The sequence below is a fragment of the Apium graveolens genome, chromosome 4 (assembly GCF_009905375.1).
Source record: "Apium graveolens cultivar Ventura chromosome 4, ASM990537v1, whole genome shotgun sequence".
Taxonomy (NCBI): domain Eukaryota; kingdom Viridiplantae; phylum Streptophyta; class Magnoliopsida; order Apiales; family Apiaceae; genus Apium; species Apium graveolens.
In genome coordinates this window covers 248,100,612-248,172,700 of record NC_133650.1, presented here as the reverse complement: position 1 = coordinate 248,172,700, position 72,089 = coordinate 248,100,612, and the positions used below count along the sequence as shown (strand labels likewise).

The 72,089-nt window shown below is 35.6% G+C and overlaps 2 protein-coding genes across 2 annotated transcripts; both read right to left on the bottom strand.

The window, feature by feature from the left end:
• Positions 1-31,231: 31,231 nt before the first annotated feature.
• LOC141719495 (uncharacterized) lies at positions 31,232-32,406 on the bottom strand. The gene is made up of 2 exons (XM_074521879.1): positions 32,372-32,406; positions 31,232-31,664 (listed from the first exon to the last, which is right to left on the bottom strand). The coding sequence occupies exons 1-2, from the start codon at positions 32,404-32,406 to the stop codon at positions 31,232-31,234; spliced, it is 468 nt and encodes a 155-aa protein (XP_074377980.1).
• A 19-nt stretch (positions 32,407-32,425) lies between these two features.
• On the bottom strand, positions 32,426-33,223 carry LOC141719494 (uncharacterized). Its single transcript, XM_074521878.1, has one exon. It carries the CDS (start codon positions 33,221-33,223, stop codon positions 32,426-32,428), a length of 798 nt encoding a protein of 265 aa, XP_074377979.1.
• Positions 33,224-72,089: the final 38,866 nt, after the last annotated feature.

The window sequence follows — 72,089 nt, the reverse complement described above, 5'->3', positions numbered from 1 at the left end:
CAGTCTTACGAGTAAGCCGCGTTAAAGGGGCTACTATCTTTACAACTTGAACGAACCTCCGGTAGTGACCGGCCAATCCTACCTCTGGTAGTTTCCCTAACCATGGTCATCAATTCCTCAGTGGTCCTTTATTCATTCTTGTCAGGATCCTCCATGGGATCCTCCTCAATAACTATCCCTTCTAGGACAACATCATCAACCGCTACATCCTCACTATCAACATCATCCGGTCCTGCATTAGGACACTCTATCGGATCCGCAATCCGATCCCCAATTAGTAATAAAATATCATCGCGATGTTGCTCCTCAACCTCAGGGTTCGGAGTCCCGCTACCATATACGATAACGAACTACGCTCCTATCACGATATTTATAAGGGTTCCCATAAGGGTTTTAACTGTCAGTACTACGTTAGGTAGCCCGACTATGAACTTGGCAAGAGTTCTTATTATCTTAGTGAACTTATTATCTTAACGTCCCATCATCTCTGAGGTTTATAACGCTTAGCTCTGATACCATTTCTGTAACACCCCCAGATCCGGGGTCGGGGATCCGGGTCGTCACGGTCTTTCTTTCCACAATATCACTTCACTTAATTAATAATAATAACCTTATGCTGTGACCCCACACTAACACACACCACAACCCGTTATAGTCTCAGAGATGAAATTGAAATAAGTACAAGTCTTTGAATCCACAATTTAAAATTATTACAACCCAAAATGATTACTTGATAAATTTACAGTTAATTGCCATTATCTGCCACAAGTTATAATTATACATAATTGATTCTCAAAAATAGAATGCCTGATCTACCAATAGATCTACCTCTGCAGCTATAGCAGCCACAACATCATCGGGAAGACGTGGGACGCTTCCCACGCGCTTGCGCTGGGTCTGCTGGAGTCTGGCCATCTTTCCTAACTGTTGTTGTGTGATGAAGAAATAAAGCAAGAGTGAGCCTTACAGCTCGCAAGATAATATATAGTGATAACAATAATATAAGTATCTAAATGGATACTTACTAGAATCTTTTATCGTGTGTAAGATAATTACTAGTATATACTTACTAGTATATGAGCCTTCTCATAGTACTCATGAAAGTCTTGGTCAAAAGAAATGAACCAAGTTTGATATCTTAATGCGATGAAGTCGCAAAATATTCAGTATATATACATATATACTTTTCAAAATATTGGAAGTCCTCTTCCATGCATAATATACACAAAGTCCCAGTGTATAACTGTATATAAAAAAATATCGTTGCAAGGTGATCTCATATATCTAACCTTGTCTCAACGTTTTTCTGAAAATCTTTGTCATTCATAAGACAATTATTAATTAGATATAAGTTTAAAAGATGAAGTTACCAAATACTTCACTACACTTATATCATTCCCAAATACTACTTGAACTACCACCGTTCAAGTTATAACCAGTTTCAAAAGTTCATCCCACTGATGAGACCACAAGATAAGACTTGAATAGATTCAATCTTTGAAATATTATTGAATGAAAAAGTTATGAGATACTTTATTTAGTCCCGATATATATATATCCACATACATATATCCCTTTAAACATTTCCTGGAACCTCTGTTATGCAAAGTATGAACAGAGTTTGAAACATCCAATGAATTTTGGAAAGGAAAAGAATTTTGGCATAAACCCGATATCTTGCTGATCAGGCAAAGATACCAATAAGTAACCTTTTCTACTAGTAGATGGACGAATTCCCCACTGGTCATCACCCTGGTCATAATTAAGACCTATGCTGGACTGCCACTCAGCCACTTATGCATTTGATGGACTCCCACTGAGCCACTTACACAATAATAGACCGTACCCCGGCCTGTCGCTTATGCCGACTCAATGAGAGGGGCTTACTTCCCGAACGTTGGGCAAGTAATCAATTCATTTACCAAATCTGCAACCTCGTTGCGAATATAAAATACACCACAGAGCCGGATTCCCCAGGTTTTGAGCGAGTATTTAAATCCCCTTTAAAAAGGAAGATCTTAAATATAAAAATGAGTTTTGGGATCCGCTCTGACTTTTAAAAATCATTTTGAAGACTCGAAAACACTTTAAAGAGTGTTTGGAGTAAAGCTGATTTAATGAAGTAAATCAGTCCTCAGAATATTTAGAAAATGACTGAATATTATTATTTAAATAATATTCCCATAAAGAATAATCTTTTATAAAAATAATTGAAGTAGAAGTTTTAAAACTTATACTTGAAACGAGTATTAAATAACCAAAGATATACTTATATGAAAGTATTATCTTTATTTGAATAATCGAAAATATGTTTGATTATTAACACCTTATTCTTTAATAAAATAAAGAATATATTTCAGCAAATAATCGGAGTCATAGATCCTCAAATGAATATTCAAATAATATTCATTAAATAATATAAAAGAGTCATAAGCCCTCGAATGAATATTCAAATAATATTCAGATAAATAAATAAAAGGAGTCATACGCCTTCGAATAATATTCAAAATAATATTCATTAATAAAGTAAAAGGAGTCATAAGTCCTCGAATGAATATTCAAAATAATATTCATTTAATAAAATAAAGTTAAAGTTATCGAATAAACCTTATTCGATTAATAGTTTTAAAAAAACTATATCCATATATATATATAAATAAATATATATATATATATAATATACTCGGGAACATCGACTCCCGGTTTAGAAATATGTTCACCTTTTATCCCCTATACTAAGGGTATACGCAACTACTTGCTTATTTCTAGCATAGGTATTATGCAACTATAAGCATTGAAATCAACAGATAGATAACCAGATTACGAAACAGACATGCATATATACCATATTAGCATGCTCCAATATATCGCAAAATTTGCTAATATAAACATCATGCATCTATCGCAAGATAATGCATATACATATATACATCACAACAACAATATAACGGGTAGAAAACTTGCCTGAGCGACTGGGGGTTACGAATGGCTCGGGACGAGTCTGGTAACCTATAAACAACAAGTAAGTTGGAATTAAACCAAAGTCACTTGTGAATCTATACTTTAACTAACTTAGACTCTAACGCTTGTTTTGCGCTCACTGATTCGCTTAAGTCACTCGGGTACCCTCGGCTCCACCATTTTTAATAATTTAACCTTTACGAGTTTTAAAGCGATTCCTTCGCGAGTGACTTACCAACTGCCTAAAACACTTATCATAAATGTTTCATACATTAATTAACCCTTTTTGGTCTTTAACCTACATTTCAAAGTAAGGCGAGGGAAAAAGTTTCGTTCGCGAAACGCCGTTACTTGAAACGGTCGTTTCTCCTAAACCGTAAATCGGAATCGAACGAACTACATATCAAAACGAAGCTCGTAACATGAACTATCTAAACATGACAATGGTCAAAACCTAGCAGTGAGTTCAAGGGTTCTGATGTTAAGAACAAAAAAAACAGTCTACGGTAAATCGGACATTACGACGGCTATGTTTACGCGATTTCCCAAATTTAAACCACTCGATACCAACCACAATTCAACCCCAAATCAATCATACAACCAATATCCATCCTTATCACATCATAACAACCCCAACAAATCCATATTAACCATTTATACTTATTCCTCACATGAACTAAAAGCTTTACTTAGGTTCTTTAACTAATTACCAAGATTTACAACTCCAACAATACAACAAAACCAACTAATCTCTACAAACTCAACCAAACTTCAACCAATCAAGCATCATGCCTCACATATGCTATATCAAACACATTCAATCCTAATTACTCAAAACTAAAGCTAGGGTTTGTAGTTTATACCTTCCTTGGAGAGTGGAGAATCAAGAGGATGGCTTGGAATCACCTTTAAAGCCCTTAACCAAGCTTAATCTAAACAAAACTTCAAGAACACAAATTTTAGTTCTTGAAAACACTATTCACCATCTTCTTTGATGATTTATAGAAAAAGATTGGCTTGGAATTAGAAGCTTAAACTTATAGGAAGTATGTAACTTAACTAGGAGGAGCTAGGATAATTACCTTGGAAAATAACAAGTGGAGGAGCTTGGACTTCCCATTTCTTAAGAAACCACCCGAGAGCTTCATGAACAAGCCTTGGTTGCTTTTGATTTTTGATGAAAATGGTTTTTGCTTGGCTTGGTTGCTTGGTTTTTGTGCTTGCTTTAGTCAATTACCTTCTTGCCCTTGAATTTGTGTGGTTCTCATTCAACCACACCTCCTTCCTTCCCATGTCATGCTTATATCATCCTCATGATGTCATCCTCCCTTCCTTGTCCTCTTTCTATTGGTTGGATGACATCATTCCCACTAATCCCTTTGATTAACTTCCTAATCGTTTGCCTAATGACCGCTGATCTGTTATACGGTTCGCTTAACTTTCGTTCTCGTTTATCGTTTGAAGGATCATACCCGGGATCTTATTACTTAGGTTCCCTTAACCTTTCTCAATACATTATATTCCTTTTTATGATCCTCCATTATAATCCTTTAATTTAAATCCTTTTTATCCTGTTACCTCATACTCAATTCTCTCCGTATCTTGTGGATTTCCGGGAAAAACCAAAGTGTTCGGAATTGGATTCTGACGATCTTTACATACACTTATATACTTCATAGAGTACTAATAATATCCCAGAATATCCATAACAGAACCCCTACATAGTGTGGCATGAAAAGTTTTCTCATTCAGCAAAAACACTATTCATAAGGGTTTCAAAATTTTCCAAAAATTGGGGTTATTACAATTATCACGGCTGACTCTCGATCATACTTAGGACGTCTTTTATCTTGGGTCCTTCTTGCTTTTACCATTCTTGACCTTTGTTGGGTTCAATCTATACTTTCTCATGGTTTAACATGTGCCCCACTTGGCATTATTATTATTACTTCATATTTCCTTTATCAAAATTTCTATTCTTGAGAATTTTGAATATTACCTTTCTCCTTGTAAAACCTCTAAGGTTATCCTTGAATCGTTCCTCCTGTATTCCCTAGATACAGGGCATATCAAAATACCATTTACTAATACTAGAACCATTGTCTAAGTACTTCTAAAAATTTTCTCTACTGATCTTTAAAGGTTGTTGCTACCTTGATCCTTTCCAATTCATACTGTCAAAACTTATGCTGTCCCTATTAAGGGTGGAATGCCAACCTTTATGCATTTCCCTAGGATTCATCTCAAGTTATCGAAGTTATATCCTTAATTCCACCTTTAAAAAGGTACTTGCATCCTTCCATGGATAAATCAAGTCATATATCCTTGATAGATTATCTTATTCAATCATTCCCACCCAGATAGTCTATACCAATTTCACAATAGCATCCTTATTCAAACTGAGGTCAACACATATGGCCTTCAAAAGATAACAATGGTTACCCGCTTTTCTTTCCTAATTTGGTAATGATAACATGGATGTTCTGGAAGATATTGGTCGTGTTCAACGTGAACATCTTCTTAATAAATCCTCATTTTCTTTTGTTGTTTATCTCAACAGTCATCTCAATGTTGGGATGTCTTTCATACCCGGCGTCTCCCTTTTTTGGGTATCATGCCACCCGTCTTACACTTCACATTCTTGAAGGTCACTTCCTTCATCCAATTTTCCTAATTTCCTACTTTCTTGTCTCCTCAGTCTATCCGCGTCTCATTATTTATCCTTCGAACTATCTCAAGGTTTCCTCGAATTCTCCCAACTTAAAGGGGGTACAATATGTACATCTCTTATGCCTTCAACCATCAACTTTAACTCATAGTGAATCATCCTCATCCTGACGATCACATACTTTTCTATTTCTATTACTACGATTCTTTAGGGTTTCCTCATACCCAACTCCCTTATCATTCCTCAAACTCTATTGCCTTTATATTCCTTTCCACTTCAGTTTCTTTTTATTTTTCTTTCTCTTACAATCATTTCATGAACCCACTAATTATTTACTTCAAACATCACGTCGTTCTGGGATTCTTGTCCTCCGAACGAATCTTTACAACTTTTACAATCTTAGATTCATAATTCATCATATTCGTCCGCCTTTGTTCTGGCTCTTAAAGCTTTTACACTATCTCCATAACCTTGGGATTTACTTTCTCGAAAACAATTGACTGAAATTTAATCAGTTTATCATAACCTCTTGCTTCATGCCTTTCTTGGTCTTTCACCAGTGGGTGGTCTCTCTCTTAGGAGGGTAAGTGACAGAAACAGTCTTTTATGATTCGTCAATCATTTAGAATCTCAAATGATTCCTGTATTTCCTTTAGCCAGGCTCTTTCCTCGACTGGGTCGACTATTTCCTTGGAACTCTGAGAGCTTAGCGACTTAAAGATCCTGAAAGAATTTCACACCACACTGTTTCCTCAAGGTGGTGGTTAGGGGGTAAAAGTATAAGTTTTGTTTTAGGCAGGTCCATGGATTGCCCAATAGGAGTACCATCCTAGTTCTTCCTATCTTGCTCGACTTCTGTTTTCTCAGTCTAAATATTTCTTCCTACTCCCCATAATTGGGGTCATCTTTTAATTTAAAATCCTCATTTTCCACTTCATTATATTATGGGTTCCTTATATCTTAATTACGACCTCCCTGATTATCACATTCAAGGTTTGCCCCTAATCTTATTCCTCATGGGGGCATAATGCTTGGAAAAATTTTAAGAATCTCTGGATATTTGTCTTACTTACTTTACTTAAGTCTTTCCCTCGTTCAGTCCTTACATGATTGCAAATTATGAATTCTCAAGTTCTATAAACTTCATGACACTCTCATAAATGTTAATAGTGCAATTAACAATATGGACTTATCACAAACAAACTGATCTGAATTGAAATTAATGAATATATACATAACCATTTGTTCGAGGGTACAACAACTGAACATATTAAAGAGAATTACATCATTTGATCTGATCGCTTCTATCCCAAAAGTACTACCATAGATAATCATCTTGTCATTAAAACTAATCATTCATAACTTAGGCTAATCCTCCAAAAGCGGTGCTGCATGAAATCCTTGTCAGATTGCTCAGACTCTGCACACTAATATGGATCAAGAAATGCGGGCACGCACGACATCCCTAACCTGCTCCATTAAAGTGGTGATGAGGTCTAAGATAGTTGCAAGTAGAGCTGGATCAATTTGACCCTCAAGATGGCCTCTAGCTGTAACACGGGTGGTAGCCTCAATCCTTTCCATGCTATAAGCTAGTCCTGCCGGAAGTACCCTGCCCTCAATTCTCGGTGCAGTAAGTCGATCCAACAGATCACTCCTAACATTACGGGCCTCAGACAGGCCACCCAAAGTCATATCATAATCGGCGATAAGAGAAGCCTGAGTGGTGGCATCTAGCATTCCATGGGGTGCAGGTGGTGCAGACCCAGGAGATCCAAATGGATAACCAAGCACGGTATCGGGTGACAATGGTGCAGGAGACAAAGGTGGCATTTCCTCAGTAGGTGTTGGGCTCTGTATAGGGGAGGGAACAGGAATTGGTGGGACATCATGGATGTCTACAGGAACCTCTGGAAGAGGGTCTGATACTGGTATAATTGGTGCCGTGGAAGGCCCCACTCCTTCTGCCCTCATTATCCTTTGTGCCCTTGGTAACTCTTCATCCTCTAGTGCCACCCTCGCGGCCATTCTAGCTCTGGTAGTCTCCCTGACCACGGTCATCAATTCCTCAGCAGTCCTCTCCTTATTCCCGTCAGGATCCTCCACGAGATCCTCCTCAGCAACAATCCCTTGTGGGATAACATCCTCGACCGTAACATTCTCAATATGAATCTCATCCGGTCCCTCGTTAGGGTACTCTATCAGATTCACAATTTGATCTCCAACATGTAATAAAACATCCTCATGTTGATGCTCCTGAACCTCAGGGTCCGGTGCCCCGCTGCCCTATACGAGAACGAACTATGTTACTATCATAATATTTACAAGGGTTCCCGTAAGGGTTTTAACTGTCAGTACTACGTAGGTAGCCCGACTATGAACTTGGCAAGAGTTCTTATTATCTTACTGAACTTATTATCTTAATGTCACATCATCTCTGAGGTTTATAACGCTTGGCTCTGATACCACTTCTGTAACACCCCCAAATCCGGGGTCAGGGATTCGGGTTGTCACGAGTTCCATTTCCCTTATCAATACTTAATCTTAACTGTGACCCCACAACATACACACGCACACCACAAGTTATAGTCTCAGAGATGAATACCAAAAATAACACAAGTCATTTTATTCCACAATTATAAACCGTTACACCTTAAAAGGGTTTCTAAATAAATTTACATTTCTTTGCCATTATTACAATTCATATAGATACATAAGTCTGGTACATCAGAAGTTGAAAGTCTAGCCTATTGGTAATTTCTACCTCAGCTACAGCGGCATCAACGCTTCCAGAAAACTGCGGAACGTTTCCTAACCGCTTGCGAATTGGAAGTTTGGTCCTGTTCATCTTTTCTATCTGTTGTTGTGTGATGAAAGAAGAAAGCAAGGGTGAGCAACAAGCCCACTGAAATAATATGTATAATAATTAACAATATATGAGCATTCTCATAGTACTCATGAAAGTCTTGGTCAAGAAGAAATGAACCAAGCTGATATCTTAACGCGACCAAGTCGCAAAATATTCAGTATATATATACATATATACTTTTCACAATCTTTGAAATCCTCTGACATGTATAATATACACAGAGTTCCAGTTTATAACTGTATAGAAATATCGTTGCAAGGTGATCTCATATATCTAACCTTGTCTCAACGTTTTTCTGAAACCTTTGTCATTCATAAGACAATCATTAACTAGATATAAGTTTAAAAGATGAAGTTACAAGATACTCCAATATACTTATATCTTTTCCGAATACTACTTGAACTACCACCGCTCAATGTATAAATAGTTCATCCCATAGATTAAGCTACAAAACAAAACTTGTATAGAATCAATCTCTAAAATATCATCAAAATAAAATGAAGTTACGAGATACTTCATTTGATGCAAACATCATTTTGAAAACTTGACCCTGCCAACACTCAACAATCGCCCAACCGTAGCCTTTCTATCGAAGTGCTCTGGGTAGTGTTGCAGAAATATCCAATTGGATGATGAACTCATTACGGGAGTTTGCCGCGCCAGGAAGACCACTTACGATGATCAGTCGTAGTAGTGCAACCCCACCATTTTCTACATGTAGAGGAGAACCCGTCGGATTTACTTGTCAACCGAACACTGGACTCCTAAGGAATGGACCGTCTTAGCGGAACTTCCGGGCCATTTGGGCCAATATAATAAGGCTGGGCCGGCGCTACTCGACCACTTACGCCACTCCTAGTTCAGATGAAATCCATGACCCTGAAACGTAAAGCTCGTTCTCCCTTTCCCCAAGTAGAAACTTGTTGATACGGCTCCACCAAGAATTCGTATCTAGTTGGAAAGGAAAACTCACCGATATTTCCCAGGCGATGCCTGTTAATGGATTAACTTGTTTCAAGAATTTTACTTCCCGAGTGTTGGATAAGTAATCAAAAACTCTTTTATCAAAATAGCAACCTTGTTGCGAATATAAAACACACCACAGAGCTGGATCCCTCGGGTTTTAAGCGAGTATTTAAATCCCCTTCGAAAGGAGGATCTTAAATATAAAAAAATGAGTTTTGGGATCCGCCCTAACTTTTAAAATCATTTTGAAGACTCGAAAACATTTTTAAGAATGTTTGGAGTAATGATGATTTGATAAAATAAATCAGTCCCGATATATTAGAAAATATCTGAATATTATTATTTAAATAATATCCCCATAAGGGTGATCCTTATAAAAATAATCGAGGTAGGAGTTTTAAAACTCATACTTGAAATGAATAATAAATAACCAAAGATATACTTATACGAAAGTATGATCTTTATTTGAATAATCGAAAATAAGTTTGATTATCGAAACATTATTCTTTAATAAAATAAAGAATATTATTTAGTAATTAAGCGGAGTCATAAGTCCTCGAATGAATATTCGAAAATAATATTCATTAACTAAAATAAACGGAGTCATATGTTCTCGAATGAATATTCAAAATAATATTCATTAATAAAATAAACGGAGTTATATGCCCTTAAATGAATATTCAAATAATATTCCTTGAATAAAATAAACGGAGTCATATGTCGTCGAATGAATATTCAAATAATATTCGTTAATAAAAATAAAGTTATCGAATAAACCTTATTCGATTAATAGTTTTGAAAACTATAACTATATATATATAAATATATAAATATATAATATACTCGGAAACATCGACTCCCGGTTTTAGAAAATATCCACCTTTGGGTCCCTTATACTAAGGGTATACACAACTACTGCTTATCTCTAGCATAGGTATTATGCAACTAATAAGCATTTGAATTAACAGATATATATGAAGATTACGAAACAGACATGCATATATACCATATCACATGCTCTAATATATCGCAAGATTTGCTAATTAACCATCATGCATCTATCACAAGATAATGCATATACATATGTATACATCACAACAACAGTATAACAGGTAGAAAACTTGCCTGAGCGACTAGGGGTGGTAAAAGTCCTGGGATGAGTCTGGTAACCTATAAACAACATATAAGTTGGAATTAAAAAGACCCTAACGTTCGCTTTTGCGCTTAACGATTCACTTAAGTCGCTCGAGTACCCTCGGCTCCACCATTTTTAATAAATTAACCATTAAGGGTTTTAAGGCGATTCTTTTGCGAGCGCCTTACCAACTGCATAATACACTTAACATAAATGTTTCATACTCCAATAAGTCTTTTAAGGTCTTTAACCTATGTTTCAAAGTAAGGCGAGTGATAATGGTTCGTTCGCGAAATGCCGTTACTTAAAACGGTCGTTTCTCCTAAACCGTAGATCGGATTCAAACGAACCACATATCAAAACGAAGTTCGTAACATGAACTATCTAATCATGGCAATTGTCAGAACCTAACAGTGAGTTCTCAGGTCCTGATGTTAAGAACAAAACAGTCTAAAGTAAATCGGACATTACGACGGCTATGTTTACGCGATTACTAATTTTTATTCTACTCCAAATCAACCACAAATCAATCACAATTCAACCATACAACCAAACTCCATCCATACATCACTACAACAGCCCCAACACCTCAAGTTTTCTAATTTTATATTAATCTCAAACATGAACTAAAACTATTCTTAAGTTCATTAATTAATAACCAAGATTTACAACTCCAAAAATATCACAAAACCAACTAATCTCTACATATTCAAACACCATGCTTCTCATGAACTATACTACTCATAATAAGCTCTTAATATTCAATAACAATGCTAGGTTAAGAGATTATACATTCCTTGGTGAGTAAAAGTAACTAAGGAGCTTGGAATCACCCTTGAAAGTCCTTACCAAAGCTTAATCTAAACAAAAACTCAAGAACAAAATTTTAAGTTCTTGAAAAAAACTATTCACCCTCTTCTTCCATGAATTTTAGGAAGAGATTGTGAAGGAATTTGAAGCTTAAACGTATAGGATAGCTATATCTATGCATAAGGAATCTTAGATAATTAACTCACCAGTTAATGAAGCTTGGAACTTGGATTTTGGTTTTTTTTTTCTTCTTGAAATGAAAAAGAGGCCGAGAGCTTTTGTTCTCCAAAATGAAAGTCAACTTTGTGTTTTGGTGTTATGATTTGTTGTTGGTTGTTTTTGCCTTTTGTTTTAATTAATTACCTTTTAACCATGGTGATTTTTGTGTGGCTTGAAATCAACCACACCTCCTTCCCTTTTTAGTCATGCTTAGGTCATCAATCCTATGGCATCTTCCCATGCTTGTCCTCTTCTTATTGGTTTGATGACATCATCCTCACTAACCTCTTTTATTTGCTCCTAATTACTTAGCTAATGACCCCTGATCTGTTATACGGTTCGCTTAACTTTCGTTTTCGTTTATCGTTTGAGGGATCATACCCGGGGTCTTATTACTTGGGTTTCCTTTACCTTTCTCAATACATTATATTCCTTTTATGATCCTCTCTTATAATCATTGAATTTAAATCCTTTTTATCCCGTTCCCTTATACTCAATTCTTTCGATATCTGGTGGATTTTTGGGAAAAAATCAAAGTGTTCGAATTTGGATTCTGACGATCTTTACATACACTTATATCTCATATAAAGTACTAATAAGATCTCAGAATAACAATAGAAGAACCCCTACATAGTGTGGCATGGAAAGTTTTCTTATTCAGCATAATTAGCAAAACACTATTTATAAGGGTTACTAAAAGTTCAAAAATTTTGGGGTTATTACAACACACCTAATAAATATGCACCAATAAAAATCTGTGTTAAGTGTGGTAGTGTTAATCATCTGTCTGTTAACTGAAAACTTGCCATGCCTACTCCTGTGTCTATGCCTCCCTCTTTTCCTAACATAACTGCTATGCCTACCATGCCTATGAATGTTATGTCTACTCAGAATATGAATGGACAAATTTCTAATATGCCATTTGCACCTAATCCTTATTATGCTGCATTTAGTATGCCTCAAATGTCATTTAGCATGCCTTACTGGAATAACATGTTTGCAAACAACATGCCTTTTCCTGTTAATCAAAATGTGCATGATAATTCTGTTTTAATGACTGGTTTCAAAGGTCCAACTCAAATGACTAAGGATGAATCAGAAATTCCCAAGTCAAATGAGATCAAACCTAAGAAACCAAAGAAGAAAGCTAACAAGGCAGGACCCAAGGAAACTTGGGTACCAAAATCAACTTAATTTGGTTTTGATGTATGTAGGGAAATGTAAAGAATATTTAGTATCTGGATAGTGGTTGCTCAAGGCACATGACTGGAGATTCTACCCTGCTCACTGAGTTCAAGGAAGGAGCTGACCCAAGTATTACCTTTGGAGATGACAGCAAGGGTTAAACTGTGGGATATGGCTTGATTTCAAAAGACAATATCATCATTGAAGAGGTTGCCCTAGTGGATGGTCTCAAGCACAATTTGTTGAGTATCAGCCAGCTTTGTGATAAGGGCAATTCAGTAACCTTCAATTCAGAAGCCTGTGTTGTGACAAACAAAAGAAGCAACAAAGTGGTTCTCACTGGAGTGAGAAAAGAAAATGTGTATCTAGCTGACTTCAACTCATCTAATGCAGAATCTGTCACTTGTCTTCTCAGTAAAGCAAGTCAAGATGAAAGTTGGCTATGGCACAAAAAGCTGTCCCATCTAAACTTCAAGATCATGAATGAGCTTGTCAAGAAAGAACTGGTAAGAGGAATTCCTCAAGTGGAGTTTTCAAAGGATGGATTATGTGATGCCTGCCAAAAGGGAAAGCAGATTAAAGCATCATTCCGAAAGAAGCTTGACTTAACAATTGAAGAACCTTTGAAATTGCTACACATGGATCTATTTGGACCAGTCAATGTGTTGTCCATTTCAAGGAAAAGATTTTGCCTAGTAATTGTAGATTATTTCTCAAAGTTCTCTTGGACATATTTCCTAAAGTCTAAAGATGAAGCTAGTGAAATCATTATCAATCACATAAGGCAAGTCAACAATCATCCTGATTTTAGAGTAAGAAGAATCAGGAGTGACAATGGAACTGAGTTCAAGAATTCTGTGATGAGATTATTTTGTGAAGAGAATGGGATAATGCATGAGTTTTTTTCAGCAAGAACTCCACAACAAAATGGAGTAGTGGAAAGAAAGAACATATCTCTTATTGAAGTTGCAAGGACAATGCTTGAAGAATCAAAGTTACCAACATATTTTTGGGCTGAAGCTGTGAATAGTGCCTGTTACACTCAGAATATTTCTTTGATTAATCAAGAAAAGTGTATGACACCCTACCAATTTTTCAAGAACAAGAAACCAACCCTAAATTTTCTTCATGTCTTTGGCTGCAAATGTTTTATCTTGAGGAATCAAACTGATCAACATGGGAAGTTTGATGCTAAAGCAGATGAAAGAATTTTTGTTGGATATGTTGTGGGAAAAGCATATAGAGTCTACAATCTTAGAACCAACATTGTTATTGAATTAATACATGTTGTGTTTGATGATAAAAAATTGAAGGACTGCAAGATGAAGATTCTCATGAAAGCCTCAAGTTTGAAAATGTGGAAATGGTTAGTGATGACAGTGATGATGAAAGTGATCAAGAAACAGTGAATAAGGATAATGCAGAAAAATCTATAACTAATGAAGCACATAATTCAACATCTGTCGAGTTGCAAAATGCTTCATCCGTCGGGAAACAATCTGCCTTATCCATCGGGAGACAATCAGCTTCATCCATCGGAACACAAAGTGCACCATCCGTCGGGTCATTAAGAGAAGCTGAAAGTCAGAATAGATCACTTACAGAAAGCTCCCCTTTCTCAAATCAAAGATTCACAAACTCAGGGGGAGTTTCTATTAATCAAAACTCAGTCACACATCAAAACAATAATGAGGCCTCTTCATTTAGAGCTAATCTACCTCAACAAAGAAAATGGACTAAAGATCACCCTTTTGAGCTCATCATTGGTGATGCATCTTCTAGAGTTTAAACAAGGAGAGCAACTCAAGAAGAATGTCTACATAGAAGTTTCCTATCTAAGGAAGAACCAAAGAAGGTAGAAGAAGCTTTGTTGGGTCCTGATTGGATTTTAGTTATGCAGGAGGAGCTAAACCAATTTGAAAGGAATAAAGTATGGAAGCTGGTACCCAAGCCCAAAGGAAAGGATCCAATTGACACCAAATGGGTATTAAGAAACAAGATGGATGAAAATGGCATAATAGTAAGGAACAAAGCTAGATTGGTTGCTAAGGGCTATTGTCAACAAGAAGGAATAAATTTTGATGAAACTTTTGCTCCTGCTGCAAGACTTGAAACCATCAGAATTTTCTTAGCCTATGCAGCTCATGCCAATTTCAAGGTCTATCAAATGGATGTCAAAAGTGCTTTTCTAAATAGAGATTTGGCTGAGGAAGTCTATGTTAGTCAGCCTCCTGGTTTTGAAGATCCAAATTTCCCAAATCATGTCTACTATCTTTTGAAAGCACTTTATGGACTGAAGCAAGCACCTAGGGCATGGTATGACACTTTATCAAAGTTTCTTTTGGAAAACCACTTCACAAAAGGTAGTGTTGATAAAACTTTATTCTTTAGAAATGTTAATGGCTCTAGTATACTTGTTCAAATTTATGTAGATGATATTATTTTTGGCTCTACAGATGAAAAACTTTGCAAAAAGTTTACCAAATTGATGCAAAGTAAGTATGAAATGAGCATGATGGGAGAACTAACTTACTTTCTTGGTTTACAAGTTAAGCAAGTTAGTGATGGAATATTCATTAGTCAAACTAAATACATTCATGATCTTTTAAAGAAGTTTGATCTAATGGATTGCACATCTGCAAAAACTCCCATGGCCACTGCAACTAAGCTTGAATTAAAAACTACTGAAAAGTCTGTGGATATTTCAAGCTATAGGGGCATGGTTGGCTCACTTCTGTACTTAACAACTAGTAGGCCATATATAATGTTTGCTACTTATCTTTGTGCTAGATTTCAGGTTGATCCTAGAGAATCTCACTTAGTAGCTATAAAGAGAATTTTCAGATATCTCAAGGGAACACCAAAACTTGGCATTTGGTACCCTAGAGATTCTGGTTTTGATCTAACTGGTTATTCAGATGCAGATTATGCAGGTTGTAGAATAGACAGAAAAAGTACAACAGGAACCTGTCAATTTCTATGGAATAAGCTTGTGTCCTGGTTCAGTAAAAATCAAAATTCGGTTTCTACTTCTACAGCTGAAGGTGAATATATTGCTGCTGGTAGTTGCTGTGCACAGATTTTGTGGATGAAAACCAATTGTTGGACTATGGTCTACAAGTGGATAGAATTCTCATTTTCTGTGATAACACAAGTGCAATTGCCATCACTGAAAATCCAGTGCAACATTCAAGAACAAAGCACATAGACATCAAGTACCACTTCATAAGGGAACATGTGATGAATGGTACTGTGGAACTTCATTTTGTTCCAAGTGAAAAGCAGCTTGCAGACATATTTACCAAGACACTTGATGAATCCACCTTTTCAAGGTTGGTAAGTGAGTTAGGTATGCTTAATTATTCTTGAATTATTTCAGATATTTTGCAAGTTATAATGCAGCCAGAAATTTAATTGATTTTTCTGCTTTGGATGAAATTTTGGCTAAGTCAAAATTTACATCCTGACGGATGCTCATTATCCATCGAGTTTGATCATTCGTCGGTATATTAATTGTTAATAAAAATTAATTATTTTTATGGAGTATTTTATAACTCGACGGATAACTGATTTATCCTCATCCGTCGAATTATCTCAATCCTAGCCGTAATAACTCTGAACATTATCCATCGAGTATACTTACAGTTTGTAAGCATGACACGACGGATAAGTGACATATTTTTTACAATGTATTCATTCTTTAAACGGCTATTTTGGGTAATTTTTATTGATCACTTTATTTTACTTTATTAATTTTGACAGTTTATTTCTGAGATAGTATAAAAGCAGAATTCATTTTTGTTCTACTCTTTTATCATTCTCAAGATTCAATTGCTCTAACTTATTTCTTCCTCAAAAGTAATCACTCTCTCTGCAAATTTCAATCTCTAACAATGGTACCAGTCGTCAAAATCATGTCTCAAACTGGGTACATCTATGAAAAGAACAACTTCACAGCTCTAGTGAACAAGGAGATTCAACAGTCTGGAAATTACCATAAAATGATGGATTTTGTAAAAGGCTGTAAACTCGATTATGCTATGCTAGAATCTCCCACTATCTACTGTGAGGTTATAGAGGAGATATGGACAACTGCAGTGTCAACTCAACTGACAAGACCATTACTTTTACTCTTAAAGGTAAGCAGTTTTGCATATATAGTGATATTGTCAAAGCATGCTTTAGAATCCCTGATAATACTGTTACTGCTCCCCACACAGACACTGATATAGTTAACATGCTAAATTCCATGGGCTATGCACTCTCTACCTCTAAATTAAGTGAAATTAGGAGGTTGGGTCTTAGAAAAGAATGGAGCTATCTGTGTGATGTGGTAACTAAAGTGTTTTCTGGTAAAATTAGTAACTTGTTTCTATCAACATATCCATGCTTAACATGCTTTACATGCTAGTTACTGATAAGTATTTCAATTTCAATGACTTGGTTTTGTTTGAGTTAGGATTTAAGTTAGGAGAACTCAATAAAAGAGGTAAAAGTGTCTATTATGCTAGATTTTTCATGATGCTTACTAACCATCTCATTGAGAACATTGTGATTGAGAACCCAACCAACAAGCTGAATTGTTGGGTTCAAGAAAGAAGAATAATTGCAGATTTTAATAGAGCAGACCACCACAAAGAGGTGCCCCTCTTCTATTTTCCAGTAATGGAGGGACCTCAGGTAAGTGAGGTAATTTATACTGTCTCCACTCTTCCAACCTCACACATTTCTTTGTCTTCAAATGTAGCAATGACATCTGTGTCAATGACCAAACAGATGCCTACCCAAGCTACTAAATCATAAACTTCAAAATCCAAATCTAAGAAAGCCCCCTCTGGTTTCTTTCAAAAGAAACCAGTTACGAAATTCACTAAACAAAAAGAGGGGAGTGTGAAGGTGGGTGAGAAAGGTGAGGGACAGGGTGAAAATTAAAAAAACCTTAAGGATAAGGCTGGTGAGAAGAGTGTACCCAAACCTAGCCACACCACAGTTTCCCAACAAACTGTGGTTATTAATAAGGAAATTAGCTCATTACTAGTTTCATCCTCCCAAAAGGATGCTACTATTGAAACAAGCTCCCAACCAGGAGCACAGGCCAAGAGGGGTAGGGACAGTAGCTCACCACAAACTTATGCTAGAAAGAAAAGATCAAAAACCCTTGGGGATGCATAGGGCACACACACAGTGTAAACTGGTGCTAAAGACCCAGTCACTGCACCATCTCAAAGTCATACTGATGTGGCTCCAATAAATGTGGAGTCACAACCAAAATCTCTTATAATTGAAGCACCCGATACACCAAATTCTCCCACACACTCACTGGATGTTGACATGATAAATACATCACTTCCAAATTCTCCATCTTTAACTCTTGCGGGGAAGCCAAAAATCCAAGCAAGTGAGCATCATCTTTTAGATGATTTGTTGGCTCACTTGCCATTTCTTTCTGAGTCTTTTGAGACTTCTGTGCCTAAATTATTATCAATCTGCACAGAGTCTACAATAGTCTCCACTCCAAACTCATTCATTTCTTCTATCCCGATGGATATTCGTCATTCATCGAGTAGTGATTGTATCCCGACGGATAAGCCTAACAGCAGTCATCCGTCGGATAGCCAAACTACTATCCCGATAGATATTCCTCATCCGTCGGGTGTCTTTGCACAACTTCGAATTTCTTCAATTCTTACAAGTGCAGAAGACTTAGTGGTAATACAATCACTCTTATGACTGAGGGAAGGGAGTGAATTGAGTGAGAGTCTGGGTTGCTCCCAGGAAAAGGAGAGAAAAAGAGTGAACTAATGCAGTCCATTTCTTCAGGACTGGCAAAAGTGAGTGAGAGAAGTCCCACCTTAGATGGTGAAGGTGAGGGTGTGAGGGTGGGGAGCCAAGGGGAGCCCTTGATGCAAAAAGAGAGGGAAATTGAGAGAAGTGCAGGTACATGAGAAATAAGGATGGACATTATTGCTAGTGAATCAATGAATGCCAATGATGCAGATATAGAGAAACTATCTCAGCATAATCAAGCTGTTATAGGTTCCATCTCTTTGGATGCTGAGGCATTTACTCATCCTGTTTCGGCATATCAAATTTTGGCTGGAAAGGGCAATGAAAATGCAGAAAGAATGCTGAACTTGGTGCACACCACCCAATCAATGCAAAGAGCTAAGGATGTCATCATAGCTATGCCACCTAGAGCTGATGATGATGTTGACTATGGAACTGGGGAATCTGCTGATTTCTTTGGAGATGATGGTGAAAATGAGGAGCTCATAAACATAGGGAAAGAAGCAGGCACCAGCTCTAGATCTGGCCTTCCTTCATGGGCATTCTCCAAGGACTGTGATCTTTAACATTTCAAGGTCACTCTCATTCATCAAATCTGAGAAATACATAATGCTATTCAATCTACAATAGATGCAGGCACTAGGCAGCTCTTACAGGCACATCTAAATTCTCTGCAACTGTATCAAATCCAAGGCCTCCAACAAAACCAGGATATCACTTCTATCAAGACAGAGATCAATCAAGTAAAGAAGGATATTTCTGAAAGATTAGATTCCAAACTTTCAGAGGCCACAATGATTGATATTAAAAGACAGCTAAGGAAGAACGCTGATCTTGCAACTAAGGTAGATTCCTTGGATAACAGAATGACTGCTATGGAAGCCTCTCTAACAGCTATACATCTACATCAAGCACAACAAATAGACTTGCTTCAAAAGGTAGTGGCAACACAAACTTCTTCCTCTACTCTACTTGCTGATAAAAAAAAGGGGGAGAAAGAAAGCTCTATTGTCCCAATCAGTCAAGAGGAATCAAGGAGTGAGGGGGAGCAGAAAGTGCTAAACATCCAAGTCAGCAGTGTGATTGTGCCACCAATTACTTTCCCAAAGCCACCAGTCATGGACAGCATTGACATCATAAATATGGCAGCAGCAAAATTAAACACAGATGACAAACTGCTAAAGATTGATGTAGCAGCAGCTGAGAAGAAGTTGATAGAAAAATGGAGAAAGATAGATGCAGAAATTTAATAAAAGTTTGGGCTAATTCAGAAGCCATACAAAACATTCATTCATCACTCTCAAGTCAAGAATATTTCTGTGAATGAAATGAGTATGAATTATCTGGAGAAAGGCCAAACATCTTTCATCAAATCTCTAAAAGCAGATCTCATCGTGAAGCCTAAAAGAAACTACTCAAAGTTTTTAGACAAGAATCTTATGGATACTGTGTATGAGACACCTAGGCTAGATGAGAAGAAGCTGTTGGCTAGGTCAATTGCCTTCTATAAAGATCCAACATTCAAAAGGAGATTAGCCAAGATTTATAGAAATGGTAAGGAAATTCGTGTGGTGGCTGGACACCCCATATTTGTGGAAGCTAAGAAGGAAGAGAAAGAAAGAATCAGGCAAGAAAAGAAGCAAGCTGCTCTGGATGCTAAAAAGCTTAAACAAAAGAAGAAGCAAGCTGCTATCTTGGCCAAGTTTCAAGCTGTAAAAACCACAACAGAAATTCCTGCACAACCAACTGTAATTGCTGAACCTAAGGATCAGAAAATGCAAGATGAACCACATCAGAAAAGAAGATTTAGATACAAGCTCCATTCCAAGAGAAAATTGGACTTTAATGATGAAGAAATGGAAGACAATATGCCTAAAAGGTCCACAACTACAACTCAAACATCAAAACCCTCAGTGGTATTTGAAGAAATCAAGGTGGTGGATCCAACTAGGAATATTCATGGTGAGCCCATAATTCCAAAGGATGAGCCAGTGGACTGGGATAGTTTGCCTATTCCTGAGCTGAACTTTCTTATCTTCAAGACAAAGAAGACAAAGACAAGAGCAAGCAAGAAAGTGAAGCATGTGACTCTCAAATCCAAGACCCTAGTCAAAACTTAATCCACAGTCAACAAAAAAGATATGATGTACATCTGTGACATCAAAGAGTTTTCTGACATTAACCGCTACTTAGATGAATTGGAAGAAGTTAGAGGAATTGAAGCTCACAGACATCTTCCTGAAAGACTGGTATTCAAATACAAGGGAGGAAAAGAGATCATATGGCCACTTCACAGGATCCTTCTAAAAACCCAATTTGTTCTAATAAAGATTTACTCATCATTCAAAAAGAACTTTGGGTACCATGTGACTACTAGAAGATTAGTTCTAAAGAAGATTGAGGAGCTGAGGAGTAATAGAGCCAAAGATGCACTTCCAAAAACTCTATCAATTCCCTTCACAGGAAAGAGAGTTCATTTGAGGCCTTATTGGTTGATGGAATTCAGGGATGAAAAGGGAGTTAGAAGATTCTTCAGATTGGAGGACCAGTTGAGTATCTCTAGCAATGAGACTCTATTGGAGATGCAAGAAATGCTAGATCTCTCAGAAGCTGATGAACTTGAATTTCATAGAAAACTCCAAAACCCAAAAGAAGAGAACAACAGGAGACTTGGAAAGAAACCTAGACAATCAAGGAAATAGACTTATCTCCTCAGACTAGAGGAGCACCTTGATAATAATTATGAGAAATTTCTTTGTATACTTTGTATATTTCAATTTTCAGTAAATATTGCAGCACTTATCAGTTTTATCTACTATTTTCAATCTGTAGTTTTAGGGTGTTTTGTTATCATCAACTTTCACTTAATTTATGGCTACAATTCCAGTAGATATAAATTGGGGGAGATTGTTAGGAATATGTTGTGAACTTGATGATAAGTTAAACAAAACACCTTAGTAGATTTAACTTAGTGAATTTTGTAGCACTCAACGGATGATCAAATATAGTCCTGACGGATGATTCAATATAGTCCCGACGGATGATAACTGATATCCATCGAGTGAGTAGCTTATGTAATAATAAGTATTGTAGCACATTTCTACAAACAACTTTTTGTAGATTCTATAGTAGTATATGAATCATGTTGACTACTAGTAGATATGCATAATAGGTTGATTAATTGTAGATATGAGATATCTTGTAATTCTGCATAAATGAAATGGAGTCAAGTGTCAAATAGCTACCCGACAGATGATCAACAAAGCTACCTGACAGATGTTCAACAAAGCTATCCGACGGATAACAAGCATGTACTCGACGAATGAATAATTCAAATATCCGTTGACAGTGACAACACAGTCATATGTGTTGGGTGTTTGCAAAAGGAATGTGGCAGCCTATTTAGCAGGAAATTGAGAACAACGAAGCATTACCATTTCTATGCAAGTTATGAAAATTTTCAAAGATGCTGGAATAGAGTAATGAAGCAGCATGAAGTTAGACTTGATAAGTTTTGTTTTATTATACTGTCTTATTACCATGTAAACTTGGTGATATATAAACTGAGAGTAGCTAGTAGAACAAATAACTAAGCAAACACATTTAGAAGAGAAATAGAAAAAGCTGTACTTATCAAGAATTTCTCAGTAGTTTTTTTGTTCAACTTGTAAAGCAGCTGTGAGCCAATTTGAGCTTCACAGAGTTCTCAAATCGATATATATATATATCTGGTGGATACATTCAAATCCACCAGAAAGTTTTAAAGACTTGTGTTTCATTACTTTGTGTTTGATTTACTTAATTCTTTATTCCACACTTTATAAATCAAAACACTTATATATATATTGAGTTAGAACATTTTTATAAATCTCAAAAAAAGGCCAGAATTATATTTAACCCCCCATCTATAATTCTTGTTGTATTGTTAGGGAATAACATTCGCGGCCTGGATTTCAACTAGGATCCTGGTCGAAATTTGTCTGCTTTAACATCCTAGTCGAAGGTTTTCGACCAGGATTCACGACATGGATTCGACTAGGATCCTGGTCTAAATTAAGGTCTGGTTTTACATCCTAGTCAAAGATTTTCAACCAAGATTCATGACTTGGATCTCGACTAGGATCTTGGTCGAAATTATAGTCATTTTTATGGCTCTAGTCGATTGGTCTTGACTAGGACTCACAGCCTAGATTTTGACTAGGTTTCCTGGTAAAAATTGTGGTCATTTTCATGCCTCTAGTCGATTGATCTTGACTAGGACTTACGACCTAGATTTCGATAATGTTTCCTGGTCGAAATAATGGTCATTTTCATGCCTCTAGTCGATTGATCTCGAATAGGATTCACAACCTAGATTTCGACTAGGTTTCCTGGTTTAAATTATGGTAATTTTCATGTCTCTAATTGATTGGTCTCGATTAGGACTCACGACCTAGATTTCGACTACGTTTCCTGGTCAAAATTATGGTCATTTTCATGCCTCTAGTCGATTGATCTCGATTAGGATTCACGACCTAGATTTCGACTAGGTTTCCTGGTCAAAATTATGGTTAGTTTCATTGCTCTAGTCGATTGATCTCGACTAGAACTCACAGAATAGATTTCGATTGGGTTTTCTGGTCAAAATTATGATCATTTTCATGCCTCTAGTCGATTGATCTCGACTAGGAATCACAACCTAGATTTCGACTAGGTTTCATGGTCGAAATTATGGTCACTTTAACTTTGATATGCCTATCATAATTTGATTTGGGCTTGGCCCATTTCCAAATTTTAACTGAATTTGGGCTTGGCCTTTTTTCCAAAAATTAACTGAATTTGGGCTTGGTCCTTTTTCCAAAAATTAATTGACTTTGGGCTTGGCCCTTTTTCAAATCCTAATTGGTTTTGGGCTTGCCCCTTTTTCCAAACCCTAATTGGATTTGGGTTTAGCCCATTTCCAATTTTTAATTGAATTTGGGCTTGGCCCTTTTCCAAATTTTAATTGGAGTTGAGCTTTGGGCTTGGCCCAGTATTTTAATATAGTCAAAGAATTTCTTCGATTTCTTTTGAGAATTTTTCTGAATTTTATAGAATATTTTAAAAATGGGCTTTTTATCACGGGCCACGATTATGGGCCTAAAAACGGATCTTCTTCTATAATCGTCTATATAAAGAAGTGAATGGAATACAATCCTCTCATCATTCTCTCATTTTACTTTCTTTAATTTCTCTCTTCTCTGTAGTCTTTGAGGCGATTTCCGGCGATCAGATTTCCAATTTTTCGATCAAAGATCTCCAGTTTCCGGTTAATGATCTTCAAATCTTTAAACTTTTTTCCGGTAGTTTCTTCTTATATTCATGTTTTCTGCACTTTATACGCATGTATTCATATTTTCTGCATGTTTTCTACACTTTACATGCATATATTCATATATTCATATTTTTTGCATTCTTGTATTTTTCAGATGGCAGAAAAGAAAGCTCTTCGATTGGAAAAGATGAATGTGGCCAAGAAATTTAATGAATTTCCCATTCGTTTGAGGTACTCCACCCTGATCGATATGATCAATACTAGGGGAGATGAGTATCCTTCTGATGCTCATTTAGATGCGTTTGATTACATCAACACATTCTATAATTTGAAAGAGTTAGAGAAGATGAACCTCATTTACAAGGTCGAGAATCCCTAAAAATTGGTCCAAACTAGTGCCATAGACAGGGTGTGCCTTTGGAAGGACGCGCTTTGCATTTTTAGGGACACGATCAGGGCTGGTGTCAAGATCCCCTTTCACCCTTTCATCCCTACTTTACTTGTTGACGTTCCAATTAGTCCATGCCAACTTCCTCCCAATGCTTGGAGGTTAATTCTTTGAACCAACGCCCTACAATCCCCCAAATTGTCAATGGGAAGTCCATTCCATACAATAATTTGAAATGGAAGAAGGAATTTATGATATCCCGTATTTTCAGGATTATTTTTATTATTATTTGAATATGTTTATGTGCTTTTCTGATTTGAAAGGAGTAAATGGTGGATATTTTATTCCTGTTTGAGAGTTTATATTATTAAATAGTAATTTGCTAATTGTTAAGTGTTGTATCGATCTTTGTTAATTTCTGAAAATAGTTACTTAAATGTATTATTTTTAAAAGCTTATTTGAAAGCCGATCATTTTATTGATATCGGTAAATTGAGTTCGTTTAGTAATATTAGGGATTGAGTTGATACTCTGTCAGCAATGTGTTGTATGTAATATTAATTGTGTGTGACTCAGTTGTGATTGAGGATTATTTGTATTATTAATTACTGAGTCGTGTCATTTTGTTTTTGTCTTTAAAAGTGATTTTATTGAAAATTTATTTTCATAAATATTTAAATTATCTTTAAAATTATTTTTATGGTTTTATAATTTCAATAATTATTTATAGGAATTTATAAAATTTAGAAAGTAATATTTTGCCAAATATTTAGCTCTGCATGATTTTTCAGATTGTATTTAAATGCGGGTTCAATGTTAAATTCAAAAATATTTCAAAAATTATGAAATTTATATATTATTAGTATTTGAATATTTCGAGAATTTGAAAATTGTTTTGGAAAATTTTCGGATTATATTTATCCGCACATTTGTTCGTTAAAACGTAAAATACAGATACAATGCGCAATTCAAAAATGTTTTAAAAATTATGAAAATTTTATATTACTAGATTTTAATTATTTCGAGAATTTTAAAACTATTTTTGTAATTTTTCGGATTATATTCACCCGCATGTTTGTTCGTTAAATCGTAACATACGGATATGACACGCGATTTATGAAAATTTTATTTGATTAGTTTTTAAATATTTTGAGAATTTTTGAAGTATTTCGGTAATTTTTCGAGTTAGTTTCACTCGCAAATTTGTTCGTTAAATCGTAGAATGCGGGTATGTTGCACAATTCAAAAATGTTTTAAAAATTATGAAATTTTTATTTTATTAGTTTTTTATTATTTTGGGAATTTTAAAATTAATTTGGAATTATTTTGATTTAATTATCAGTAAAGTATATCCTTAAATTGCGAATGCGGGACGAAATCGGGACACACAAGTGTGTGTGTCAAGTAATTGGACACGTGTTTAATTCTCAAAAATTTATTGATGCATGGCAATGCAGGAGAAAAGATAAAGAAACAAAAAAAAAGAAAAGAAAGGACAAGGACAAGGAAAAAAAACGCGTAGAATACTAATCTACCCGGCCAAACCCCCCTACCTGGCACCAGGCGCTCCCCTCTTCCCCTTATATATCGAAGCACTGATCATATGTATATATAACAATTGAAATTTGGATGTACGGTTTGTAAGTTATTAATTTTTAAAAATTAAAAATAAAATAAATATATACAATAGAGAGAGACAGAAGCGAGACACAGGAGAGGTATTTGATGGTGTTGATTACTCCACATGGTATTTCAGCGTATGTATGTGTATGACTATTAATCTCGGATTTTTCTGGAGATATTTTCCGGACATCAGATATTCTCTTCGGGCTGATTAGAATTTATTTTGGGTAACGATTTTGAAACTTCGCTTTCATACTTGTGTATATTATAGCATGTTAGTGTTTATATATTTATTTCGTAATTTTTAGAAGTTGTTGGATAAGTCACTTTGGTCCGAATTTTTGTTTAGGTGGCCGTGTTTTTTGTTTATGGCGTGTTTATACGTGCAAATATAAATTATTGTGTGTTTTAAATTTATAAATTTTATTATAGTATAGTTGGATTGTGTTGTTTGGGATTGATTTTGAGGGGTTATGACCCCAGAAAAAGTCCGTTTTACAAAGACATTATTTCAAATTTTTTCAAACATATTTATTTAAATTTCAAATTAATATCTTTTATTATTTTCGAAAATCATAATTTAATTCAATTATTTATAATTTATTTTGATTAATTATTTATTCATTTAATTAATGGATTAATTTATTTCATCAATTAATTTTATTTGTAAATAGTTGAATGAAGTGTAATTATTTGTAATTGAGCCAAATAATATTCTGAAATTATTTTGAGCTTTTATATTTGGGTATTTAAAAAAAATAAAAAATATAATCAATTAATATCATTATTAATTGAATTATTTTATTTTATTCGTAGAAAATAGATCGTTTGTCCGTTTAATACGAAACAAACGCATATAGACTCAGAAAAATATTCCGCTTTCATTAAAAATACTTTCGAGACATAAATCCTTTTGTATCAAAAGGTCACTTGTTTTTAAAAATCAATTATGAGTCACGTAGTGACTAAAAAGTCATATTTTGTCCCTATTTTGATTTTAAAAATACCGATACATACCTTTTAAGAAACTGAGTTATGTGTGATATGAATTATGTGATACATGGATTATGTGTGTACATGCTAAATGAATTATGTGTGTGTGTGTGTGGTTCCAGGGTCTTGTTCTTGACTGTTTTAATTATGTGCGGGCTATCGTATGGGTAGACAATAGGGTTTTGACGCGTAATTCGTCGATTAATTATCGTTTAGACGATTAAAGTTTTATCTTTTAATTATAGATACGAGTCTCTCAAGACGATCAGGACCACATGGAATGGATGAAGACTAGAATTGAATAGTATGGAATATTGGGTTGCAGCACTACATGAGCAACATATCAGAGATTTAGCGAAGTAAAAGACGGTGATGTTTTGAGACCGAATGTCAAAATAGATGTGTCATTGCGAGTGTGACTAATTGCTAAAAACCCAAAGGCAAGTACCCCTATCATCACTTATTATTCAAGTGATATTTCTTTTGAATCCTATTATGCAAGTATTGCTTTCCCTATGCTCAATTCAAAATAGATAAATGTTTTACATATCGCTGAATTAAATATTTATCATGCAAATACTCTTCTGATATTCTATGTTCAGAATAGTTAAATGTTTTTACTTATCATTAATGGATTTATAAATTTTTTGGATTTTGAGGAAAATAATTTGGTTTTGCAAGTATTCCTACCCAAGTGAATGGGGGAATAAAAGTTTATAAGGGTGTCGAGTATTATGACCCCTTTCAATAAATTGTTTTTAAGATTGAATTGTTGCGTAAGAGGCCGTGGTGGCGGTCCAGCGTGAGCTATGTGTTATACGGGATATAACACCTTGCTAGGCCGATATGTACCTTGGGTACCCCTTTGTTTAGTTGGATATGCTTCGGCATACCGGTTTTGCTCCGCGGCTGATCACCAGCGGCAACACACCGTCGTTTAAGGATTCCAATCTAAATTATTATAATGATTTTGATAATCTTATAAGGAATGGTTTATCAAGTGTTGGTTTTGTATAATAAGGTGAAATGTGGTTTTGATTCAGATCCGATTTATGATGATACTTACATTGTTGTTAAATATCAAAGGTGGTATTAGTATAGATGATTGATGTTGACTTCAGTATGGAATGTTGTGAGCATCAAAGTTCGTATTGATATCTAATTTGATATGACAATAAAATGAGTATTAATATCAAGAGTTCGGTTTTGAATAAAGGTTGTGATTCAGTCCATAATCATTATTTCATATTATTATTGTTTATGATATTTCCGTAAACACAGTTTTACGAGTTTTATACTCGTCAAGATTCAAAGTATTGCTGAAGCATTTCGCTTGAAAATATCAAAAGGGTTTTGAATACAATTAAGGAACCAATTCTGGGATTCCTCAACTAAAATTTTTTGATTCAGCAATTATGATTTTAAAGGTTCTGCTCTATTGCAAACGTCAGTTTTATATCAAAAAGACCCTATATATATTATACTGAACTTGCTGAGCATTTCTTTCGCTCATACTTGCCTATTTTTAAATTTAACCTCCGGTGAGGATTAGCTTGCGCTGTTTAGCCGCGTAATTCAAGGAAGCAAAAAAGAAGCTATATGGAAGGTGGTTGGTCCAGGGTTTGCGGACTAGTATAAGTTCTATTATGTAGAGTTGCTTATATTGTATTATATTATAATTGTGTTATTCTATTGTGTAAAGTTATATTGAATTGAAATTTGTTGAAAAGAGTTTTAAAAGGAAGTGAAAATTATTTATGGAATTTGGAATTCTTGTTTCTAGAACTGTAACCTTAAAAGATCTTGGATTAGTTTGGGGTCATAGATGCTAAATATCTTCCGCTGACATTTGCATTATGATTTAACAGGTTAATTTGGATTGAGGTTTTATAGTGACGACCAAATCCTCTGACCCTGGATTTGGGGGCGTTACAGAAATCGTCTATTTGGACTGATAGGGAGGAGACTGGGGAACCCTGTTCCGCTCCTCCTTTGGCCAAATGGTCGATGGGAGTCCCACCGATATTTCTCTATCCGAGGAAGAGACGACGACTTTTTATATCCTCACCAAGCTCACCAAGGATAACGGGACGTCCCACGGGACCTTATAAAAGAAACAGTCCTTGTTGAGCACGGACTTTCTCCGGTCTCGATGAAAAGTAATTTTCAGCCTTAATTTATTGTTAAGTACTTAGTTTAACTACCTTTCTATCTTTAATTGTTCCTTACTTTTCCATGCAGCGGCTGAAAAAATTGTGGAGGTGATAAAGCCCAAGGACCTAGAAACCACAAGAATGAAGAGGGCTGTGAAGGCTTTCAAGGATCCTCGCCTGGAGGATCGCTTTAGGGCTGAGCATTCGGTCGGTTCGGTCCAAAACCGGACCGAACCGAATAGACCGAAAAACCGAATAGTCATTTTTTCTTGGACCGAACCGGACCGAAGTTATATTATGGACCAGACCGAACCGAAATAATTCGGTTCGGTCCGGTTTTGGACCGAATAGACCGAAATTTTTTTCAAAAATAAAATTGCATTATAAATTAAATCACAAATTATAAATTTTAAAATATAATTAAAGTAATGTGATATGTAGAGTTCTAATACTCCATAAATATAATTACAAATTAAAAATTTTGATTATAATTTTTAAGATATATGTAAAATATATATAATACAAAATTATAGTATTTATGATTTGGTCTATTCGGTCTATTCGGTCCGGACCGAAATATTTGTGAAAAGAACCGAACCGAACCGAATTTTAATTCGGTCTATTCGGTCCGGACCGAATAGACCGAATTTCTGAAAAATTTAGGACCGAACCGAACCGAATTAGCACGGTTCGGTTCGGTTTTTCGGTTTCGGTTCGGTTTTGCTCAGCCCTATTGAGTTCTTAACTCAGGTGGGGGCATAAGGAGATGAAGAAGGCCCCAACCAACCTCTAAGGGCCAAGAAAAATCCTGGGGCTTTTTTTCAACCCGCATGGAATATACAGGGAAAAGACGCCATTATTAGGAGTACTAAGCTGGCCGAAGAGTGGTCGCTTCAATCTATTTCTCCTGTCGATTAAAAGGATTTCGTCCTTCAACAGGACTTATAATCAAATGAGCTATTTGGTGCTCAGGCTTTAGCCACAGTAATTTCTTACTTTAATTTATTTCTTGCTTTACTTCTTCGAAATTTTTTGCCTTAGGTTTGTTGCATATTTTTGTAGGTCAACGCACATTTTCAAGGTGCATTACACCAAGCCAAGGATTGGAAGGTGTCTTACATAAATACCGACAAGGATCTAGAAGGCCAAAGAACAAATAAAAGTCCTTCAAGCTCAGTTGGCTTCCTCCACTTCCGAATTGGAGCCCGATCAAGAATCTTCATCTTAGATGACGAAAAAGAAAAAAGGTTCGACGCTTGGATGGACACCCCTGAGTTCAAGAGCTTGATGGAGGAGAATGACCCCCTTACTCATCCAATGAGTTACAAGGAAGGTTGGGATGCTGCGGTCGAGGCTATTCATGTCGAGTATCCCAAAATGCTCGAGGCTGAACCTTCCCATGCCCTCTCAGGGTTTCTAACCTCAGAGGCTTTACCGAAAGGGTTGGGGATCTTATTTGAAAAAAATACCGCTTTACACATTCTCCTGATTTAAGAGCTTTCTGGTCTAGGGCGCCTGTCGCGGATAAAGGCAAAAAGAGAAAAGAAGTTGAATCAAACTCTAGCGTGGAGGTGTCTTCTTTTGAAGAAGAAATTGAGCATGCGAGCAAAACGGCTAGAACTGAAGATCTTCCGAAGAAAACCTCACAAGAGGTGTCTGAGGAGACATCTGAGGATATATCTGACGGGCCAACCGAGGAAACTTCCGAGAAAACCACAAAGGGCTGTTCCGGGAGCGGAATTGAAGGAAGTTCTGAGAGCGGCCCGGAAGAGGAGTCCGAAGAGCCTGAGCCTTCCAAAGCAGCCACTTAGACTTTTTATTATTTTCCTTTATTATAATAAAAGTATGTAAAATACTTATTAAAAACTTTGTGTATTTCTTGCTTTAAGTTTGCCTTTGTTGATTTTCACAACTTTCTGAGTTGATAGAAGAGACTTATCTTAACAATCATAACTTTGTCTTTCAAAACCTTTTAAATAGGTCCAACCCTTTCATATTAAATGGAATCATTACAGATTGGAATAAAAAAACATAATAAACTAGAATACAAATCTTAAGGAACTGGAATATAATTCCTAAGGAGCCAAAGCTCATGGTTTCTCTGAACCTTATTAACTTAATAAACTGGAATATAAATTCTAAAGAGCCAAAGCTCATGGTTTTACCCCTTCAATAAGGGAACTATATGTAATAAGTCATCAAATTCCGTAAATGCCAAGTTTTTGGTACTTCTTCTCCTTCCATTGTCTCTAACTTATAGGATCCTCGTCCTTGAACACTTTTGACTTTGTACGACCCTTCCCAGTTTGGATCTAGCTTTCCTTTCTGTCCTACTACAGATGCTTCAACTTTCCATAGAACCAAGTCTCCTTTCTTAAAGAATATTTCTTTCACCCTCAAGTTGTAATAAAAAGAAACATTTTTCTGGTATTCCACGATCTTAGCATGGGCTTGATCCCGAACTTCATCGATTAAGTCTAAGGCTAACTTCTGCCTTTCATCATTTTCTTCAGCATTATAAGCTTGGATCCTAGGAGATGAATATGATATTTCCACAGGGACAAACACTTCAGCCCCATATGCCAACAAAAATGGCGTTGCTCCCGTTGTGACCCTGCACATGGTCATATATGCCCACAGTATTGGAAGTATTTCATCTACCCAATTATTCCTGGACTTTTCAATCCTCTTCTTCAATCCATATAAAATAATTCAGTTTGCTACTTCTTCATGCCCATTAGCCTGAGGGTGGGCGATAGAAGTGAACCGCAGCTCAATTTCATTTTTCCCGCAATACTTCTTGAATTATTCATTATCGAAATGTGTTCTGTTATCAGTTACCAGGATATGAGAAATCTCATATCTACACATTATACTTTTCTACAGGAATTGAGTAACTTGTTTGGTTATGATCTTGGCCAAAGGTTTGGCTTCGATTCACTAAGTAAAGTAATCAATAGCCACTATCAAAAACTTCCTCTGGGAGATGGCCATCGGGAAAGGTCCAAGAATATCCATCCCCCACATAAAAAAAGAATGGGAGTTTATAGAAGTCCACATTTCAGGTGGTTTCCTAATTATTAGAGCGTGCTTTTGGCAGCGATCACACCTTTCATACAGTCTTTAACATCAACCATCATCTCTGGCCAATAGAAGTCTAAACGAGTAATCTTGTGAGCTAGGGCTCTGCCCCCCAAATGTTGGCAACATATGCCTTCATGTATTTCTTCCAAAGCTAATCGAGCTTCATCGGGTCTGAGGCACCTTAAGTAGGGAATCACAAAGGATCTCTTGTATAGAATCCCGTCGATCAAATAATACCTCAAGGCTTGCACAGACATCCTTCCTGCCTCCATTGCATCACTAGGGAGCCACCTATTCTGAAGGTGAGCCTTGATGGGGGTCAATCCAAGACTCCCCAAGCCTAATAGGGGCAACCAACTTAACATCAGTGCTCCGTTTCTTCAAAATATGGAAGTACACACTTCCAGAACTATTATCAATCTTTGAAAAGGCAAACTTAGACAGTATATCTGCCTTATAATTTTCCTCTCTTGGGATGTATACAACGTGACATTCGTCAAACTGAGTCATTATAGCTCTTACAAGCCGTACATACCTGGCTATGGTTTCATCTCTGGCCTTAAATTCTCCATTGACCTGGGACACCACAAGTTTCGAGTCTCCACAAACTTTCAAGTTTTTGACTCCCAGTGTCCCCACTATGCCCAGTCCAGCTATCAAGACTTCATACTCTGCCTCATTATTCGTAGTAGGGAAATCTAACTTCATGGCATATTCAATAAGGAATCCATCGGGACTTTGCAAAACCAATCCAACTCCACTTAAATTTTCTTTTGATGCCTCATCATAATAGAGCACCCAAAACTCCTTGTTCTCAATCTTCTTCTCTCTATCCACGTATTGGGATGTATCTTCCTGTCCCCCGACTTCTTGGTTGGCGATGGTACATTCAACCATGAAGTCAACCAAAGCCCGAGCTTTGATCGCCGTTCTAGGCTTACACTTAATATCAAATATCTCAAGCTTAATGGCCCATTTGATTAGCCTTCCACTGGCTTTAGGAATGTGAATGATATTCCTCAAAGGCTGATTTGTTAATACCTCAATATTTTGAGCTTGAAAGTAAGGACGCAACTTTCTTGGGGCCATAACCAATGCTAAAGCAAACTTTTCTATAGTGGAATAGTTCAACTTAGCCCCATGTAGAATCTTGCTGACATAGTATATGGGTTTCTGGACTTTAAGCCTCCTTTACCAACACGGCACTCAAGGCATTTTCAGAAATAACCAAATATAAGTACAAATTTTCATCCAAGACTGGCTTGGCCAACAAAGGGGCTTGAATGATTTATTTCTTTAACTCCTCAAATGCCATTTGACTTTCATTAGTCCATGAAAAGTCTTTTAATTTCTTAAAATCCTTGAAGAATGGAAAACACTTGTCTCCAGATTTGAAGGTGAACCGTCCTAAAACAACAATCCTTCCAGTGAGTTTCTGAACATCTTTTACAGAATATGGAGGTTCCATGTCTAAGATGGACTTTATTTTATCAGGATTGGCCTCAATTCCCCTCTTGGAGACCATCAATCCTAAAACTTTTCCAGATCCCACTCCAAAAGCGCACTTGGCGGGATTCAATCATTTTGTGATATCTCAAAACCTGAAAGGCTTCCCTCAAATGGGATACATGATCTGTCTTTTACGAGGATCTTGACTAATATGCCATCTACGTAAACCTCCACAATTTTCCAATAAGCTCCTTAAAAATCTTATTCACCAACTTTTGGTATGTGGCTCCTGCATTCTTGAGACCAAATATCATAATAAGATAGCAAAAAACACCAAAGTCAGTGATGAATGATACTTTGGGATGTCATTCATATGCATCTTCATCTTATTATATTCACTGAATCCATCCATGAAATCAGCATCTCGTGCCCCGCGGTGGCGTCTATCAAAGTGTCTATTCTTATAAGAGGAAAATAATCCTTAGGGCATGCATCATTCAGATCAGTGAAGTCAACACAAATTCTCCACTTTCCATAAGCCTTCTTCACCATCACGGGAGTTTCCAACCATTCGGGAATCTGTATCTCCTCAATTAAATCAACCTCTAAGGGCTTCTCAACTTCTTGTTTGAAAGCTTCCTGCCTTTTAGGGGCAAAACTCCTTTTCTTTTTCTTTACAGTGTTCCGATTGTGATCCACATTTAATTTATGGGTGATCAACTCAGAATCAATACGGAGCATATCTTTTGCCGACCATGCAAATACATCACTATTTTCTTGCAAGAACCTTATTAACTCCCTTTTAAGGGGTTCTTCTAGTGACGCTCTAATGAAAGTTACCTTTTCAGGATCTTTATGAACCAAAGGAATCATGATCAAATCATCTCCCGGTTTTCCTCGTTTCTAATCATTTTCACGAGCATCCATATCTTCAATGGGTAGAACCCGCCCCCGGCTCCATCTACCCTAGCGAGGCTACATAACAACTTCCTGCCATTTTCTGGTCTCCCCTTTCTTCTCTTATTACATCCCTAGTTGGAAACTTGATCATTGAATGGTAGGATGAAGGGACTTCTTTGAAGACATGTATATCCGTCTTTGCCATGACTACATTATATGTTGATCCAGCCTTAACCACCACAAAATTCAACATTTGCGTAGCTTGCCTCAGCTACTGGCCCATTGTTAAAGGTAGTTTAATTATCCCTTTAACGGGACACTCGACTCCAGCAAACCCATAGATCGGCATATCAGTCAGGGTTAATTAAGAATCGTTGTATCACATCCTTATAAAGGTATCATAGGTAAAACATCCACTGACGCCCCATTGTCTACAAGTACTCTCTATACCGGGCTGTTTCCTCTGATAGATGTTATGATCAGAGAATTATCATGGGGAAACTTGACCCCCTCTAAATCAGAGTCATCAAATGCCATTGTTACTTCAATCTTGGTCTTTTCGGGGCTTCTCCAACTATGTGCATGACTTCTCCTGCATAAGCCTTCCCTGAGTTCTTAGAAGGGTCAGCCACAGTCGGTCCTTCAAAGATCGTATTGATGACTGATCCTTGTAGTTGGGGTTTCACCCCTGATTATCTTGATCTCTCTCACGGTCGTCAAAGTTCCTTCTCCCATTATTATTTCTTTCTCCTCTCTCACCATCTCCAGTATTTTTGCTCAACCTTGCTTTTCGAATAAGGAACTTAATCTCATCTTTTAGTTATCGGCACTCGTTGGTTTCATGGACAACATCCTTGTGAATCCGAAAATACTTGCTTTTATCTAGCTTGGCAGGATCAGCCTTCAGGGGCTTTGGCCAGCGAACATCCTTTTCTCTCTCGATTTCCATCAAAATTTGACTCCGAGGAGCATTCAGTCTAGCATACTCAGTAAACTTTTGTCCAGGTCCCCCTTTCTTTGGTGGTGAGTCAGCATCTTTGCTAACCCCAGGATACTTGTCCTTTGCATTATATTCTTGGTCCATCTTCCGCTTCTTGCCACCAGCGGGCTCGTTGCTCACCACTGTCTTCTTTATACTTTCTTCAACTTGGATGTACTTTCCTGCTCTACTCTAGAGCTGTAACATATTCTCAGGTGGCCTCTTGACCAATGACTTTTTGAAGAACTCATCCCTGGTTCCTTATTGTAATTCCATCATAGCTACCTTATCATCAAGATCTGAGAATTTCAAGTCTTCTATTGTGAAATAATTCAAGTAGTCCCTAAGAGATTTCTTTGTTCCTTGCACAATACTCATGAGGGAAGCTGAGCTTTTCTCGTGCACCTTCCCACTAATGAACTATTAGATGAAAGCTTGACTTAAATCCCTGAATGATCCAATCGAATTTGGGGACAAGCGGCTATACCACCTTTGGGCCATGCCAGATAAGATTTGAAGGAAAGATCGACATTTGATTGCATCATTCACCGGTTGCAGCAATAGTGCATTAAAGAAAGTCCTGACATGATTCGCTGGATCCCCAGTCCCATCATAGGCCATTATAGTGGGAATCTTGAATTTTTTTGTGATATGGGAGTTCATGATCTCTATCGTGAAAGGCAGGGTTGGATCATCCTTGTCTCCGAGGGGGTGCAACTCAAACGGGTTTCCCCGAGGGGCGTCCATTGACTTCCTCCTGGGGGTCTCCTCCAAGTCGATGACTTGAGCAATTCCTTTGGTGCTTCTGGCTCGGTTGGCCCTTGGTGGTTTTCTATCCTGACTATTTTCCATATCTCTCTTAAGCCTTAGGATTTCTACTTCATGAGCATGTATCCTTTTTTCAAAAGTCTGGGGTACCATTCCTTGAATCACCTGATATTCGAAATGCCTGACTCCCACGGGCTCGAGGCGCCTTCCTCTAACGGACTCTTTATCCCTACGTCTCCTCCTGTGATGGGCATCCTCATTGGTTGACTATCCACTCTTCTTAGTTGTATAAGATCCGGAGATATCTCGTTTATTATTGGTTGGTCGCAGACCTTTAATATAATTAGGGTCGTTCCATGGCTGTGGTTGAGGAGGTAGGATTGGCCTACTTTCTCCAGCCTCATAATATATTGGCATCCCATATGTGGGGTTTATAGGCATGTGATATACTATGGTTGACATCTCAAAACCCGCAGATTATGTCCCCAAGGGAGCATTCAGATTCGAGTTTTGAGGATTCGCCCCTAAAGCTGGGGGTGGCTGAGATTCAGATTGGGGAATTAAAGGATCCGATGTCCCTTGGGAGTAGGTTGAGTGAGGGGGAATCTCAATGGCGGATGAGATTGTTTGGGTAGTTCCAGCCGATGTTCCTTCAGGAGCGTTGTTTCCGCTTCGTGTGGTTACCATGGTCGATGTCTTCTTCCCACAGACGGCGCCAAATGTTATAGGTAAAAAAGCTAGGGTGTATTTAATGTTAGGGTTCGTGAGCTCAAAACTCTTTTTGACTGCTGTCGTGTTTCGTGACTCATTCTGCATTGACAAGATGCCTACGTACCTTGATTTGTGCTAAGGATCAAGTCAAAAAATGTTGTTCTCATATGTGGGAACTATGTGGCTTGGGGACTACTGTTTTGAGAGTTTGATTTTAATTTGAACTTATTTTCTTAACTATAATTTGGGCTATGACCAACGAATTTAATAATAAATCATTGGTATGTGGGCCATTGAAGCCCGATTATTACTATATTAATGGCCTGGCCTTAATAACCGGGTTTCATTTTTGGACCAAATCAGGTCTAATTAATGCACTTATTTATTACGAAATTAGGATTATTTTTATCCCCTCTCAGGCTCAATTTTGATTCTAAAATTATGTACAAGTATATATAATACATTGAAATTAAGTTCTTACACAATTTAGAAATAAAAGTTTAATAAAAAAGTATATGATTAGTAAAATATGATTTAACTAATTAAATAATAGTATAATATTTTTTAATATATAAATCTTAGTAATTGGCATTAAATAAAAATTATTATGAAAATTAAATAATATATCAAATTTAAAATATGTATATTTAAATTATATTTAATTATAAAAATAATAATGAAATAATAAAATTAAAATTGATACCCATACCCTTCCCATAACCTACCCTCTCCCCCCTGAGGTACCAAATTGATTCTTGTGTTTCAACTTATAAAAATCATGAACTCTTATATTTAAAACTTATAAAAAAACCCTGAATCAAGTATGAGTTTGAAATGAACAAAACCAAACACTCACATTTCTTGAGCTAAACCACGGTTTACTCATTTTTTTAAAATAAAGACTCTTTACTCATTTTAAAAGGTCTATGACCTATTTATTTTTAATTTTCTAACAGAGTTGCTATTATATTAAAATTGTCTTATTCTTATTATGAAAGTAAATTAATAAATAATAAATACAATAAAAATATATAATACAATTCTGAAGTAAATTAAAATGGTCACATTTTACTTTAATAATAATATGGTTACAAATATGTATATTTCATATTTTTTCATAATTATTATTAAAATATTAGAAAAAATTATTTCAATTTGATAACTTTCTTATATTGCACAAATCAACATAAACAATCAATTATTAATGTTATTGGAGCATAATAATTAAATCTATTATATTTTATTTTTATACATTGTTACTTGAATCATTGGATGGATAACTCACTTTTTTATTTGATAAATGATAACATTTATTTAAAATCAAGAGTTCTTGTAATTGTTTATTGAGTATTTTTTAAGTTGGATATTCATATTTAGTATGTTATAAGTGTAATTCAACTAACAAAATTAAGGAAGATAATAAGAATTTAATATTTGAAAATTTAATTCAAAATTGACAAAATATTTTATTATCTAGACTCTAAACATAGTTGGTAAGACCGGGAGCAAAACAAATGAAATTTACATATAAAAGTTGAGGATATTATGGTACTTAGATTTACGGTGTGCAAAAATAAGTTTAGGTCTGCATAAGTCAACATCTTTTTAATTTTATTAGTCTCCTCGTTCATATTCATTATTTAGAGGAAAGTTCGGTGGAGATCATATTTTCATGGGAGAGTTTGGATATCACATATGTTCTATGTTCTGGAATTAAAACACTATAAAATATATTATTTTGTAAAATATATTTTACGAGTATCACTAATTTATTAAAATTATTGATGATCATTTAAGTTTAATAAGTAGAATGTGTATGTTATGCAAGCTGAAAAAATGTTCTGCAAACTTAACATGTTTTGTAGAATAAAATATTTTTGTAATGTTTTACATGCGGTACATATATGATATTCAAGATTTTGAATAAAATAAGGATATTTGAAGAGCATAATTCGCAAAATAATATGTTTTGCAATATTTTTATGCAATATTGAACTTGCAGAACAAAATGGTCTCCAAGGTCTCCAAAAAACGTGGTATCCATAAAATTTAATCCTCATTATTTAATCTAATATTGCTAATATTGAATTAGTGCAGATTATGCATATGGTTTGAAACCCATAAATTATAAAAAATAGCAAATGTGTATTTTCAGTCATATATGAACAAGGAAAATTATAAAAAATATCAATATTTTCAGAAAAAAATGCGATTTTACCATCTCTAAACACTTTATCAAAAAACTTTTGTAATTAAATACAAATTATTTTTCGATATTCTGAAAAATAATTAAATTATTTTTATTGCATTTCAAAGAGAATTTAAGCATTACAGCTTCTTAAGTTAATATAGTATGCGACCAACGAATCTATTAAATATATGATAGAGCAAATATGGGGTTCAATGAGACATTTTATTTTACTTAAAATTACTATATTCCCCCTCATTAATAAATATAAATAATTGTCAAATATTATTCATTTATTAATTACACCTAAGCCATTATTACTTTTTATTAATAAATATAAATAATCGTTATATTTAATAACATATGTTAATTACACATAACTCATTAATGTTAATAATTTTATATATGTTACCACTTATTATTGAATATTAACAACTTATAATTAGATATCTTAAATTTAATCATATTTTCCTATATATAAACTAAATTCTTAATTTTTTTGAAGACTCTATATAAAATCAAATAATTTTTAACAATTAAATTTATTATGTAGGCTAATCTGAAAATGACAATGTTAGTGTATAAAACATTAAATATAAGAAATATAAGATATATTCTCTTTATATACAAATAAATGAGTTGGTTATTAGAGGGTTTTATAATAAAATTGAGATTATTATTATATGACCAAATCGAATATAAACTAATATTGGCTTCAAGATTTTGAATATATTTGATAAAAATATTAAAACATCAAGTTCATTGCGGTTACAACAATGTTTTACAATAGTAAGGTGAATCATATTTTTTACATTAACCATTTTAAAGATTTTTTCCAACAATATAAGTAAAAGATTTATAAGATTACTGCAGTGTTACAAAAATTGTCAGTTTCTCCTATAAATCGCTGGAAGGCAACCAAACGATATTATTGAGAAAAATCGGAGTATAAAACATTTTTGATATTTTTGGTCAAAATCGGAGATTTTCCGATCAAAATTCGACGAATCAAGAACATGGTTTGAGGCTCTGCAGAGAATAAAAGGAAGAAGAAATATTCTCAGGTTTGAGTTGATGAAGATAGGCGAATTTAAATGGAATAACAAAATAGCCGCCGAATGGAAACTGAAAAGTTAACGGAAGAAGACAAGGAAAAAAGAATAGAGAGGCGTAAAGATTATTAAGACTCTTATTATTTTTAATGAATAATACACACAAAATAATGTTATAACTTGATATGGATGTTCAAATGACAACATGATAATTTTACGCATCTCAAGTGTAATTATTTTAATTATATATTTTAAAAATAATATAAAAATATGTCCGATTATATTATGATTTAACATTTCCGAAAAATTCCCGATTTTTGATAAATCACAAATCGGTACTTCAACCAATTTAGTCTAATTTCCAATTTCTATAACCATGGATTACTGACCTTATTATTAATATATATATCATAAAAACGAAGTATATTAGAAAATGTATTCATATTATCAATTGTACAACATTATATTCAATATATCGGCTTTCATATTAAATAATTACATTTTTTACTACGAAAAGTAAGAATTAACTCACATTCATTGTATCACAAATTGTACCAAATAACTGTAATAACTTTTTAATTAACTCCGTAATATTTCATTCTTAGGAGTTCTAATTATTTTCATGAGAAATATGTGCTTTTATTTGCATTATATGTTGATCGTATATTTCGATTTCATCGCAACATATTATATTTAGTTTGAGAGAAAACATGTTAATTACGTCGTCGATCTCAATTTCATAAAGAAAACTATTTATTTAATCGATCTATCAGAAAGTAACATGAATATATAGTTAATAATTATAGTCAAAATAACATCAATTCACGAAATATAGAGCATGTCCGTGTATTACATGGATTATAGAGCTAGTTTTAATTACAAATATTTTAAGTTGTATTATAGTTGCAATTATGGTTATAAAATTGGAAAAATATTTCTCAAAAAATGGGTACTTGTAATCTTTTTCTAAAAGTATTGGATTTTGACAAAATCATCGAAGATGGAAGGTATTTTTGCGAAAAAAAATATATTTCACCATTGGGAATTTTTTTTTAAAAAAGTATCCCTCAAAACTATTTTCAAAATGGTTTTCTCTTAAATAGTTTGTTCCCGAGAACGATAAGATTGTAGTAATATATTTACTCCATTATTGTTGTCGTAGATAAACAATAAAATAAAAATAATAACCGTATTGATGTTGTGGTTTTTTTTTGACGAACAAAGTGAAAAATTCATTGAAACATTGAACCCCAGCCGTGACAAACCCCCGAACTGTCAACTAGAACCTGATTGTAAAATAAAAATCGAGCTAACCAAATAGCTGTTTTGTTTTCAGATTATTTAACACATAAAAGATTCAAATTTTTTAAACTAAAAAGTATTACAATGACATTTGGAGTAATCCAACCTACATCAATTCCAAAACTAGTAGTAACACAATTGACCTTCACATAAGCATTATCTGTAGCCCAATGTTCAAAACTATCAATTATATCAATTGATATTAGAGCAACAACTGCCCATAAAATACGAACACTTTTTTGTTGTGAAAGGTGAGCTTTTGCAATATCCACCACCGTCTCATATCTGATACAAGCCTTACAAATCTCCAAAAATATCATATAAATCCTTTTCAGAGGGACTACCAAAACCGGCAACAAAAGACAGAAGATCATCACGACATAAAATACTAACATTCCAAAAAGATGGGCACGATTAACAACCTTGATAACAAGGTACTCGAAAAGATATTAACCGAAAAGAATTAGATCTTGATTTTATTGAAAAAAACTGATATAGATAAATAAAAGAGGAGATGAGAGAACGAAGGGGGATTGATATAATGATGGATGAAGGTTGAAGAATGGAGAAGTGGTGACTAGAAATTTAGTTTTGGGAGTCGACTCTCAAAACCCTATAGTGTAAGAATCTTGATGTTGTGGTTTATTGTTTGGCATATGTGTGTGGATTTGTTTTTGTGCTATAGTTGGAGTTCCATTTCATTAATCATTATATATATTTATTTGTTTTTGTACTCAGTAATCATGTGTGTGTGGTAATTATTATATATATCATTTATACTATACGATAATAACCGGAATTATGTATAATTTGGTATACCTTTTTTTTGGTTGGTTTGGTTATCCGCATTTATGATCGTCGGATTTTTTAATGAATTGATTTGGACCGTTAGATTCAAATACTAAAGGGATATACACCACTCAAGCTCTCAGGTTCGAAACCCGCCAACAACAAATATTTATATTATTATTTGTACATTACTAAAACTCTGAGGAAACAACAAATATATATATATATAATTATTTATACACTACCCAAGATTGAGATTCGAATCCCGCCAACAACAAATAATTATATTATATTTCTAAATATACTAATAAGATAATTGTCCAAAAAATTTATTATAATTTTAAATAATATAAAAATATTAATGAAAGATGGGTTGTAAAGCTATTATATATAAAGAGCAGTGTCGTATTTAGCTAAAATTTGAGAAGGATGAAGCCAAAATGATCTTCAATAAACTTCCCGGGGCTCCCCTCAAAATTTGTTAGGAGTCTAAAAGTACTCCACAGTGGAGCATCGTCTCCTTTTTCAGTTTTATATTAATTAATATAAATAAAAATGTAATGGAGTAGATATAGAAGCTATGAGAAAATTATACTTGCATATAACAAAAAATTGATGCAAAATAGAATAAAGATGAAGATTGAGTGGAATGAAATTACAATTTTAAACATATATAACTTAGAGTCTATCTATATAATTATATATCTTATAGTAGAAAATATAACTATGACTCTTCTTTTTAGGTTTGAGTAAAAGTGCCTATCTTCTTATTTTCGCTTTTGATTTCTGCTTACATTTATATTTAATAAATTAATATTCTATATTTTATGATTTATGCCAAAAATAAATATGTTTCCTAAATAAAATAGAATATCTAAATCAAAATAGTTTTGTCTTTTAATTTTAGTTTCCTGATAATTTTAGTTGGATAATAAATTTTGATTAAAATTATATTAAAGATTATTTTGTGAAATCGCCTATAAAATCTTCAAAATATGATTGATAAAATTCAAAATATAATCGAAATAAAGTCAAAGGAAATTTAATAAATTTATTCTTTTTATTTGTTTCAACTTCAATTTGATTAAACACCTTCAAATTAACTAAAAAAATATTAAAATTGTTGTAAGACAAACCTTACTCAATAAAAATAAAATTAATTTAAAATCGAATAAAATTTTCTTTTTGTTAAATGTACCAACTATATCTTTTAGTTATTAAAGTATTTACACCAATATAACTTTGAGATTAATTTTTTTTAATAATAAAGAAGGTTAAGGTAATAAATGAGGTCATGAAAGGTAAATTTAAATAATTGCAAATAAAAAATGTATGCAGAGATTATAACCTAATATATGTAATATTGAAATAAAGGTTGAGCATTTAGATAAAACAAATAATTCGGGTATCTTAGATTCTTTTTTCAAAATCAGTAATTTAAATTTATTTGACTCGATAAAAAATATCTAGATCATTTTATTTTTTTAAAAAAAGGATATTTGATATAATTATAATTGCATTATATTACAATTATTTTTAATAAATGAGTTAGTAATGATTGCATTAAACATGCAGGAACTATCAAATTTATTGTACAGATAAATTAATATATATATCATTTATTTTATATAAACTAATATAAGTTTATATATATAATAAGTTCATTAAGTTTTACAAAAGTATATAACATAAATATTGTTTTAATGTTTCACATTAATTTTGAAATTATTCTATAGACATGGTTATTATTTTTAATCTACGAAAGTATTTATTTTCATTTGAACTTCAACTACTGATTTATATATACATAAAATATGTGATGGTAATATATGCACAAATTTCGAAATGATTTTCTAACCATACTTATTATTTTTACAAATTTTTAAACAAGACGATCATTTTTTAATAAAATAGTTTCGCTTACAAATCCCTACACAGTCAAACTACAGTTTGGCCAATTGAGAATGGACAAGTACATCCACGACCATTCGTTTCAATCTTTCCACTCTAAGAGGTGCATTACTCTTTATGAGGCTGAAATTACAAAGGTTCGAGGTTTGTAGAAGGCTCTTTAGACTGAAAATAATTCAATACAAATCAGCGCATTCTGTGACACAAATAAGCGCATTCAGTGTTATGATAACGCGAATTTTGAATCTATTGTTAAGAAAAAAATAAGTTTCCGAATAAGAGATCAAAGTGGATTTTGTTGCTAATCAAACAAGTGTTTTAGAGAGTGTTATTAACAAACACAACTTAGACTTGATTGTTATAGGGAAAACCGAAAAAGACAAAAATGATAATATATACCTATCTATAGCACTCTATTCAGGCATTAAGTCATTGTACTTGATACCAGCATCAAGTATAGCGACATGATGAGTAAACTTGACAGATATAACCTGGAATATTCATATTCAACGATAAGAGCTGTAATTATATTTTTAGTTGCTGAGTACATGGAAGAAATAGATAAAGAATGACAAAGAGAGATTGTCATTGTATTAAAATTCACAAGCGATTCATGTTAGATATTGAATAAAACACAAAGGCGGAGGGTGAATGTATTTTGGATATTTTTAAGGCTTTTTAAAACTATTTGGAATGGTGAACAAAGCAGTTTAAATTGTAGTAATATTGTGTTTAACAGAATAAACAAAGCATGCACAATAAACACAGTATTTTTAAAACTCACTTAACTTTGTATTAAAATTAAGTATGTATTGCTACAATCCTGAGTTCTTTGTAAGTAAAGAACTCAGCTTCTTTATTGAGAGAGTTATAAGAAAATCTAGATCTGTTTGTTACAACTAAAAAGCAAAGTACCAGTGTTTACTTTATAGATTAGTAAACACAGGTTTACACAACATGCAAAAAGATGTACTAAACCCTACTTTAAATTATCTCTAAAACTTTCCATTTCTGGCTTAGTGAATCTTTGCAAATCGTGTAGGTATGTGACTTTCCTTTGTCAGTTAATCTTGGCCTTTGATCTTACACTCTTCAAGCTGCTTTTGTAGACTTTTCAATCTAAGTAATTAGATCATTTGTTGATTGATAATCTTAAATATTTAATTTGTCTGCATTCTATACTTGAGGTTCATATCGAGGTCTCTAGTTTGTTGTATAGATAACTGACATCTCGATAAGTATAATGGCTTATCGAGATCTCTGAGTTCTCTATAAGTGTTTTGACTTGTCGAGGTCTCCAAAACTCTGCATGTAGAAATGACTTGTCCATATCTCTGAGATCTCTATATGCATTTTGAATTGTCGAGGTCTCTGAGATCTCTAATGAGAAATTGACTTGTCGAGATCTCCAATCTTCATATCTTCATTTTGAGTTGTAGATATCTTCGGGACTTCTCTGTAAGCCATTTTGGAATTCTCGATAAGTCATTCTGGAGTTCTCGAATGACTTCTCTATATGACTTGATCTGTGACTTGTAGATATCTTGACTTAGAACATTTTTTCTAAAACGGATTTATTCAACTCCATGCTTCTTCACCTTTTTCTCTGAGGCATGATCTTGTTGATCTTCTTCCAGAGTTTATTCTTAGGCTTTTTAAGTGGCATTTATATCCACTTAAAATGCTCTATAAAGGCTAGAATTGGTATTTTGTACTCAAGTTATTTGGGTATTTGATGTGTTTTTGTATTATTTTGCATTTCCGGGCATAATCGAAGGCAAGAATGGATCTTACATGATTTTATGCTTGAAGAGTGTTAGGAATGAAGCCTTGGTTGATTACACGAAGAAACCAACAGCTGCAAGTAAGAGAAGAAGAAAAAACTCAGTTTTCCAGAAGGTCAGCGTGCCCGCACTGTGTTAGCACGCGCCTGCGCCAGAGTAGCAGAAGTACAATGCACCCGCACTGGGATAGCGTACGGCCGCGCTAGGTCGATTCTGAAGATTCCTGTTTCAAATAAAAGATGGAATTTCTGGACTTCTGATATGAATGGACTGCTATTTAAAGACAATTAAAAGACGATTTTCATAATGGAGACTAAGGAGAAGACGGCTAGAAGGCCTAGGAGCACAAATACAATGAAGGCGAAGAGGATCTAGTTTATTCTTGTGATTCTTTGTTTAAGTTGTAATCTTGGATGCTAGTTTTCTTGTTTATTGAACCTGTTACTCTTGTGATCGTACTTTTGATTATTATTCAGTTTTATAAAGACTTAGTTTATTATACCATGCTTTCAGCGGAACCCACGGTGATGATGAGTTCGGTTATGAACTAATCATTATCGTGGGGTTCTAACGGATTTACTTATAGATTTCAATAGTTAATTTCTTTCAATATCTTTGTATGTGGTGATTGTATGATATCCTAGTATTGGTTGTGCTTATTCGTCTTATGAGTATAGAGAACTTATAAGATAGCGTGTTAATCTTTATTGAAGCGAAAGTGAATATATGGGTTTAGAACTTGCCGTGCTAGCATAGGTTCATGTATTTGTTATGCATGATTCAAAGGTAATTTTAACCATCTTACTTGCCCTATATAATCACGATAGATAACTTGTGCATTAAAACCTTTATGTTGTCAAATTCTATAGACATATAGGGTCTCAACATAATTGGTGTCTATTCAGCTTCTATCTCTTTTGTGGATGTCTGGTAGTAGGGTAATCGTACAACGAAAGTTGGCGTTTACTAGTTTCGTGTTGTCTGATTAGTTGTTATCACCATTGCATGCTAAGCTTAACAACAAAAGGCTATTGAATGAAGTAGTAATGAATTTAGAATCCCATGTTTGTCTCGCATAAGTAATTCAACCCTTTTATTCTCTTAGTTAATGTTAGTTAGTATAATCTCTTAGTTAATCGTGGTTATAAACAAACCCAACTTGTTATCATCTTAGTATTGAATAATAACCATACCATTGTTGCATAAGTGCATAAATTGAACTTAACCGAACCAGTCTATGTGGGAAAAAACTAGAAAGAATTCTATATTACTTGCGAACACGTATACTTGTGTGTAAATTAGCGCGTATTTTCGTCCTAACAAGTTTTTGGCGTCACTGCCGGGGACTCGTGGTTTATTTTTAGTTTATGTGCTTGACATCAGTGGTCGTTAAAGTTCACTGACTCGAATATTTTACTTATTTTTTTGCCTGTAGCTTTTTCAGGTACTCTAGTGAGCGTGTATGCTAACGCATTCTCGATCTCGAAAGAGAACAATGGATAAAGTAGAGGAAGTAGTGGAATAAGTTATTGTTGAGGAGAAGGTAGAAGAAGAAGTCTTAGTTGAGAAAGTTGAAGAAGAAGCTCTTATTGCAATGGGAGAACCAAAAGTAAATCCGAAAGCTTTGATGGATTACTCTCAACCAAAGATCAATGATATTCAGTCTAGCTTTGTCAGACCAGCCATCGCGGCTAACACTTTTGAAATCAAGGCTAGCATGATTCAGATGGTGCAGAACTCAGTCCAGTTTGGTGGTTCTCCAACGGAAGATCCTAACATGCATATTAGAGATTTCATCAAGATCTACGACACTTTCAAATACAACAACGTTTCTGAAGATGCTATAAAGCTAAAGCTTTTCCCATTTTTACGGAGGGACAAAGCTAAGTGTTGGTTGCATTCTCTACCACCAGGCTCTATCACCAAATGGGAAGATCTTGCTCAGAAGTTTTGTTATTCCCTAAAAATACAACAAGAATTACAGAAGGGGGGTTGAATGTAATTCTGGCTTCTTTTTAAGATCTACGAAGACTGGTTCTCACTCAATAATATATATGTGTTTAATTTGCAAAGTGCGGAATGAAAGAATTATATAAACCAAAACACAAGTAATAAAAACACAAGTCTTTAAAATTTTCTGGTGGATTTGAATGTATCCACCATATATATATATCGAGAGAACTCTGTGTAGCTCAAATAAGCTCACAGCTGCTTACAAGTATGAACAATTAAAACTAGTAGGGAAATGCTAAAGGATACAGCTTACAAATGTTTCTCTGAGAATGTATTTTTCTTTGTCTAGTTTGTTGTAGTTCTACTTGCCGCACTTGGTTTATATATCACCAAGTTTACATAGTAAAAAGACAAGAAAATAAAATAAAACTATCAAGTCTAACTCTATGCTACTTCATTACTCTATTCCAGCATCTTTGAAAACCTTCATAGCTTGCATGAAAATGATAATGCTTCTTTGTTCTTATTTTCCTGCTAAATAGGCTGCCACATTCCTTTTGCAAACACCCAACGCATGTGACTGTGTTGTCACTGTCAACAGATGTTTGAATTGATCATCCGTCGGGTACATGCTTGTTATCCGTCAGGTAGCCTTGTTGATCATCCGTCGGGTAGCAATTTATCACTTGACTTCATTTCATTTGTGCAGAATTACAAGACATCTTATATTTACATTTAATCAACCTATTCTGCACATCTACTAGTAGTCTCCATGACTCATAAGCTACTACAGAAACTATTCAAAGTTGTTTGCAGAAATGTGCTACATGATTTATTGTTACATAAGCTACTCACCCGATGGATATCAATTAGTCATCCGTCGGGACTATATTAAGTCATCCGTTGGGACTATAATTGATCATCCGTCGGGTGCTACAAAATTCACTAAGTTAAATCTACTAAGGTGTTTTATTTAGCTTATCATCAAGTACACAACATATTCCTAACAATCTCCCCCAATTTATGTCTACTGGAATTGTAGCCATAAATTAAGAGAAACTTGATGATAAAAAAACACCTAAAAAGAAAATACAGATTGAAAGATAGTAGATAAAACTAATAAGTGCTACAAAATTGCTGAAAGTTGAACAGTGCAAAGTACACAAAGAAATTGCTCACAATTGTTATCAAGATGTTCCTATAGTCTGAGAAGATAGATCTATTTCCTTGATTGTCTGGATTTCTTCCCAAGCCTTCTGTTGTTTTCTTCAATTTGATTCTGAAGTTGTCTGTGGAATTCTAATTCATCAGCTTCTGAGAGATTTAGCATTTCCTGCATTTCCAAAAGAGTATCATTTCTAGAGATACTCAATTGGTCCTCCAATCTGAAGAATCTTCTGACACCTTTGTCATCCATGAACTCCATCAGCCAATAGAGCCTTAGATGCACTCTCTTTCCTGTAAAGGGAATAGATAGAGTTTTTGGAAGTGCATCTTTGGCTTTAATACTCCTTAGTTCCTCAATCCTCTTTAGAACTATTCTCCTTGCAGTCACATTGTATCCAAAGTTCTTCTTAAAGGATGAGTAGACTTTAATCAGAACAGATTGGCTTTCTTGGAGAATCCTATGAAGAGGCCATGTCATCTCTTTCCCTCCCTTGTATATAAATACCATTCTTTCAAGAAGATTTCTGTAAGCATCAATTCCTCTCACTTCTTCCAATTCATTCAAGTAGAGATTTAAGTCTGAAAATTCCTTGATATCATAAATGTACATGAGATCTCTCGGGTTAGGATTTGGTTAGAGCTTTAGATTTGATAGATACAAGCTTCACTTTCTTGCTGGCTCTAGTCTTTGTCTTCTTTGTCTTGAAGATGGGCAAGTTTAGCTCAGGAATTGGTAAACTATCCCAGTCTACTGGCTCATCCTTGGGAACAATTGGTTCACCATGAATATTTCTTGTTGGATCAACCACTTTGAATTCTTCAAATACCACTGAGGGTTTTGATGTCTGTGTTGTAGTTGTAGTCTTTTTGGGAAACTGATCTTTCAATTCCTCTTCATCAAAGTTCGCTTTCCTCTTGGAATGAAGTTTATATCTAAACCTTCTTTTCTACTGTGATTCTTCTTGCATTTTCAGATCCTTAGGTTCAATGATTACAGTTGGTTGTACAGGAGGTTCTGTTGTGGTTTTTACAGCTTAAAGCTTGGCCAAGATAGCAGCTTGTTCTTTCTTTTGCTTTTACTTCTTAGCATCCAAAGCAGCTTGCTTCTTCTCTAGCCTGATTCTTTCTTTCTCTTCCTTCTTAGCTTCCACAAACAGTGGGTGTCCAACCACCACACAAATCTCCTTACCATTTCTGTAAATTTTGGCAATTCTTCTTTTCAATGCTGAATCAGCTGGATCCTTGTAGAATGTAATATATCTTGACAACAATTTCTTTTCATCTGGCTTTGGTGTCTCAAATACTGTATATATAGGATTCTTTTCTGAAACCTTAGGATAGTTCCATTTAGCCTTCATGATGAGATCTTTCTTTGGAGATTTAACACAGGAAGTTTGAACCCTTTCCAGATAGTTCATACTGATATCATTCACAAAGATTTTCATGACTTTAGAGTGATGATTGAAAATTTTGTTTGGATTCTGTGTTGGGCCAAATATCTTTTGGATATTCTCATCAATTTTCTTCCAATTGATTGGACTCAATTACTTCTTCTCAGCTGTTCTCAAATTGGTTGTTGCTTCTTTGATTAGATCTATGCTATCTTTAGCAGGTGGCTTTGTGAAAACAATTCTTGGCACAATTGCTTTACTTACTTGAACATTGAGCACTTTTTGCTCCCCCTCACTTTTTGATTCCCCTTGACTGAATAAGACAATTGAGCTTTCTTTCTCTTCCTTAGAAGAGGTTTCTTTCTCCCCCTTTTTGTTATCAACAAGTTGAGTAGAAGAGGAGGTTTGTGCTGCCACTAGCCTTTGAAGCAAGTCTATTTATTGTGCTTGGTGGAGATGAATTGCTGTTAGAGAGGCTTCCATTGCTGTCATTTTGGTATCCAAGGAATTTATCTTTATGGCAAGATCAGAATTCTTCCTGAGTTGTCTCTTAATGTCAAGCATTGTAGCTTCTGAAAGTAAGAATCCAACCTTTCAGAAATGTCCCTTTTCATTTGATCAATTTCACCTTTGATAGTAGTGACATCCTGAGTATGTTGAAAACCTTGGATTTGTTGTAATTGCAGAGAAGCAAGGTGTGCTTGTAGGAGCTTCTTGGTGCTGGCATTTGTTGTGGTTTGAAGAGCAGAATGTGTCTGATTTATAAGTTGAATCATGGTTGTCATGAAATAGTGTTCATCACACTGCTTTGAAAATGCCCAAGATGGCATACCTGATCTGGAACTAGAGCCTACTTCTCCCCTATGTCCAATAGCTCTTCTTCACTTTTTTCATCCTCACCACCAAAGAAATCAGCAGATTCCCCAGTCTCATAGTCAACATCATCATCAGCTCTAGGTGGCATAGCTGTGATGGTATCCTTAGCTCTTTGCATGGAATGGGTGGTGTGCACTAGATTCAGTATCCTTTCTGCATTCTCATTGCCCTGACCAGCCAAAATTTGATATGCTGGGACAGGATGAGTAAATGCCTCAACATCCAAAGAGAATGAACTTATAACAACTTGATTGCGCTGAGATAGTTTCTCTAAGTCTGCATCCTTAGCATTCATTGACTCGCAATGGATTCCACCCTTATTGCTCCTGTACCTGCATTTCTCTCATTATCTCTCTTTTCTTGCATCAAGGTATCACCTTGACTCCCCACCCTCACACCCTCACCTTCACCATCTAAGGTGGGACTCCTCTCACTCACTTTTTCCAGTCCCGAAGAAATGGACTGCATTGGTTCACTCTTTTCCTTTTCTTTTTCCTGGGTGCAACCCAGACTCTCACTCATTTCACTCCCTTCCCTCAGTCCTAGAAGTGATTGCACTACTAATAAGTCTTCTGCACTAGTAAGAATTGAAGAGATATGAAGTTGTGCAGAGATACCTGACGGATGAGAAATATCCATCGGGTTAGCAGTTTGACTATCCAACGGATGACTGCTGTTAAGCTTATCCGTCGGGATATAGTCACTACTCGACGGATAATGAATATCCATCGGGATAGAAGAAATAAATGAGTTTGGAGTGGAGACTATTGTAGACTCTGTGTAGATTGATGAAAATTTTGGCATAGATGTCTCAATAGTCTCAGAAAGAAATGGCAAGTGAGCCAATAAATCATCTAGAAGATGATGCTCACTTACATGGATTTTTGGCTTCTCTAAGAGAGTTAAAGATGGAGAATTTGGAAGTGATGTGTTTATCATGTTAATATCCAATGAGTGTGTGGGAGAATTTGGTGTATTAGGTGCTTCAATTATAAGAGATTTTGGCCGTGACTCCACATTTATTGGAGCCACATCAACTTGACTTTGAGAAGGTGCAATGACTGTGTCTTTAGCACCAGTTTGCACAGTGTGTGAACCCTGTGCATCCCCAAGGATTTTTAGTTTTTTCTTTCTAGTATAAGTTTAGGGTGAGCTTGTGTCCCTTACCCTTTTGGCCTGTGCTCTTGGTTGAGAGCTTGTTTCAATGGTAACATCCTTTTAGGAGGATGAAACCAGTAAAGAGTTAGTATCCTTATTAATCACTGCAGTTTGTAGAGAAACTTCAGAGTGGCTAGGCTGGGAAACTCTCACCTCTCCATCCTTATTCTTAGGGCTTCTTTGATTTTCACCCTGTCCCTCACCTTTCTTACCCACCTTCACACTCACCTCTTTAGGTCTGGTGGATTTTACAACTGATTTCTTTTGAAAGAAATCAGAGGGGGCTTTCTTAGCTTTGGATTTAGAAACTTTTGTTGGTTTGGTAGCTTGGGTAGGCAACTGTTGGGTCATTGACACAGTTGCCATAGCTACACTAGAAAGCAAAGAAGTTTTTGAGGTTGGAAGAGTGGAGACAAAAGAGATTACCTCACTTACCTGAGGTCCCTCCATTACTGGAAAGTAGAATAAGGGAACCTCCTTGTGATGGTTTGCTCTGTTTAAATCTGCAATTATCCTTCTTTCTTGAACCCAACAATTCAGCTTGTTGGTTGGGTTCTCAATTACAATTTCCTCAACAAGATGGTTAGTAAGCATCATGAAAAATCTAGCATAATAGACACTTCTACCTCTCTTATTGACCTCTCCTAACTTAAAACCTAACTCAAACAAAATCAAATCACTGAAATTAAAGTACTTATCATTAACTAGAATGTAAAGCATGTTAAGCATAGAGATGTTTATAGAATCAAAGTTACTAACTTTACCAGAAAACACCTTAGTTACTACATCACACAAATAACTCCATTCTTTCCTAAGAACCAACCTCCTAATTTCACTTAATTTAGAAGTAGTGAGTGCATAGCCCATGGAATTAAGCATATTAACAATGTCAGTGTCTGTGTGTGAGGCAGTTACAGTATTATCAGGAATCTTGAAGCATGCTTTAATAAAATCACTATTTATGCAAAACTACTTACCTTTCATAGTGAATGTGATGGTTTTGTCTGTTGAGTTGTACACTGCAGTTGTCCATATCTCTTCAACAACCTCATAGTAAATGGTGGGTGATTCCAGCATGGCATAGTTGAGTTTGCAGTTCTTCACAAAATCCATCATTTTGTGATAGTCACCAGACTGTTGAATCTCCTTGTTCACCAAAGCTGAGAAGTTGTTTTTCTCATAGATATAACCAGTTTGAGACATGATTTTCACTACAGGTGCCATTGTTAGAGATTTGGAATTTGTAGAGAGAGAGAGAGTTTGCTTTTGAGAAGAAAGAAATTAGAGCAATTGAATCTTGAGAATGATAAAAGAAATGAATAAAAGTGAAATTGTTTTTATACTATCTCAGAAAATAACTGTCAAAAATAATAAAGTAAAATAAAGTGACCAATAGAAATTGCCCAAAATAGCCGTTAAAAAACTGTAAAAATTCCGTCACTTATCCGTCGTGTTATGCTTATAAACTATAAGTATACTCGATGTATAATGTTCGGAGAATTAACGGCTAGGATTGAGATAATTTGACGGATGAGGATAAATCAGTTATCCGTCGAGGTATAAAATATTCCACAAAAATAATTGATTTTATTAACAAATTGTATTCCGACGGATGATCGAACTCGATGGATAATGATCATCCGTCGGGATGTAAATTTTGACTTAGCCAAAATTTCATCCAAAACTGAAAAATTAATTAAATTTCTGGCTGCATTACAACTTGCAAAATATCTGAAATGATTCAAGAATAATTAAGCATAACTAACTCACTTACCAACCTTGAAAATGTGGATTCATCCAGTGGCTTGGTAAATATGTCTGCAAGCTGTTTTTCACTTGGAACAAAATGCAGTTCCACAGTATCATTCATCACATGTTCCCTTATGAAGTGGTACTTGATGTCTATGTGCTTTGTCCTTGAATGCTGTACTGGATTTTGATGGCAATTGCACTTATGTCATCACAGAAATTGGAATCCTATCGACTTGTAGACCATAGTCCAACGATTGATTTTTCATCCATAGAATCTGTGAACAACAACTACCAGCAGCAATATATTTAGGTTCAGCTGTAGAAGTAAAAATTGAATTTTGCTTTTTACTAACCAGGACACACGCTTGTTTCCTAGAAACTGACAGGTTTCTGTTGTACTTTTTCTGTCTATTTTACAACCTGCATAATCTGCATCTGAATAACCAGTTAGATCAAAACCAGAATCTCTAGGGTACCAAATGCCAAGTTTTGGTGTTCCCTTGAGATATCTGAAAATTCTCTTAATAGTTACTACATGAGATTCTCTAGGATCAGCCTGAAATCTAGCACAAAATAAGTAGCAAACATTATATCTGGCCTACTAGCTGTTAGGTAGAGAAGTGAACCAACCATGCCCCTATAACTTGAAATATCCACAGACTTTTCAGTAGTATTTAATTCAAGCTTAGTTGAAGTGGCCATGGGATTTTTTGCAGATGTGCAATCCATTAGATCAAACTTCTTTAAAAGATCTTGAATATATTTAGTTTGACTAATGAATATTCCATCACTAACTTGCTTAACTTGTAAACCAAGAAAGTAAGTTAGTTCTCCCATCATGCTTATTTCATACTTACTTTACATCAATTTGGCAAACTTTTTGCAAAGTTTTTCATCTGTAGAGCCAAATATAATATCATCTACATAAATTTGAACAAGTATACTAGAGCCATTAACATTTCTAAAGAATAAAGTTTTATCCACAGTACCTCTTGTAGAGTGATTTTCTAAAAAAAACTTTGATAAAGTGTCATACCAGGCTCTAGGTGCTTGCTTCAGTCAATAGAGTACTTTCAAAAGGTAGTAGACATGATTTGGGAGATTTGGATCTTCAAAACCAGAAGGCTGACTAACATAGACTTCCTCCTCCAAATCTCCATTTAGAAAAGCACTCTTGACATCCATTTGATAGACCTTGAAATTGGAATGGGCTGCATAGGCTAAGAAAATTCTGATGGCTTCAAGTCTTGCAACAGGAGCAAAAGTTTCATCAAAATCTATTCCTCTTTGTTGGAAATAGGCCTTGGCAACCAATCTAGCTTTGTTCCTGACCACTATGCCATTTTCATCCATCTTGTTTCTGAATACCCATTTGGTGTCAATTGGATTCTTTCCATTAGGCTTTGGTACCAGCTTCCATACTTTATTCCTTTCAAATTGGTTTAGCTCCTCCTGCATAGCTAAAATCCAATCAGGATCCAACAAAGCTTCTTCTACCTTCTTTGGTTCTTCCTTAGATAGGAAGCTGCTATATAGACATTCTTCTTGAGTTTCTCTCCTTGTTTAAACTCTAGAAGATACATCACCAATGATGAGCTCAAAGGGGTGATCCTTTGTCCATATTCTTTATTAAGGTGAATTAGCTCTAGATGAAGAGGCCTCATTGTCTTGATGTGTGATTGAGTTTTGATTATTAGAAACTCCCCCTGAGTTTATGGATCTTTGATTTGAGAAAGGGAAACTTTCCGTGAGTGATCTATTCTGACTTTCAGCTTCTTTTGATGACCCGACGGATGGTGTATTTTGAGTTCTGATGGATGAAGCTGATTGTCTCCCGACGGATAAAGTAGATTATCTCCCGATGGATGAAGCATTTTGCAACTCGACAGATGTTGAATTTTGTGCTTCATTAGTAGTAGATTTTTCTGTAATATCCTTTGTCATTGTTTTCTGATCATTTTCATCATCACTATCATCACTAACCATCTCTACATTATCAAATTTGAGGCTCTCATGGTAATCTCCATCTTGCAGTCCTTCAATCTTCTTATCATCAAACACAACATGTATTGATTCCATAACAATGTTGGTTCTTAGATTGTAGACTCTGTATGCTTTATCAACAACATATCCAACAAAAATTCCTTCATCTGCTTTAGCATCAAACTTCCCATTTTGATTAGTTTGATTTCTCAAGATATAGCATTTGCAGCCAAAGACATGAAGAAAATTAGAGTTGGCTTCTTGTTCTTGAATAATTGGTAGGGTGTCATACACTTTGCTTGATTAACCAAATAAATATTTTGAGTGTAGCATACAGTATTTACAGCTTCAACCCAGAAGTATGTTGGTCACTTTGATTCTTCAAGCATTGTCCTTGTAGCTTCAATAAGTTATCTGTTCTTTCTTTCCACTACTCCATTTTGTTGTGGAGTTCTTGCTGCTGAAAACTCATGCATAATCCCATTCTCTTCACAAAATGCTCTCATAAAAGAATTTTTAAACTCAGTTCCATGGTCACTCTTGATTCTTCTAACTTTGAAATCAGGATGATTGTTGACTTGCCTTTTGTGATTGATGATGATTTCACTAGCCTCATCTTTAGACTTTAGGAAATATGTCCAAGAGAACTTTGAGAAATCATCTACAATTACTAGACAAAATATTTTCCTTGAGATGGACAACACATTGACTGGTCCAAACAAATCCATGTGTAGCAATTACAGAGGTTATTCAATTGTTGAATCAAGCTTCTTTCTGAATGATACTTTGATCTACTTTCCTTTCTGACAAGCATCACACAGTCTATCCTTAGAAAACTCCACTTGAGGAATACCTCTAACCAGTTCTTTCTTGACAAGCTCATTCATGGTCTTGAAGTTTAGATGGGACAGCTTCTTGTTCCATAGCCAACTTTCATCTTGACTTGCTTTACTGAGAAGACAAGTAACAGATTCTGCATTTGATGAGTTGAAGTCATCTAGGTACACATTTCCTTTTCTCACTCCAGTGAGAACCACTTTGTTGCTCCTTTTGTTTGTCACAACACAGGCTTCTGAATTAAAGGTTACTGAATTGCCCTTGTCACAAAGCTGGCTGATACTCAGCAAATTATGCTTAAGACCATCCACTAGGGCAACCTCCTCAATGATGACATTGTCTTTAGAAATCAAGCCATATCCCACAGTATAACCCTTGCTGTCATCTCCAAAAGTAATACTTGGGCTAGCGCTCTCCTTGAACTCTGTGAGCAGGGTAGAATCTCCAGTCATGTGTCTTGAACAACCACTATCCAAGTACCACAGATTCTTTCTGTTACCCTGCACACATCAAAACCAAATCAAGTTGATTTTGGTACCCAAGTTTCCTTGGGTCCTGCCTTGTTAGCTTTCTTCTTTTGTTTCTTAGGGTTTATCTCATTTGACTTGGGGATATCAGTTTCATCCTTAGTCATCTGAGTTGGACCTTTGAAACCAGTCATTAAAACAGAATTATCATGCACATTTTGATTAACAGGAAATGGCATGCTATTTGTAAACATGTTATTACAGTAAGGCTTGTTAAATGGCATTTGAGGCATACTAAATGCAGCATAATAAGGATTAGGTGCAAATGGCATATTAGAAAATTGTGTATTCATATTCTCTGCAGACATAACATTCATAGGCATAGAAGGAATGACATTCATGTTGGGAAAAGAAGGTGGTACAGATATGGGAGTAGGCATGACAAGTTTTCAATTAACAGACAAATGATTAGAACTACCATACTTAACACATATTTTTCTTGGAGCATACTTATCAGGTGTGTAGTTGTTATGTTTGTTAATCCCTACTTTTCCATTTGTATTGTTTTTCTTTTTAGCCTCTATTTTAACCTCAATCTTTTCTAATCTGTCATTCAATTGCTTGATGAACAGATGACCAACATTCACTTTCTTCTCTTTCTTCGCTTGAATTGATTCTCCTGAAATAAAGTTTTTAGAAACTGATCCATATTTTTCATTTAACTTGGAAAGTTTGGCTTTACTCACAGGTTTGCTCACAGCCAACAAATGAGGATTTATGTCACTCGACGAATAATCTTTTTGATTATCCGAAGGATGACTCTCATCATCCGTCGAGTCTACATCGTTAGAAATCCTTCAACCAAATTAGATTTCGGCTTCTCTTTACTCTTTTTCCAGGCTGCATCATAGAAGGACTCAATTCCTTGAACTTTGGTGAGTTGAGCATGGACATCTCTAGATGATTTCCATGCCTTAATCACCTCCTGCTCTCGTTCAAGTTGCTTCTTCAAAATCTCTTCTTTCTTCAAGGACTCAGTTAATTCATCCTTAGCAATCTTACATTCTATTCTCAATTTTTCAAATTCAATAAACTGAGACTCTAGCACATTATTCCTCTCACTTAAAAACAAATTGTTTTCTTTGATTTTAGCATTTTCCTTAGTGAGGGACTTAAGTGTAACACGAATATGATATAGTTCTGTAGACATATCATTAATTGCATCATTACACTCAAATTTAGATAAATGTACAAGGTTAGTGGTGATTACCTGATTACTTGAAGAACTTGTCTCTGTTTCATCAGACTTGGCCATTAGGACTAGATTGACATAGCTGACATCTTCATCCTCATCCAAACCATCTGTTGCCCAGTCATTTTCTTGTGTAATAAAAGCCCTTTCCTTTTGTTTGAGCAACTCAAAATACTTCTGTTTATAATCCACATGCTCAAACTTCTTCTTGCTGGAATCTGACTTTCTACACTCACTGGCAAAGTGCCCTGCCAAGCCATATTTGAAACATTTAAATTTTGATTTATCCACCATGTTTCTATTTGGCTTGGCTGCTCGAAAGTTCTTCTTGAACTTGAGCTTGGCAAATCTTCTGGAAAGGAATGCAAGATGTTCATCAATATCATCCATATCATCTTGGCTCAAAGAATCTTTATTTTATGCTACCGACCCCTTGCCCTTGTTTTTACAGACCTTTGAAGTATACTCAATAGCTTCTACCTTCACCTTTTTCTCTTTCTCCAACTCAGCAACCAGTGCTATGGACCCTCCTTTCTTCTTTCCTTTCTCCATCCTCTCATCTTGCTCTATTTCAAGCTCATAAGTTTTCAGGATACCATACATTCTCTCCAAGGTAAACTCCTAGTAATCCTGTTGTGACGGCCTCAACCCCGGGGTCAAGAGTTGACGTCACCAAACACAATTACCAAAATATAAACAACAAGATTATTATTAATATATACTAACTTGACCCCAAACCAAGATCCGATCCAGGTTCAAGTATGATTCAGGTTCACATTATTACAAACCATTTATTCAATATCTAACACACTCTAACTTTATTCAGCAACTCATCAGACCTCATGGTCTGATACAAACTACCTCATAGGAGCCAGGTCCTGAAGGGGAGGGAACACGGGTATGTCTGACAAGTCTTCTAGGCAACTGTGATATATACATAACAGTTTGCAAGGGTGAGCATAATCGCTCAGCAGTACCAATATATGAATAACAGAATAAAAATAGTAATGTAAACAATAGTAGGAACAAAGCTATAATCATGTCAACAATATTATATAATAAAAATCTGAGATAACTGGATATCACTGACTAGCATGCTTTATCAAAACAAGTAGTAGTGTGTTGTGTAAGTACCAGAGTCCAATTTTAGCATGCTATTCACATTTATAAAATCGATGTATCAACTACTTATACCCTTACGGGAATCACAAATCCAAATCAGATACGTAACGGATATGTGAAGATAGATGATCAGGCTATTAGCACCAGACGGCTCTAACTGCCATCCCATTTACCTGTTCTGGAACTCAGAGACTAGCTAGGTCTCTGACCTGCTGGACTAATCGGTTATAGGGTGCGCGTAACTGAATTAGCCTCTTACTCCACCTCAATAGGCCTACTCTGGCCCCTATGTATCCCATATCTGACCGTTTTATCCAGTTTTCAAAACACTTGTACCTATCTCATTTTCAAAATCATTCATTTTACCAGCACACATATAAAATCCATTTCGCAAATCATTTCATTCGAGATAGGTACCTTTCGAAATTACTTTTCCCCAAAATAATTTAAAAACAGTGATTTATAACTACAGGGGATACGTAACTTAAAACGTTTCTGTTCCATTACGAGAATAAAACATTTAGCTATTCATACGTACTGAATCATAAAAGAATGGTCAGGGGTACTTGCCTTGTAACACTTTACAAAACCCTAAGTAGCTTTCATGCTGACTTCGGTCCTGGGGAAACTCGACTGGGATCTACAAATAAAGAGTACCCTAATCATTTATACCGACATGCTTGATATCCTCAAATCCTAATAACCCAATCCGATAACCCGACTCATATAATTATTATACATATAATCACATAATCACGTAATTCGAACACAAATAGGGGTAACACATATAACATAAATACATACGTTTTAAAAATATATTTTTAGAAAATTTTGGGAGGAACTCCTTTGTTTATAAGCCTACCCGTCGATTACAATCGACGTCAACAATCACATCAATCCACAACATCAAGTTCACCATTCTCATATCACTTATACCACAACACAATTCGTAACTAATTATTTAAGTCCGAAAATATTTTACGTAAATCATTTTATTTATTTATAAAATTTAGGACTCAGAACAACGTCATCACCGTCCACCGTTGACTCACCGAAGTTCATCGTTAATGGCGGTATAATTTATTGGTGCCCATTATATTACGGGTTTCAAAATAAATTACGTCGATTAAAATAATTCTTCCGCAACCAAAAGTTTTTATTTCACGAATATTAAGCATTTATTTTTCCTGTAGAAAAAGGAAAATAGAAATTAAAATTATAATAATCAGCCCACTGCAGAAATTCGGCCCAACAGTCGAGCCCAACAACATCACAGCCCAACTGCAAGTCCCAAGTCCAAGAACACAGCCACCACTGCCACCGCACACACGGCCTCACGGCCGGCGCACACACACAACACGAACCACACATACATCACAAAACACACACACACATATCACAAAAAATACATACACACACAACACAGACGTACACACACACTTCCGACCACCTAGCCGGAATTTACGCGGCGGCAACCGGAATCAACAACAACAACAAAGAGGAGAAACAAGACTAAACATCCACTCTCAACTGACTACATGCATATATACATATATATACTCACAATCAATTAAGCACAGAACCGAGCACCAATCGGAAAAAGGATCAAGAACAACGGCGGCGAAACTCACCAAACGGTAGAGAAACAGAGGAACAGAGACGAAGAAGGAACAGGAAAGAGGAGGGAGGAGAAACAATTGAAGAAACGAAGCAGGGAGAGGGAGAATCGAGAGAATTCGAGAGATACAGCCGAGAGCAAAGAGAGATTGATGTTCATGAATTAATATGGCAGCCATACGTGTCCTGTAAAACAGGATATGGTTAATTTATTAACATGTGTCCCTAAATTCCCGGAACCCAATTTTAATCCCGACTTCACAATTTTTTTAGCGATCAATGTATATTTGAAAAAGTATCAAAATAAATCCCAACTAGTCTGAAAAGATCAGAAATATTCCGAAATAACATAGTTTTTGAAATTTTAAAATAATTTTTAAGGCGCACATTTATACCCGCTTTTTAACAAATAACGGAACGACGCGCGGGTGAAACGAATCCCGAAAATTTCCAAAATAATTTTAAAATTCTCAGAATAATATGAACTTAGTAAAATATGAGTTTCATAATTTTTGAAGATTTTCTGAATTAAATATGGATTTTACAAATAAACGCAATCTGAAAATCATTTAAAGATGAATAATTAATGAAATATTGATTTCTCAATTTTATAAAGTCCTAAAAATAATCATTGAAATTATAAAATTATAAAACCAATTTTAAAAACAATCCAAATATTTATGGAATTAAAACTATAATAAAATCACTTTTACAAGCGAAATAAAATCGTATAACTCAATAATAAATCCCACAATCAAATCCCACATATCAACAAATCACAAATAAATAAATAATAATCAATAACTGTTGCCAAAATCAATACACACATTTATTTAATTGTTTATTCCACTATTACACTCTTAGATATTAGAAATAAAAAGAAAAATACACAAGTCGTTATATCCTTTCCCCCTTAAAAAGATTCTGTCCCCAGAATCTGACTTAGGTAAACAAATGAGGATATTTATCAAGCATGTCTGACTCTGATTCCCAAGTAGACTCTTCTACCCAAAGATTTCTCCACAAGACTTTTACTATAGAGATCGACTTATTCCTAAGGACTCGTTCTTTACGGTCTAGGATTTGGATCGGTTGTTCCACATAGGACAAATCTGGCTGCAGTTCAATCGGTTCATATTCTATGACTTGATTCGAATCGGGAACATAAGGCTTCAACATAGATACGTGGAGCACATTATGAATGTGCTGCCACTACGGTGTTAACACTATCTCATAAGCAACATTTCCTACTTTCTTCAAAACCTCGAAAGGTCCTATAAATCTGGGACTAAGTTTACCTTTCTGACCAAAATGCACTAACCCTTTCCAAGGTGATACCTTTAGTAACACCAGAGCTCCTATCTCGAAGTTCATATCCTTCCTATGCAAATATGCACTCTTTTTCTGCCTATTCTGGGCTGCTTCTAACCTTTTCTGAATCAACACTATTGCATCTCTGGTTTGCTGAACCAATTCGGGACCTAACACTTTCTTCTCTCCTACCTAATCCCAATACAACGGTGATCTACACTTACGTCCATACAAAGCTTCGTAAGGCGGCATCCCGATACTGGCATGGTAACTGTTATTATACGAGAACTCAATAAAAGGTAGGTGTTCATCCCAATTACCCTTAAAATCCAATACACAGACTCTCAACATATCCTCTATGGTCTGAATTGTTCTTTCACTTTGGCCGTCTGTCTGAGGATGATAAGCGGTTCTCATATTCAACTTTGTTCCTAGGCACTCTTGGAATTTAGTCCAAAACCTAGAATTAAATCTCGGGTCTCGATCTGACACTATAGACACAAACACTCCATATTTGGTAACTATCTCGTCCAAGTATAACTTAACCAGCTTTTCCAGAGAATACCTTTCATTGATCGGAAGAAAATGCGCTGATTTAGTTAGTCTGTCAATGATTACCCAAATAGCATCATGATTTGCTCACGTCTTTGGCAATCCCACTGCAAAATCCATAGCAATCTCTTCCCACTTCCACTGAGGAATCTCCAAAGGTTGTAACAATCCACTTTGTCGTTGATGCTCCGCTTTCACCGTTTGACACATATGACACTTACTAACCCAATTAACAATATCCTTCTTCACTTCTGGCCACCAAAAGTTTCTCTTTAAGTCTTGGTACATCTTAGTACTACCAGGGTGGATAGAAAACCTAGAGTTATGCGCCTCGTGTAATACTTTATTCTTCAATTCCATTCATTAGGAATCCAAACTCTGGATGAAAATCTATACAGCCCTTGATTAACTTTTTGAGTACACAATTCTTCTCTCGTCAAAGTATCCAACTCTTGTTCCATAACTCCTTCTTGACACCTTTTGATCTTTTCCATCAATGCCAGTTAGAATGTAACATCATAAAGTTGCTCTTGATTTTCAATAGGTACTCGAACCTCAATCTCCATTCTTTCCAAGTCTTGGGCTAGTTCATCCACAATCCTAACCGTATTCAACCTTTCTTTTCTACTCAAGGCATCAACCACCACATTGGCTTTACCTGGGTGATAACTAATCGAACAATCGTAGTCCTTGATCAGTTCCAACCACCTTCTCTGTCTCATGTTCAAATCCTTCTGCGTGAATATGTACTTCAGGCTCTTATGATCTATAAAAAAATCACATTTCTCTCCATACAAGTAATGACGCCATAACTTCAGAGCAAACACTATAGCTGCCAACTCAAGGTCATGAACTGGATATTTCTGCTCGTGAGGCTTTAATTGTCTGGAGGCATAGGCGATAACTTTGTCATGTTGCATTAGTACACAACCCAATCCTTTCAAAGAAGTATCACTATAGATCACAAAGTTTCCCGTCTCATCTGGTAATGCTAATACTGGAGCCGTCACTAATCTCCGTTTCAACTTCTAGAAACTTTCTTCACACTTTTCCGTCCAAATGAACTTCTCATTTTTCCTGGTCAACTTGGTTAATGGGGATGCAATCTTGGAGAAATCTTGTACAAACTTTCGATAATATCCCGCTAATCCAAGAAAATTTCTTATTTCCGTCGGTGTCTTCGGTTGCTCCCACTTTGACACGGCTTTAATCTCTACTGGGTCTAATTTAATACCTTCCTTACTCACCACATGTCCAAGAAACTGCACTTCTGTCAGCCAAAACTCACACTTGGAGAACTTCGCATATAATTGCTTTTCTCTCAATTTTTGAAGGGCAATCTGTAGATGCGTTGCATGAACTTTTGGATTCTTTGAATATATGAGGATGTCATCAATAAATACAATAACAAACTTATCCAGATACTCCTTATACACCCTATTCATTAGATCCATAAAAGCTGCTGGCACATTTGTTAATCCAAACGACATCACTAGAAACTCATAATGGCCATACCTTGTTCTGAATGCAGTCTTGGGGATATCTTCGGGCTTTATCTTCAATTGGTGGTAGCCAGATCTTAAGTCAATCTTTGAGAAATAACATGCCCCCTTAAGCTGATCAAACAAATTGTCGATGCATGGTAAAGGATACTTTTTCTTTATTGTCAACTTGTTCAACTCTCTGTAGTCAATGCACAATCTCATAATTCCATCCTGTTTCTTCACAAATAGCACTGGAGCACTCCACGGAGAAACACTGGGTCGAATGACTCCCTTATCAAATAGTTCCTGAAGTTGCTTAGCCAATTCTTTCATTTCCATTGGGGCCATCCTGTATGGAACTTTAGAAACTGGTTCAGCTCTAATTATCAAATCAATGGAGAACTCTATCTCTCGATCAGGTGGCAATCCTGGTAACTCTTCTGGGAAAACATCAGGGAATTCTCTCACTATAGGAATCTCATCCAAAGTAGGGGTCTCTTTCTTCGTATCCACCACATGAGCCAAATATGCTTCACATCCTTGCCGCAACAATCTCTTTGCTTGCATTACTGAAAGGAACTTTTTATCTTGCCTCTGTCCTTGATAGATGATTCTTTTATTATCTGGGGTGTACATAACAACTCTCTTTTTCTTACATTCAATATTCTCTTTATATAGAGACAACCAATCCATGCCTAAAATAACATCAAAGTATCCCAACTCGAAGGGTATTAGGTCAATAGGGAACATATATCCTGAAATCTCTAGGGAACATCTAGGACAAAATTGACTTACGGGCACTTTATCTTTATTAGCCACTTCTATGGTCAGAGGTTCCTCTAAGTCTTCCAACATCAATTGCATTTTATTCACACAATTCATAGATATAAAAGATTTGGATGCTCCCGAATCAAACAAAACGTTAACAGGTACGGAATTAAGAGAAAGCGTACCTGCAACCACATCAGAATCATGAACTGGAGATTTCTTGGTCATCTTAAAGGTCCTAGCTCTAGCAGTAGTGTTGCTGGTCCTTGGGACATGCTCCTTCCAACATTACCTTGGGTCACTGACTTGCAATTCCTAGCTATGTGTCCCACTTTGCCGCAACTAAAACAAGTTACTCCTTGAATCTCAGACTTACACTCCGTGAAATAATGACCCTTTTGGCCACACTTATAACAATTGATATTTTCTTGGCACTGTCCACTGTACTTCTTCCAACATGTCTTACAATCAACCACTGGCTTACTAACCCTCGTCGGGGCAGAGTTAACTGAAGTAGTACTGGGTCTAACCTGGGTAAAATTCTGCCTCTTGAACCTCTTATTTTTATTCTTTCCAAACCAACGCTGGAACTTCCGACTTGCTATTCCTGATTCTGACCTAGCAGGTCCACTTTCAAATTTCCTCTTCTTCTCACCCTGCTCCTTTACAGCTAACCTCTGATCACTTTCTATCACCAGGGCAGCCTGAACTACCGAAGTATATGTCTTGAGTTGTAAAGCTATAACTCCACTCCTTATTTCTGGCTTCAACCCTTGTTGAAACCGCTTCACTCGTTGAGCTTCTGAGCTTATATATTCCGGTAATATACGGGCCAACTCCGTAAACTTCGCTTCATATTCCGTGACACTCCTATCTCCTTGTTTCATTTCCAAAAATTCCATCTCCATCTGACTTTGGAGACAGTCCAGAAAGTATTTCTCCAAAAATAGCTCTATGAATCTGGCCCATGAAATAGGACCTTCTCCTTCCAGGGCTCGCATAGATTCCCACCAATAATTCGAATCATTCTTCAGAAAATAACTAGCATAATTTGTCTTTAAATCCTCACTTACCTTGGTGAGCGTAAACGCCTTTTCCATCTCCTTTAACCATATCCTGGCAGCAACAGGATCTACTTCTCCTTTAAACTCTGGGGGCTTCACTTCCTGAAAAGACTTAAAACTAACACCCTGATTTGTCCCCCTCATCTCATGCTGCTGCTGGATTTGCAGTTGCTACTGTTGGATTTGCTGCTGTTGTTGCGGTATGAGTTGCTGTTGCTGCTGTTGTTGTTGTTGCTGCAATTGTTGTTGCTGCTGCTGGAATTATTGTTGTTGTTGGGCCAACTGTGTAGACTGCTTACGCAACAAGTTCATCAATTCACTCATGGAAGGATCCCCAGCAGATCCGTTATTGGGTTGAGAATTTCTCTTTAGTGGCATCTCCTGAAACATAACAGTCATATATAAGAAAATGGATTGCTCCAAGTAGTTTATAATTATGCATCAGGAGAGTGTTGCCACTAAGACAATATCCTCATCTCTAGTTTAATTGGATCCATCCTGAGTGAATGATCATAATCTAAAAATTCCAGCAACAGAAGAAACAATAATAGTAATAACAATAATAGCAATGCACAATATATAAAAGCTAAACAATGAAATAAAGCAGCTACAATACAATAATCAACAGGAATCCAACTAGTACAACTGAAAATCCAACTGAAAAGAAATCATCCAAATACACACCAAAACTGGCTGTCATAGCAGCCTCCGCCTACTACAAACTATCACAACATAATATACATATACAAGGTAAACAACTACAGAACTCCTGGAAGCCAACTCTGAGCTCTGTATCTCTCTGCTGCAAACCTGGTCTAACCACTACCACTGCCACCGATGAAACCTAGCTCAAACACTAGCCAGTTCACTAGGTCCTGATACTGCACAACCCTGAACTCTGAACTAATGAAACGGTCAATGGATCTAGCCCTCTCAACAACCATCTGGGTCAATGATCGTACACGGGCCTACACCTCAGGAGAAGGGGCAGAAATGCCCTGGAAAGGTGCAATGGGTACCTGATCAAGCTGAGCAGCCAATCCCGGACTCTGATCTCTGATAAGGGAGGTATTCACCGCTCGGTGAACATGGTAAGGGATCGGTGAAGAAGTACCACTAGGGCCACAGGAGGTACTGGAGGTCTCGTCTAGGAAGAAATGGGACCACAACCGGGAAGTAAATCCCTAACGGTAGACACAGACCTACGTACCCAACGGGGACGAGTACCAGGTCCAGGGATGTCTCTCGGAACAAATGAGTGAACTGGTGGAGGAGGCATAGGGGTCTCCTCAGCAACAACATCCAGGGTCCTCTCAGAATCTGAGCTATCCAGGTCAGAGGGATTCTCCCGAGATGGAGAACTCGAAATCGCAATAGGCCACTGCCAACATAATAAATATACAGGGAAGACACAGCCAGGTTAAGGCAATTCTATCAAAACATTTAATAGATGCCAGGGTAACGCCGTCGGAACCCTCAACTGACTCTAAAGGTTCGCTCCTCTATATGAGTTGCTGACTCACACCTTAAGACTCACTTTATCACCTATTCGACACAATCCCTAACCAGGATCAGGGACTTGAACCTGTAGCTCTGATACCAACTGTGACAGCCTCAACCCCGGGGTCAGGAGTTGACGTCACCAAACACAATTACCAAAATATAAATAACAAGATTATTATTAATATATACCAACTTGACCCCAAACCAAGATCCGAACTAGGTTCAAGTATGATTCAGGTTCACATTATTACAAACCATTTATTCAATATCTAATACACTCTAACTTTATTCAGCAACTCATCAGACCTCATGGTCTGATACAAACTACCTCAGAGGAGCCGGGTCCTGAAGGGGCGGGAACATGGGTATGTCTGACAGGTTTTCTAGGCATCTGTGATATATACATAACAGTTTACAAGGGTGAGCATAATCGCTCAATAGTACTAACATATGAATAACGGAATAAAAACAGTAATGTAAACAATAGTAGGAACAGAGCAATAATTATGTCAACAATATTATATAATAAAAATCTGAGATAATTGGATATCACTGACTAACATGCTTTATCAAAACAAGTAGTAGTGTGATGTATAAGTACCAGAGTCCAATTTTAGCATGCTATTCACATTTATAAAACCGCTGTATCAACTACTTATACCCTTACTGGAATCACAAATCCAAATCAGATACGTAACAGATATATGTGAAGACAGCTGATTAGGCTATCAACACCAGACGGCTCTAACTGCCATCCCATTTACCTGTTCTAGAACTCAGAGACTAGCTAGGTATCTGACCTGCTGGACTAATCGGTTATAGGGTGCGCGCAACCGAATTAGCCTCTTACTCCACCTCAATAGGCCTACTCTGGCCCCTATGTATCCCATATCTGACCGTTTTATCCAGTTTTCAAAACACTTGTACCTATCTCATTTTCAAAATCATTCATTTTACCAGCACACATATAAAATCCATTTCCCAAATCATTTCATTCGAGATAGGTACCTTTCAAAGTTACTTTTCCCCAAAATAATTTAAAAATAGTGATTTATAACTACAAGGGATACGCAAATTAAAATATTTCAGTTCCATTACGAGAATAAAATATTTAGCTATTCATACGTACTGAACCATAAAGAATGGTCAGGGGTACTTGCCTTGCAACGCTTTACAAAACCCTAAGTAGCTTTCACGTTGACTTCGGTCCTGGGGAAACTCGACTGGGATCTACAAATACAGAGTACCCTAATCAGTTATACCGACATGCTTGATACCCTCAAATCCTAATAATCCAATCCGATAACCCGACTCGTATAATTATTATACACGTAATCACGTAATCACGTAATTCGAACACAAATAGGGGTAACACGTATAACATAAATACATACGTTTTAAAATATATTTTTAGAAAATTTTGGCAGTAATTCTTTTGTTTATAAGCTTACCCGTCGATTACAATCGACGTCAACAATCACAGCAATCCACAACATCAAGTTCACCATTCTCATACCGCTTATACCACAACACAATTCGTAACTAATTATTTAAGTCCGAAAATATTTTACGTAAATCATTTTATTTATTTATAAAATTTAGGACTCAAAACAACGTCATCCCCGTCCACCGTTGACTCACCGAAGTTCATCGTCAACGACGGTATAATTTATTGGTGCCTGTTATATTACGGGTTTCCAAATAAATTACGCCGATTAAAATAATTCTTCCGCAACCAAAAGTTTTTATTTCAGGAATATTAATCATTTATTTTTCATGCAGAAAAAGGAAAATAGAAATTAAAATTATAATAATCAGCCCACTGCAGAAATTCGGCCCAACAGTCGAGCCCAACAACATCACAGCCCAACTGCAAGGCCCAAGTCCAAAAACACAGCCACCACTGCCACTGCACACACGGCCTCACGGCCGGCGCACACACACACAACACGCACCACACATATATCACAAAACACACACACATATCACAAAACACACACACACACACACAACACAGACGAACACACACACTTCCGGCCACCTAGCCGGAATTTACGCGGTGAAAACCGAAATCAACAACAACAACAAAGAGGAGAAACAAGGAACTAAGCATCCACTCTCAACTGACTACATGCATATATATACATATATATACTCACAATCAATTAAGAACATAACCGAGCACCAATTGGAAAAGGAACAAGAACAGCGGCGGCGAAACTCACCGGAAACGGTAGAGAAACAGAGGAACAGAGACGAAGAAGGAACATGAAAGAGGAGGGAGGAGAAACAATCTAAGAAATGAAGCAGGGAGAGGGATAATCGAGAGAATTCGAGAGATACAGCCGAGGGCAAAGAGAGATTGATGTTCATGAATTAATATGACAGCCACACGTGTCTCGTAAAACACGATACGTGTTAATTTATTAACACGTGTCCCTGAATTCCCGGAACCCAATTTTAATCCCGACTTCACAATTTTTTTATCGATCAATGTATATTTGAAAACGTATCAAAATAAATCCCAACTAGTCTGAAGAGATCAGAAATATTCCGAAATAATTAAATACATAGTTTTCGAAATTTTAAAAACAATTTCTAAGGAGTACATTTATACCCGCTTTTTAAAAAATAACGAAATGACGCGCAGGTGAAATGAATCCCGAAAATTTCCAAAATAATTTTAAAATTCTCAGAATAATACGAACTTAATAAAATATGAGTTTCATAATTTTTGAAGATTTTCTGAATTAAATATGGATTTTACAAATAAACGCAATCAGAAAATCATTTAAAGATGAATAATTAATGAAATATTGATTTCTCAATTTTATAAAGTCCTAAAAGTAATTATTGAAATTATAAAATTATAAAACCAATTTTAGAAATAATCCAAATATTTATGGAATTAAAACTATAATAAAATCACTTTTACAAGCGAAATAAAATCGTATAACTCAATAATAAATCACACAATCCAACCCCACATATAAAAAGATCACAAATAAATAAATAATAATCAATAACTTCTGCCAAAATCAATACACATATTTATTTAATTGTTTATTCCACTATTACACTCTTAGATATTAGAAATAGAGAGAAAAATACACGAGTCATTATACCTGTGAATTTCTCAATGAGACTGTCATTGGTTTCCATTCCTTTGGAAGAGATCTAAAAAACTTGAGATTAGAGTCTTTTGTATGATAGACTCTTCCATGCAACTTCAGAGCATTTAGTAGTTTTTGAAACCTACTAAAAATGTCAGTGAGAAACACACTATCTTCACAATGAAAGTGTTCATATTGCTGAATTAGCAGCTGCATCTTATTTTCCTTTACTTGCTCAGTACCATCACAGATAATTTGAATTATATCCCAAACCTCCTTGGCAGTTTTGTAGTTAATGATGTTATCAAACATATCACCCTCAACTCCTTTGAACAATATATTCGTGGCCTTCTTATCTTTCCTGACTTGCTCAATATCTGGATCTGACCATTCATGCCTAGGCTTGGGAACAGATGGTTCATTCCCTGTTGTAGCTCTCATTAGTACATGAGGACCTCTTTCTATGCAATCCACATAGGCCTCATCCTGAGAAAGAAGATTTAGGTGCATTTTCACCTTCCAATGGTGATAATTATCTTTGTCCGGAAATGGAATCTTCACTCCAACATCCTTCTTGTTCATCTTGCTATTTTGTTGTGATCTTTAAACTCTTTGTACTTCAAGAGCTTGCTCTGATACCAATTGTTATTCCCTAACAATACAACAAGAATTAAAGAAGGGGGGTTGAATGTAATTCTAGCTTCTTTTTAAGATTTATGAAGACCGGTTCTAACTCAATAATATATATGTGT

Coding starts and splice junctions, on each gene's coding strand:
- LOC141719495 (XM_074521879.1), bottom strand. CDS start 32,406: ATGGAGGCAGGAAGGATGTCTGTGCAAGCCTTGAG. Junction 31,665..32,371: donor ATGTCTGTGCAAGCCTTGAG/GTATTATTTGAT, acceptor GACCATGTGCAG/GGTCACAACGGGAGCAACGC.
- LOC141719494 (XM_074521878.1), bottom strand. CDS start 33,223: ATGGCCCCAAGAAAGTTGCGTCCTTACTTTCAAGCTCAAAATATTGAG.